The sequence below is a fragment of the Sarcophilus harrisii genome, chromosome 3 (assembly GCF_902635505.1).
Source record: "Sarcophilus harrisii chromosome 3, mSarHar1.11, whole genome shotgun sequence".
NCBI lineage: Eukaryota > Metazoa > Chordata > Mammalia > Dasyuromorphia > Dasyuridae > Sarcophilus > Sarcophilus harrisii.
Genome location: NC_045428.1, coordinates 427298367 through 427370455, shown reverse-complemented (window position 1 = coordinate 427370455; position 72089 = coordinate 427298367). Strand labels below are relative to the sequence as shown.

Genomic DNA, 72089 nt, shown 5'->3' with positions numbered 1-72089 from the left:
AGAAAGATGGTGGGGAAAGGAAGAAAGATGATAAAGGGGTTTAGTCAAGCAAGGGCATATATGACAACCAAAGAACACTGAATGAAAAACTTATCTATAAGTCTATTTTAATTTTTGGCAATTATTCAAATGACTAGTTTTTGGTCTGGTAGTTGCCAGTTTTTTACTCTAACCAGCATCCATCTGGATGGTGGCAAATCTCTACTTCATATGAATATTTTTCAATTATAATAATAACTCATATTTATAGGGTAGTTTATGAAGTAACTTCTTCATAACCATCAAAGGTAAGAAGGTGAGTATGGAGGCAAGTATTCTTGTTCTCATTTGCAGATGACGAGACCAAAGGTCAGAGAGACTTGCTCCAATGTCACTTCCCTAGCTAGGAAACAGCAGTGCTGTCATTCAAAGTCAGGTCTTTTGACTCCACTTGATCTTTGCAGTAAATAATTTTTGATTATTTTAAATCATTTCATAACAAGGATGTTTTATGAAGTAGCAAACAAATAGATAAACAATAAAGTACTAAAGATCAGGCTACACAGCATAGATTTATCGACTACTCGTTATATACAATACACTTTACCAAGTGAAATGGGGATGAAGGGGAAAATATGATTGCATATGTTTAATCTGGAGAAAAAAAGACTGGAATACGATTACTCTCTGCAATAATAATAGCTAATATTTATATAGTGCATGGTATGTGTATTAAGAGCTGTATTAAGAGCTTTACAAATATTATCTCATTTGATCCTCGCAACAACTCTGGGAGATATATGCTATTATTATCCCCAACTTACAGATGAGGAAAGCAATACAGGTTAAATAACTTGACCAAAGTCATGCAGTTAGTAAGTGTCTGAGACTGGATTTGATCTCAGCTCTTTTAGAATTCAGGTGCCCAGGCTGCTTATGTAACTTCAAGGATTTTGAATGAGGTGTTAGACTTATTCTGCTTATCTCTAGATGACAGAACTGAAAGTAAAGGGTGGAAATGACCAAAAGTTAGATCTTGTCTTTTCTTAAGAAAAATTCCATATAATTAGAAATATAAAATGTGCGATGAATTAACTAAAGAAGTAATGAGTTCTATTTCACTAAAGCAAAGCCTGGATAGCTACTTATTGGGAATGTTATGGAAAGAATTCCTATTTAAATATCAATCCCTTAATAAACAACCGTTTGTGAATTAAACATTATAATCCAGGCAATGCACTAAGTGCTAGCATGATAGAGAGCTAAAAGTGACATAGTGTTTGTCCTCAAGGATCTTTCATTCTATTGGGAATGTTACAACTGAGGAAATCAAGAAAAGTCTCTTAAGAAGTGGCACTTGAACTGAATTTTCAGTGATTAGAGATTTCAAAAGCAAAAGAGAGGGAGGAAAGCAATTTAGGAATAATGTCAGCTTGTGCAAAGTCACAAAAGTGAGAGATTGGAATATTGTGTTCAAAGAATAGTACCTAGGTTTGCCCTATTGGTAAAATGTCTGAGGGAGAGTAAGGGATAATCTATACAGAAAAATAGACTGGAAACAGATTGTGAAGGACTTTAAAAACCAGACAGGAAATTGTATGGATTAGATAAAACAACTTTTGAGGGTCATTTAAGCATATAGATTTTTGTGCTTCTGTAAAAGTATAGAAATTGCTGAGAAAATAATGAAATAATTTGGGAGGAAAAAGTTTAGATTCATAACATTTTATAGCAGAGTAAGTTTCAAATGAATATTCAACCTAAATCTTTTTTTTAAATTTTAAAGCTTTTTATTTTCAAAACATATGCATAGATAGTTTTCAACATTCACCCTTGCAAAGCCTTGTTCCAATTTTTTCTCCCTCCTTTCCTGCCAGCCTTCTACTAGATGTCAAGCAATCCAATATATGATAAACATGCATAATTCTTTTATACATATTTTCACAATTATCATGTTGCATAAGAAAAATCAGATCAAAAATAAAAGAAAACAAAATGTAAGCAAACAACAATGAAAAAATGAAAAGCCCCAAGGCTCCGTATTTAGTCCCCATAGTCCTCTCTCTGAGTGCAAATGGATCTCTCCATCATAATATCATTGGAACTAGCTTGAATGTTTTCGCTGTTGAAAAGAGCCACGTCCATCAGATTTGATCATCATATAATCTTGTTGCCATGTACAATGTTTTCCTGGTTCTGCTCATTTCACTCAGCATCATGTAAGTCCCTCCAGGCCTCTCTGAAATCATCCTGCTGATCATTTCTTATAGAACAATAATATTCCATAACATTCATATACTATAACTTATTCAGCCATTCTCTATTGATGGGCATCCACTCAGTTTCTAGTTCCTTGCCACTACAAAGAGGGCTGTCACAAACATTTTGCACAAGTGGGTCCTTTTGCCTTTTTTATGATCTCTTTGGGATACAGGCCTAGTAGAGACACTGCTGAATCAAAAGGTATGCACAGTTTTATAGCCCTTTGGACTTGTTCCAGATTGTTCTCCAGAATGGTTGAATCAGTTCATAAGTCCACCAACAATGTATCAGTGTCCCAGTTTTCCCACATCCCCCCCAACATTCATCATTACCTTTTCCTGTCATTTTAGCTAATCTGAGAGATGTACCTCAGAGTTGTCTTAATTTGCATTTCTCTGGCCAATAGTGATTTAGAACACTTTTTTCATATGACTAGAAATGGTTTTTAATGTTTTCATCTGAAAATTGTCTGTTCCTATCCTTTAATTAAATGGAAAATGGATTATATTTTAATAAATTTAAGTCAATTCTCTCTATATTTTAGAAATAAGGCCTTTATCAGAACCCTTGGATGTAAAATTTTTCCCACTTTACTACTTCCCCTCTAATCTTGTCTGCATTGGTTTTGTTTGTACAAAAACTTTTTAAAATTAATATAATCAAAATTATTCATTTTGCATTCCATTATGTACTGTAGTTCTTCTTTGGCCACAGATTCCTCCCTGCTCCACAGATCTACACAGATATAGATAGACTCCACATATATAGATAGATTATACTTTGTTCTTCTAATTTGCTTATAGTATCACTTTTTATGTACAAATCATGAACTCATCTTGACCTTATCTTGGTATAGGGTGTTACGTGTGGGACAAAGCCTAGTTTCTGCTATACTAATTTCCAATTTCCTCAGCAATTTTTGCCAAATACTGGGATAAGAACCAGAAGCTGGGTTCTTTAGGTATATCAAACACTAGATTGCTGTGGTTATTGACTATTTTGTCCTGGGTTCCTAACCTGTTCCACTAATCAACTATCTATTTCTTAGTCAGTACCATATGGTTTTAGTGAACTCTGTTTTATAGTATACTTTTAGGTCTGGTACAGCCAGGCCACTTTCATTTGAATTTTTTTCATTAATTCCCTTGAAATTCTTGTTTTTTCCAGATGAACTTTGCTATCATTTTTTTTAGCACTATAAAATAATTTCTTGGGAGTTGCATTGTATGACTGAATAAGTAGATTAATTTAGATAGAATTGTCATTTTTATTATATTAGCTTGACCTATCCATGAGTACTTGATATTCTTCCAATTGTTTAAATCTAACAATAATTGTGTGGGAAATGTTTTGTAATTGTGTCCATTTAGTTTCTAACTTTGTCTTGTCAGGTAGACTCCCAAATATTTCACATTATCGAGTTATTTTAAATGGAATTTCTCTTTGTATCTCTTGCTTCTTTTTCTTCTATTGTTGCAAAAGCTAACATTTCTAATATAATATTGAATAGTAATGGTGATAGTAGACAACCTTGTTTCACTCCTGATGTTATTGGGAATGGTCAACTTAAATTTTTAAGGCCATGTCATAAAAATAATAGAAAAGGGAAAAAAGAAATGCCTTTCACATGAATGATACAAGCAAAAGATTTAGAACTGAAAGGAACATTTGATAGGCAGATGGATTTTTATTATACATTAACTATAGACTTAATAGTAGGCAAGGCACTGTGAAAAGTATTAAAAGTTCTTAATGTATATATCAGAGACCATCTAGTCTCTTATAATACATAAGAGGAAACTCATACCAAGAAAGTGGCTGGGTCAAGGTTCCAAAGTTCCAAAGTTCCAGAACCAACATTAGAAAGCAGGTTCGTTGACAATAAATAGTATATATATATATTACTGTACTACAATGCCTGGGACTGGAAGAAGAATTCTTAAACAAACATCATAAAAGAGAAAATGGAAAAAAAAATTAATAAAATATAAAATATCTTATTGAACTTTCCTAATGAGATAATATACCAAAACTTATGGGATGCAGCCAGAGCAGTTCTTAGAGGACATTTTCAGTCTCTAGATGATTGTATGAGAGAAAGAGGAGTTCAATGAATAAAGCCTGCAACTAAAAAAAAAAAAACTAGAAAATAACACATTTTCCCAATTAAATACCAAATTAGAAATTCTAAAAATCAAAGGAGAGATTAATAAAATTGAAAGTAAGAAAATTATTTAACTGATACATAAAAACAAGAGTTGGTTTTATGAAAAAAAAGCAATATAGATAAACCTTTGGCTAATTTGATTCAAAAAAGTAAAGAAGAAAATCAAATTACCAGTATCAAAAATGAAAATGGTGTGAATTTACCACAAATGAAGAGGAAATAAAAGCAATAAGTAAGAGCTATTTTGCTCAACTATATGTCAATAAATCTGACAATCTAACTGAAATTGATGAATATTTTCATAAATATAAATTACCCAGATTAACAGAAAATAAATATACTTAACCCCATTTTAGAAAAGGAAATTTAACAAGCCATCATTGAACCCCTTAAGAAAAAATTAACTTTCTCTTATTCTAGCAGCACTGCTTATCTTTTTGCAAAATCTTCTAATTCTATGTAGTTAAAATTATATCTGATTTTGTTTAACCAACTTGATGTTTCATTGAGTCATTCACTTTCATTTGTCCAATTCTAATTTTTAATGAATTATTTTATTTGGCAAGCTTTTTTACCTCCTTTTCCATTTGGCCAATGCTACTTTTAAAGGAGTTATTTTGTTCAGTGCATTTTTTTTTCCATTTTGCCATTTTAGGTTTTTATATTTAATATTTTTAAAATTTCCTTAGTTATATCGAAAACAATTTTTTACATTTATTTTTAAAACTTTGAGTTCCAGATTCTCTCCCTTTCTTTTCATTAAGAAGGCACATGTGAAGTTATGCAAAACTTTTCCATAAAAGACATGTTGTTAAAGAAAACATGGATTCCCCCTTCCCCCGGGAGAGGGGAAGGTGGGGAGGGGTTCAAGAAAAAAAGTATACTTTAATTTGTATTCAAAACACATTCTTTCTCTGGTTGTGGATAGCATTTAGTAATGGATCAATGTAAGAAAATCATTCATGGGAGGTCATTCCACAATTTTCCTGTTGCTATGTACACAGTGCATTTCACTTTGCTTGAGTTCATGGAGTAATTTCCAGTTTTTTATGAGGATCCTGCTCATCCTTTCCCACAGAAATATAATATTCCTCACAATCGCATATCACAATTTAGATGAGCATTCCTTCAGTTTTCAACTATTTGCCCTGAGAAGAGGGCTGCTATAAATATTTTTGTACATATAGGTCCTTTTCCTTTAAAAAAAAAATCTCTCTTTGGGATTCATTTCTTTTTTTTTTCTTTAATTATTATTATAGTAACTTTTTATTGACAAAATCCATGCCAGGGTAATTTTTTACAACATTATCCCTTGCACTCACTTCTGTTCCAAGTTTTTCCCTCCCACCCTCCACCCCCTCCCCTAGATGGCAAGCAGTCCTATACATGTTAAATAAATTACAGTATATCCTAGATACAATATATGTGTGCAGATCCAAACAGTTTTCTTGTTGCACAGGGAGAATTAGATTCAGAAGGTAGAAATAACCCGGGAAGAAAAACAAAAATGCAAACAGTTTACATTCATTTCCCAGTGTTTTTTCTTTGGGTGTAGCTGCTTCTGTCCATCATTGATCAATTGAAACTGAATTAGGTCTCTTTTTCAAAGAAATCCACTTCCATCAGATTACATCTTCATACAGTATCGTTGTTGACATATATAATGATCTCTTGGTTCTGCTCATTTCACTTAGCATCAGTTCATGTAAGTCTCTCCAAGCCTCTCTGTATACATCCTGCTGGTCATTTCTTACAGAACAATAATATTCCATAACATTCATATACTACAATTTACCCAACCATTCTCCAATTGATGGGCATCCACTCAGTTTCCAGCTTCTAGCCACTACAAACAGGGCTGCCACAAACATTTTGGCACATATTAGTCCCTTTCCCTTCTTTAGTATCTCCTTGGGAAGCCCAGTAGAAACACTGCTGGATGAAAGGGTATGCACAGTTTGATAACTTTTTGGGCATAATTCCAGATTGCTCTCCAGAATGGTTGGATTCGTTCACAACTCCACCAACAATGGATCAGTGTCCCAGTTTTCCCACGTCCCCTCCAACAATCATCATTATTTTTTCCTGTCATCTTAGCCAATCTGACAGGTGTGTAGTGGTATCTCAGAGTTGTCTTAATTTGCATTTCTCTGATTAATAATGATTTGGAACACTCTTTCATATGAGTGGTAATGATTTTAATTTCATCATCTGAAAATTGTCTGTTCATATCCTTTGACCATTTATCAATTGGAGAATGGCTTGGTTTCTTATAAATTAGAATCAGTTCTCTATATATTTTGGAAATGAGGCCTTGATCAGAACCTTTAACTGTGAAGATGTTTTGGGATTAATTTCTAATAGTGTTTGTCATTGTTTTGTCAAAGAATATGCATGATTTTATGACTCTTTGGGCATTGTTTCATACATTTGATCATTTATTAATTGAGGAATGCCTCTTATTTTTTATATAAATGTGACTTAGTTCCCTATACATTGAAAAATGAATTTTTCATCAGAGAAATTTGCTTCAAAATTCTTTAAATAATTACTATTACTAACTGTATTCCCCCCTGTTTAGTCTATTCTCTCTCCTTTTACATTGATTCTCTTCAAAAGAGTTTTACTACTGACCATCTCCTCTCTTCTATCACCCTCCCCATTTCTTTTATTCCATTCCTGTAGGGTAAAATACATTGTTATACCCATATTGAGTGTATATGTTATTTCTTTTTTAAGTCAATTCTGATGAGAGTAAAGTTCACTCTCTTCCTCCCTTTCCTCCCCTTTCTTCCTCTCCATTATAAAAGCTTTTTCTTGTGTCTTTTATGGCAGATAACACCATTCCACTGCTCCCTTTCCTATTCTCCCAGAATATTCCTCTCTCTCTCTCTCTCTCTTTAAAGACACACACACACACACACACACACACACACACACACACACACACACACAGACACACACACACATCCTCCTTCTAACTGCCATAATAATGAGAAAGGTCTTATGAGTTACAAATATCATTCTCCCAGGTAGGAATGCAAAAAGATAAACCTTATTAAGTCTCTTTATGTTATTTTTTTCCTCTTTACCTCCTTATGCTTCAGCTGAATCCTGTATTTGAAAATCAGATTTTCTATTCAACTCTGATCTTTTCATCATGAATGCTTGAAAGTTCTCTATCTCATTGAATATCCACCTTTCCTCTTGAAGAATTATGCTCATTTTTGCTGGCTAGGTATTCTTGGTTTTAATTTTACTTCTATTGCTCTCTAGAACATCATATTCTAAGCTCTTTGATCCTTTAATGTTGAAAGTACTAAATCTTGTATTATCCTGACTATGGTTCCCCTATATTTGAATTGTTTCTTTCTGGATGCTTGCAGTATTTTCTCCTTAACCTGGGTGTTTCAGAATTTGTCTATGATACTCTTGGGAGTTTTCATTTTGGAATTTCTTTCAGGAGGTAATCAGTGCATTCTTTCAATTTCAAAATAATTGTTTCCTTTGATATATTTTAGTGCTTCCTTTTCCAAGTTTTCTCCCAAGTTGTTAACTCCCCCCACCATAATTCTCCTGCATAGCTCTCATATTTCTTCTACCTCTCTTATTTGATTTGTAACATTCTTTTTGAGCTCTTCTAAGAAAACCTTTTGGACTTAGGACCAGTTCATATTCCCCTTGGAGGATTCACATATATAGGCATTTTGCCACTACTATCTTCTTGTGATTTTGTGTTCTGTTCTTTTCTGTCACCATAGTAGTTTTCTATACTCAGGGTTCTTTTTGTTGTTTGCTCATTTTAAAAAGTTGAGCTGTGCTCCTAGGTCAGAAGGGACAATGTCTCAATATTCTTTTGCAGAGGGACAGGTTTCTTACTGGCTTTGTACTGCATTGGTCTGGCTTTGGGGCTCACTATTTGTCTTCTACACTGGGGATAGAGGTCTCATAATTGGCCTTCTGAACCACTGGACTACTGAGTCAGAGACATGGGGCCTCCACTGTTGATAATTGCTCTCGCTAAAAGACTCCTCCTAGATTCCCGGGACCAGAATCATGTTGGATCATGTTCCCTTTCCACTCAAGTGAGACAAAGCCTTCCTGACGTCCTTCTATATTATCTTAAGCAGGAAAATTGCTTCACTCAGAATTTTTGTGGGTTTTGTCACTCCAGAATACATTTAGACTCTTGATTTACTGTCATTTCTGAGGGAAACTGGGGAGAGCTCAGGGGACTTCTCTCTGCTATCGTGGCTCTACCTCACCTGTATCACTTCATAAAATGAAAGCTCATTTCTGTGGTATGATATTTTATCCTTTTATTTAGTGAGAAAAATAAAAAGAAGAGGATGAATGAAAAGTATATCCAAAGCAGTTTCTTTTCATTGATAATAATAACAACCATCACAAAGAGATATAAATATCTCATTGTACCAATAAGTTCTGGCTTCATTCTTGTCAAAGTGAGACAGCTCTTGAAATGAAGAACTTTATGTCATAAAAGAGTTAATCATATCAGGCACTATTCCAGACTGCATAAATTTTCTGAATTGTCCAGATAGTGTCAATTCCAATACTTAGTTCTTTTTCTTCTCCTAGGAGTATATTCTCCTTTATTCAAGAAAATTACTAATGATCTGTGTCTTAAATTGACCTTAGCCTTAGGTACTTGGGACTTATTATGCCAATTCTAAAATATATATTTTTTGAATTTGAATAATTTGTCAGAAAAAAAGAGGAGCTGAAAAAAGACATGTATAGAGAAGGGAAGATGTTTATACAAAGATAGTAAAATGGGAAAATATTAAATTTTAAATGGGAATGATATTTATTTAAAATAAAGTTTGATGCATGTCTTTTAAATAACTAAAGAAGTTTTAATATTACTACTTAGTACATATCCTGATTTCCTCTAAAACTTGCTATGATGCTTCATTGTGGCAAAATGATGACCCTGTATTCTTGAAAGGTATGTCACAAGAATGAAAACTCTGGCGAGTCCTTCCTACATGCTAATAATACTTTGAAGATAGAATCAGCATTGAAATGATAGATTTTGTTTAATTAAATATAGATATGCTCATCTACAGAAGCACCACAGCATGAATTATTTTTACTCCAATAACTAAAAAAGACTTTCTATTAAATGTATAGTTTTAATTCTCATTAAAGTAGACAATACTCACATCATAGAAATTAAAGCCTTTATAATAGAAAAAAAAATACTCATTAAACATTATTGAAATACTATGTGAGCTTTAAAAAATGTTGGAATTCAATTCCAATAATTGTGGCCCCCCAAAACTCATAGATTTGATCCCTGCTGGAAAAAAGTACTAAAATATTTAATATTTCTTCTACACTATACACTGCATAAGTTTCATAGGAATTATATTTAAACTGAATAATATCATGTTATTCATAGCTTGAAGTACAACTTATTTCAGAAAAAATTAAATTTTTTTGGAAAAATAAGCTATCTAAAATTATATTTTATCATTAAGTTTGCGAATGATGAATTGTACAATTTGTACCAGTATTAAACCAAATTATTGTAACAAATATTCACTTTTTAATTTGATTAAAAACAGATCCTTATTAATAGCTTTTTATATCACCTACATTTTCCCTTATATACTCTCTAGTTCCCCTCTCAGAGAGTTTTCTCTTACAATAAAGTCTTTCTTTTTTAAAAGGAAGTGAAAAACATTCAGCAAACCAGTTAACATATTGGAAAAAATGTGATATTATTTGCAAATTCCAGATCCAAAGGACACTTGAAAAGGGACTGGGAAAATTGTCTTCTCATACTTTTTTTTGAGGCCAGCTTGATCTTTATATTTTTTAACATTCAGTTTTAATTGTTTTATGGTTTATTTTCATTATAAGATTGTGTATGTTTCTTTCCTGCCTCTGCTTACTTCACATTGCATTATTTAATTTTTAAAAAATTCTTCTCTGTATTCCTCATTATTCATAATGTCTCACAAAACAATCATATTCCATCACAATCATGTACTATGTAGTTTTAGCCATTCCTCAATTGATAGGCAACAATAGCTAGCAGAGTTGATAAAACTTAGTAAGTTTTTTTTTTTAAGACAAGAAGAAGGAGGAGAAAGAGGAAGAAGAAGAAGAAGAGAAGAAAAAGAAGGAGAAGAAGGAGGAGGAGGAACAGAAGGAGAAGATAGACAGGCAGAGATAGAAACAGAGACAGAAAGACAAGGACATAGTGAGACATACAGATTATTGAAGTTTTGGGGTTGCTTTTTGCTGAAGAAGATGAGAAAGAATAGAATAAGGGGCACATATGTTAGGGTTGACTTTTAAAAAAGAAGGACCAATTCTTCATCAATCTGGAATAAAGGAAGAAATAGTGCAATGATAATATCAGAGGGATATAAGATGAAAGGAAGAGAAGAAAAGAAGAGCTCAATTTTTTTGTGGTGAGGTATGAAACAAAGGTCTTCATCTACTAGATTTGAAGGAAAGAAGCTGAAGCATAGAAATGAAAGACTGGAGCAGCTGTTCTGGTGAGTGGGATAGAAAATATATTAAGGAAAATGAAAAGGGATGCCTTTCTCTAATAAGAGAATCCAGTTGACATTATATAACATATATATATATATATATATATATATATATATATATATATATATATTTTAATGGACAGAATCAGCATGCTTTTGTAATGTCTTGTTGTGTTCAGTAGTATGGAACTAAAAGTAATCCAGGGTTGAGGTCTCAAAAAATGTGATCACTAAAAGGAGAAAGGAAGAAGAATTTTGAGAGCAGCACTTACTGTAGCATTGAAATGATTCACCAAAAGGAGGAAACTTGGAAAAAAGAAAATGTAGCCAGGGCAAAGTAAATGGCCTGGGAAACTACTAAGAGTTGGAGGTATCAAAGGCAGGTTGAAGAATGTGCTTAGGCTTAGTAAGTGTGTCTTTCAGGAGAGATAGACTCATTAAAATATGGTTTGGATAAAGAAATTTCTTAAGCATGAAAGTTGGTGATGTAAGATCAAGCAAATAATTAATTATGTGCAGCTTAGGTAGACTAGTAGTAATCTTAGTTGTTCATCTTATTGGGGGGATAAAAATTTAGGGCATTTTAAGGAACACCAACATGATTGTTTAAGTTTTCTAGTATTAAAGTAGCATTTGGTGGAGAGGGGGATACTGTGAAATGGATTCTCAATAAGGAGGAAGGGGGGAGAATATCCTGGGCATAGTTCCCCCCTCCTCCACCAACAAGGCAATTATTTGGAGAGTATCTATTGGTGTTATTGAAACTAGAAAAGTTCACAAAATGACAGGTTATATTTAGGAAACCTTGCCAAGGGATCTTTTGCTGAAGCTCCTTACATATTTCTAATCACAAGAATTCAGAGTGCTAGTCGAGCCACTGATGATTGGGGCTGGGTTGTGCTATGTAGATTCAAACTAACCACAAAAATATCATGCAAAATGAGGATTACAAATGAACTTCAAGTTTTTTAGTTGAAATCATGGTTATCTAAATTATTGCTTGGAGTAGTACATAGTGACATATAGTAGTTGTAGGGTTAGGACAACAACAAAAAAGAACAGCTCCTCAAAGTACAAAAATAAAGACAGTCTAATTGTCAAGTTAGAAAATATTACATTGTCAATATGACTTTTATACGGAAATACTCAATTTTAACCAGGTATATTTTTATTTACCAAGATTCGCTGTAGAAAATGATTGAGAACTCTTTTAACTATTAATGAAACTATGTCTCTGATTTCTCTCTAATTCAGTTAAAATGATGAATACTCATTCATTTGGAGATTTATTTTTGTTGACATTTGGTTAATGTATAGCCTAGGCTGTTGGGGAAAGTATGAGGAAGCCCATGAAACCTAAGTTATAAAGGCTAATTAGTCCATTAGGACCCACTGATATTTTAAAATTGGTTTGGCTAAACTCCCAGCTAACAGACTGGTAACTGCTGCTATCAATATTTATACTACTACATTGAACATTCCTGGGATTATGTTTCATGTAAATTTACTGTGGCTTTTTCCTCCTGTTTTAAAGTCTTAATATTGATTTCGTCCTGGAGAACTCACCCAACATCACATCTAAACATCATTCTGTACATTAGAGTTGGCAAGCTGCAGACACCCAAATCACTTGAGCACAATTGATGGTCTATTCTGGTCCTGATCAAATCCTCCCTGACTTTTTCGTGATTATGCAGCTTCGCTGACTTGAAGCAATCAGGCAGAGAATTATCAGGACATTGATAAATCAGCCTCATCAGTTGCCTGCTGTGATAGCCAGCTTTCTGTATGTTAATCAGGGGGAAAAATGGCTTGCTGATTGCCTATTAAATTACACGAGGATATATTTGTCTTGTGGAATTCCATGACATTTAAATATGATGTAAGATCATAACTCCTTCAAGAAGTATGTGTGATGTTATAGAACGCATTTCCTGAGAGCCTGGAGAGTAGACTCATAATCTGGAGAGGTTAAAAAATATAAGTTAGATACTTAATCGTTTTCAATGCAAGATTTATCCACTGATTTTTAAAGTGTGCTGAAAAAATTGATATAAAGAATTGAGAAGCTCTGTGAGTTAGATAATGATGTTTTGACTCTGATCTCCAAGAGTCTTTCCTGTCCTAGCTTTGATGCTGTTCTGATTCTATGAACATCATGTCAGTGCAGAAAGAAAGGGTGCTTGATTTGGTGCCAGAGGTAGAAGAGTTTGAATCCTGCTTCTGCCATTTACAACTTGTATGTCCTGGGGCCCATCATAGCCTTTCTGGACCTCCATTTTCTCTGTTCAGCTCTGAATGTGTGATCTTAGTTTCCACTTAGGATTTTTATTCACCAAGGATAACTAATTGCATATCTACCCTGAACCATTTTTGAGTACCTAAAGAGAGTGAATAAGTCTTCTTGTAATTTCTAATCCAAACTCTACCTATCAAAGGCAAGTCTATTGACAGTTCTAGCTGTATTTGGCCAGCTCAGCGAGGTCTTTGACTAAGATACTGGAATATGTGTGTGTGTGTGTGTGTGTGTGTGTGTGTGTGTGTGTGTATGTGCTGTACAAAGTTGTTAACCTTTGGTTGCATGGTCTAGGTTTTGATTGCATAGTTCAAACAAACAAATATATATATATATGTTTTGGGCAATTACTATGTACATAGCACTGTCTGAAGAGCTCTAGGATGGGAACCAGATGGTACCATAGTTCACAGAGCGCCAAGCCTGGAGTCAGAAAGACTCATCCTCTTGAGTTCAAATTTGAACTCAGACACTAATTAGCTATGTGGTCCTGTTTAAATCATTTATCCCAATTTGCCTTAGTTTCCTCACAGGTAAAATAACCAGAAAGAGGAAAAAAGAAACCATTCCAGTATTTTTGCCAAGAACATAGATTTTCAACATGATTGAAACAACTGCATAAAAGTAACTTGAGGTTAAGACAAAGAATGTAGAAAATTTGATGTCCGTCTTTGAGTAACTTACATTCTTTTTTGGGAGGCAAGGAGACAAAATTCAAGCATGAAACAATTAGCAAACCAGATAAATTAAGTGGTAATTATGTCACCCAATGGTACATATTGCTAGAAACTCCATTTCCATAGACTGATTGAATTCAGTTACTGAAGACCAGATATGCTACTTTGGGCTGAATCTAGGACTAATGTCATTATTACTCAGAGCTTTTTGAAGTACTCTATCTCTGGGCTCTGAAAAAAGCCAGGATTATACTGTGGAGACATTGGCATTTATATTAAGAAATTTGGCATACTACATTATCTGCTGACTGCTTCTTCTGGACATCCACCAGCTCTATATATGGCTATGGTCCCTCTGGCTAAAAAGAATGGACACAGAGAAAAGTATAAAAATTAACTAACCAAGCACAATACTTCTTGGAACCAATGGGGGTCTTTTCCCATTCATTTTTCCTTTGGGCTTGCATGTTGAATATAATACAAGATTAACTAGTTTGACATTTATATACCAATAGTCTTTTGCTATGACTGTATTAAGTTCCTCTTGTATATAAATTCCACATCAAGAGCTGAAGATTCAAAGAAAGAAAAATGGGAACTTATATTCTACTCAAGGATACAATGTAAATAGATAACCAAATACAAGACAATTTGAGGAAAGAGGGAGAACTACTAATTGAGAGGATTTAGGAGGTGGCATCTGGGTGAACAATGGGAACAAGGGCAATAGAGGTGATTATATATGGCTACTTTAGAAAGAGGTTGTGTTGATATCAGTTTTTAATTAGTATTGAATCTATACATTAGATATTGGTAGTTTTGATTCTAGAAGTGGGTTCTTTGATATATTTTATCAAATTAAATTTTATATTCCAGGAATTGAGGCCTTATAAAATTTTTTTCAACACAGTAACAGAGGCCTTTACAGTTTCCTGTACTTGAAATACATGTTTGAAGCATATTTAGAGGGAAGATAGTAAAATACATGGGGGAACATACAATATTGTAATGAGAGTCAGATTTTCCAACTATACCCATAACAGAAATATAGTTCTCACAGTTCTTTTCTTTTTATCTTTTTATGATTCTCTTGAATTCTACATTTAGAAATAATTTTTTTTTGTTCAGCTCCAGTCTTTTCATCAGAAATAAATGAAATTCACCTGTATTATTAAATGTCCATCTTCTTCCCTGAAAGATAATGCTCAATTTAGCTGGATAGTTAATTCTTGGCTGCAATCCAGATTCCTTTGCCTTTTGGAATATCAGATTCCAGGCCTTTTGATCCTTTAAGATGGAAGCTGCTAAGTCCTGAGTAATCCTGATTGTGGCTCCTTAATATTTGAATTGTTTCTTTCTGGCTGCTGGCAATATTTTTTCCTTGATCTGATAATTCTGAAATTTAGCTATGATATTCCTTGGAGATTTTAATTTTGTGGCCTCTTTCAGGAGGTGATTATTGAATTCTTTCAATGGCTACTTTACCTTCCGGTTCTAGGATATCAGGGCAGTTTTCCTTGATGATTTCCTAAAAGATAATGTCTAGACTTTTTTTTTTTCATCATGGTTTTCAGGAAGTCCAATAATCCTTAGTTTATCTCTCCTAGATCTATTTTACAGGTCAGTTGTTTTTCCAGTGAGGTATTTCACATTTTCTTCTATTTTTTCTTTTGATTTTGTTTGACTGAGTTTCATTGAGTCATTCACTTCCATTTGTTCAATTCTAATTTTGAGTGTATTATTTTTTTCAGTTACCTTTTTTAGCTCCCTTTGCATTTGACCAATTGAATTTTTAACTGAGTTGTTTTGTTCATTGAAATTTTTTTCCATTTCATAAATTCTGTTTTTCAATGAATTGGTTTCTTTTTCATATCTATTTTGTAAAGAATTATATGCTTTTTCCATTTCACTAACTCTATTTTGTAAGGAGTTTTCTTCAGATAATTTCTGTTTTTCCTTTTTCATACTCTCTTGCAAAGATCTCATTTCCTTTCCTCATTTTTCTTCTAACTCTCTTTTAAGATTCTTTTTGAATTCTTCCAAGTGAACATTGTGAAATGGGAAACAGCTCATATCACTCTTTGGGGCTTCATCTGTAACTTATTTGCCTTTAGGAACCTCAAGGTTTGAAGTCTGTTCTGTCTCCATAAAAAGCTGTTTATTATCAGAGTCCTTTTTTTAAAGGGTTGAGGGCTGCTCTTAAGGCATATGGGTGACAGCTGCTTTTGTTTGCCCTGGAGCAGTTCTGCTGACTGATTTCTGCTGAGTAATCATGGCCAGGTCCTGCATTTCTTCCAGGTCTCAGTAGATTACAATTTGCTTTTTGTATTTGCTTTTGGGTGTCTCATAGCAAATCTGCTAAATCACCAGCTTGCAGCCAGGACAGAGTAGCCAAAGAGCCTCACAGTAGATTTCTAGGTGCACTGATGTAGCCATGGTGTGACTCTTAGAACACAATTATGTGTTACCTTTGGGGAAAGACTATGGTGTTATGTTAGGCACACTATTTACAATCTAACATGTTATGTTATGTTGTCTCTATCTTCAATAGAAATACTATTTATATATAAACATAGATATAGATAGATATATGTTCTGTTGTATGCTACTAATATATAATATAATCTGCATATCTACATATGTACTTTGTGTATAACTATGCAATGTTTACTTTGACATCACATGTACCATATAAACATATATATGGATACACACATACATGTGACAGGTTGCCTATATATACACATATGTATGTATGTATGTATGTGCAGGTATACACACACACACACACACACACACACACACGTACCAGATGAAATTTCCAGGAGATAAAAGTTTTTTTGTTTGTTTTTTTTAATTGAGAGGGCTTGTGTATTCAGATATGAGATAACAGGAAGTTGAGTCCTCTAAGCAGGGATTTAAGATGGATGAAAGGATTTTCTCTCAGAATGACTAGGGTCCAAGGTAATATAGAATAGGGGAATGGGCAGATCTAAGGGGAAATGAGGGAGTGACCAGATTATGGACCAATAATGATATTGTGTCTTTCTTGGTCTTATATTTTTTGTTTCTGTGGGGTTAGAAAGTGATCTGGTAATAAGGAAGAAAACTATTATTTTGTTAACTTGGTCCTTAGGAGCAAATCACATTTCCATTTTTAAATGCTTAATAATCCATAAGATGTATTGTCAAATGTTTATCAGAAATCTTGAATACTTTCAGGTGAATTAAAGACCCTGAAAATCAATTATATTCAGTTATTCCCAAATAAAGGCTTTTAGATGATAGCAACCTATACTATATTAATATTAGAGAGAAGCTCTTTGTGATTGACTCCATCCCACAGCCAAGAGTAAAAATGTCTCACTTGATATTCAAGTTGCATACTATTTTTGCTTTTCTTAGGTCTTCTGATCCTATCCTCATAGAATATATTTCTATAGAGTATTAGAACCTTTTTTGAACTCAGGCATTTGTTGAGGATGGCTACCTGAGAAAAGGAAAAACTGACAGACAGAAAAAAATTCTGGTACCTTTTACTTTGTTGAGAAAAAAAAAAGCTTTTGCCACTAAGATGACCGTTGAATCAACTCCCTCTCTGTAGTCAGCAGCATTACATCATTTTAGAAGAGAAGTTTCCTTGCCTTTTGTTACATCCCTGCCTTATCTACTTAAAAAGAAAAAAACCTCTTGAGCAAGAAGTGGTCTATGGAATCTTTGGTTCAGACCATTTTCTTTGTGACTATCATAGACTTATGAAAAATTGCTAGTGAGAACCTAGTGGTAGCTCTAATAGCAGGGAAAGTATCCCACCATTTGTATCACTAGACCTGCTTCCATCTTGCCCTCAGCTATAGCCCTAATGACTTTTCATTTCCTGCTGGGGACTCTATATTCATGTGATATGGTGCTGGTGCAGAGGCTTTGTGTCTGAGGGTAGCCAAAAGAGTCTTTCAGCTCCAATAAGCAAGTTCATCTTACAAATCCTAGTTATAGAAGCAGGCTCCAGATGGCTTGTCTGTCATTTTCTGTAGAGTTTGGTCCCTGTTTTAGTCGGTAAGACATTTTCCCCAATTTTAGAGTTTGAAACTATATATATATATATATATATATATATATATATATAGTTTCTACCTTCATACAACCTATGTATTTGGTTTACTGTAAACAGCTCTACTATTTGCACTCACTTGTGAAATAAGTATCCAGTATGCTTTGAGTCTCATGTAAATTGATGAATGTTGTGTAGCTTGAAACAAAATGTTTCTCCATATTGCCTTCTATACCCATATGGAATATTTTTCAATTCAATTCAAATTCAATGCATATGTAATTAAAGTCAATAGTTAACTATTATAATGAAATCATAGATCATAGATCTCAAAACTCATTATATCCAATCCTATCTTTTGGGAAATCATAGACCCAGAGAACTGGAGTGACTTGCCTAAAATCACCTGAATACTGTGTGTCAGGATAAAGGCTTGAAAAGAGATACTTGATTCCAAATCCAGAACTTTTGCCACTGTTCCAGGCCATGTAGACCTTTAAAGGTACACACCTTTGTACTGTCTGTATATGATAGTATCTTTTAAATATTCATATCTGCTTTACTTTACAAGAATGACAGTAAATGTTTGTTATATGAATGATTGCCAAGAACTTATAATAAAATAGAACTGAAACGGGAAAAAGGAAATTCAAGGGTGCTCTGTGATGGAAAATTCCCTTTGCATCTCCCATTGTATGAAGGCAGATATAAAAGAAGTATCTGTCCATCTGTCTACACTCTTATGGGAGTGGTTTAGACTGTCAGAAAATAGTATCAGAGTGTTGAGGTGTGAGAGATGAGGGGTGAGAGATACCCTAACAGCAGTGGAGTCCCCAGGCCAGTGTCTCAGGCTTTTGTGAAAGAATTCACAGTCCCAATCTGCAGGCAAGGTTTTCAGGGGAAAAAAAAAAAAGGTTTATTACACTGAGAAACAACTTCCCTGAGGGCCAGTTCCAGAAAGGAATTAGCAAGGATAGCTTTTTGGCAAAGATGGGTTTACACTAAGAAACAATTTCCCAGTGGACCAAATCCTGATAGGAAATTAGCAAAGGTTGGGGTACAGAGTCATTTTTAAATTACTCTTCTATGGTTTGGGGCTAGGGAGCGAATAAGGGCTAATTTTCAAATCAATACCAAAGTGATTCACAGATTAATTGGAGGTGGGTCATTCCCATGGGAAACCAGTTAGCTTTCCTAAGGGAGATTCAGATAGGTGGGGATCATTTTTAGAAATTTCCCCACGCCAGGTAGCCCACTCTCCACAAAGATCAGGGAGGTACATAGTCCCATTACATCAATAGCTGGTATATCAGTTGCTAGTTTGGGAGACTGGCCTTGGAGCTGAGTACAAAAAATGCTTCCACAGCAGGACATTTGTGATAACTATGAGAATAGCCAGAGAAATGAAGATAGAGCACATGCAAGAGGATAGAGAAGTAATCTTTTTGCTAGTTTTCCCTAGCCCCCAGGTTCCATATGTCTAACCTCTGCTTTTTCTTGCTTATCTCCTTAAATGCTTTTACCTTGATCTTGCAAATGGATTTTCTTCAACTCCTATAAAAATTGCTCTTGGAATACACATTTTCCTGCATTGTACTGTGTTGCTATTAAACTATTTCACAAATATGTATTATCCATGTAATAAAATTATAAGTGCTTTCTTACTATGTAAAATATTTTGACAATTATTAAGAGTATCTCAGAAATATATGTATTTTGCACACTAATTTTTTGGGGGGAGAGGGAAAGGAGGGAGAGAGAGAGACAGACAGAAAGAGAGAGAGACAGACAGACAGACAGAGACAGAGAGACAAAGACAGAGAGACAGAGACAGAGAAACAGACAGAGAAATAGAGACAGAGAGAGAGAGAGAGAGAGAGAGAGAGAGAGAGAGAGAGAGAGAGAGAGAGAGAGAGAGAGAGAGGGAGAGAGACAGAGAGAGAAACAGAGAGACAGACAGAATCAGAGAGAGAGAGAGAAAAGAGAGAATACTGGCAGAGCAACTTCTGATGACTAAGCCTGCTACAAAAAGTTGATTTGCTCCCTTTTTAAACTGGGATTGTACTCACATGTAAAATGGTAGAATTTCTTGGCAAAGATACTGAAATGGTTTGCCATTTCCTTCCCCAGCTCATTTTATAGATGAGGAAACTGAGGCAAATAGGGTTAAGTGACTTCCCAGGGTCACACAGCTAACAGGTGTCTGAGGCCATAGTTGAACTCAGGAAGATGATTCTTGACTTCAGACCTAGTACTCTCTCCACTGTATCACCCAACTGTCTTAGTGCATAGGATAATGTGATATTATCCCCATGTTGCTGTTCTTCCCTTCTGTTTTTCAACTTCCTCTCTTCTTTCTTCTGTTTTAATGATATAAATAGCTGGAAAAAATAGACAAAAGAGTATGACTAGGGGACAAACTAATCGATATGGGAATATATTAAGAGTCATATCATGTCCCACATCACCCAGAATCATGATAATAGAGGAAACAGTCTTGAGGGGGTGTCCTAACCTGGAGCATAAATAGACACTAGAAACCACACGAGGAAGATCTAGAGTGGTTAAGATCATGAGCTGATATGGATTTTATTTGTTTAGGAAGCTATGAGAAACTACTTTCCCTTCTTGATTATGAATGATCGTGAAATGGAGAATGAAAGTTTCTCCATCTTTTCTCCTCCATGAACTGCAGGTGTGTAAAGTAAGTCTTCCCCTTACTAAGTTGATTACTTTCTGTTTTTTTTTTCTATTTTCTATTCTAGCTCACTGTTCTCTTTCCAAATTGTCCTATAGATTTAGAATGCATCTACTTTGCAATGGAATTAGAGTCAACTTCAAATTAATTTAAATGACACATCTACACTGATCTTGCAAATGGAGTTTCATCAACTCCTATAAAAATTGCTCTTGGAGTTCACATTTTCCTGCATTGTACTGTGTTGCTACTAAACTGTTTCACAAATATGTATTATCCATGCTATAAAATCACAAGTGCTTTCCTACTGTGTTAAATATTTTGCCATTGACAAGAGTGTCTCAGAAATATGTTTCTGTGCACATTATTCTGATTTTCCTAGGTATAAAAGAAAATTATTATCTATTGAGTGTCTTCTTTAAAAATAACTCTCTAAACAAGAAACAAAATTCCAGATAGACAAAATTAACTTACTGTGTAATTTGAAAACATCCAAAATGTTCTATGATTTGGGGAAATGTAGAGAATTTTATTTTTATTGATACATATCATATGGCAGGAAGTGATAAAACTAATAAAACTCCAGTTGTGTCAGAAAAGCAACAACACCAAGCAATGTGAGATTTTATAAAGTTTTTTTAAATAATATGTTACAGAAATTGTGTGGATGAATGAATAAAACATTGGACTTAAATCAGGAACACCCACATTCAAGTCTTGCTTCAACTACATACTCTGGACAACTATTTAACTTTTCTGTAACTCTTTTATCATGTATAAAATGAAGAAAACTCAAATGATTCTGAGACACCTTTCTTCTATAAATCTGTGACCTCATGATAAATTATCTATTGACAATGCATCCATCCATTCCTGAAGATGATTTTCCTATTTGATCATGAAAGAAAGAGGCCATGGAGGTCATAATACTCCAAGTGAAATTATATCCTTCTCAAACTTATATAAGAAATTTTATTAAATGGAAGTAAAAAAATGCTTTTCATTATACTTAATAGTTTGATCTTGTATGACTTTGGTTTAGTGACACTTTCCCCAATCTTTCCATCAAAGTCCTAGACAATTACTTTATTTGAAATAAAGCTGATGTTTCTTGGTCAGAATAGAGGTTATTATGGTTTTTATAGTTTCTATTTGAAATTCTGACTTACTATGCAGTCTTGTTGCAATATCTATGGCTTAATACATTTTAAAATTGGATATAGCATTTTTGTAAGATAAATATTGTGAGGATCCACAGATGTTTCCAAAGGTATTTGAATCTATGGACAAAAGAAGCAATATAAATATAAACAGTTTTTATTTTGAAACAATTCACAATGTTAACAATGAGAAAAGGATGAACTAAAATTAAAATTGAGTTGCAAAAATTGAATTGTCCCCATCTTTTTAAAGAGTAACTCAGATATTGAGAAAAATAGATAAGAGATGCTTATAGAATATATCTAAGTTACTAGAATAATTTCTGAAGACAAATGGTCTGAAGGACTGTCAAGGGAAACAGAAATATCCTTCATAAAAGGAACAGATGTTTGCCAAAGAAATTCAATGATCATGGAAAAGTCAGTGTTGCATTTGATTTCAAGCATGTTTTTCATCATTCTTAACCCAATCTACACAATTTATCTTTACGGGAGATAGGCTGAGAAAATCCCCACTTCAAAACTCAAGCACATAAAGGTCTCCCAACTAGAAGTAGGGATGTAAAGAAAACTAGTCCGTTTTCGCAAAACTTTTAAACAAAAGACTTCAGGTTATATTCATTCTTACACCAATATTCTTTGGTGTGGATATTTCATATTCTATTATCACAACCTATCCATGCCTGTTTATATTCTCATTCATAGCTTCACAATAAATTGTGAACAAATTCTTTGATAAATTGCTGACTTTCCTTAATTTGGACATTATGAATGAAGCTCTTGGACTATCCCTTATTTAATTCTTGATTTTGCAAGTTAGGGCAAGACCATGCTATTTTTGTAATGCATTACTGTATGTTATCTAGCATTGCAGAACTAAATGGTATTCAAAATCATGTAAAAGAGTTTAGCCTAGCATTCTAATAAATTATTACTCCGTCAAAAATATTTATTAAATATCTAATACATATCAGGAACTATGCTAGATGCTCAGGATAAAAAGGCAAAAAGGAAAGTCTCTGCCTTCAAGTTGTTTAAGAACACACAAGTCAAGAGTGTCTTCTATGAAGACTGAAATTTAATTGACTAGATAATTTATAAAGTTTGTTCATAACTTTATATGTGTTGGATGGATACCATAAAAAAATTATTACTTGGGATTGGAGATAAGAAGAAATAAAGCAGGCTGGATTATCTTTGGAAATTTGCAAACTTCTCATTGAAATAAAGGCTCATTAAAAAAAATACAAATATTCTTCCATTGATGTTCTATGGCTATGAGTCATGGGATTCTACACTCTCCAAAGAATTCAAACTGAAGGTATGTTTATCTGAAAATGAAAATAAACTGAGATGAGAACATAGAGTAATAATCTTTTAACTTTACACAGGCATCTTTGTAGTCAATATCTAACACAAGTATTGACTATGACGATCTCTCTATAGGCTTCACCATTCTATCTTGTGAAATTTTCATATTTTTTTTGATTCTCTTTTTTGTCATGTTTTTCTCTTCTTTTTGTGCTAATAGCATGCCATGGTTATTTTCATACTAGTAATCAGTGAACAATAGGCACATATTTTCAAGGAACAAAATTCAGCTACTAATGTATGTATGTTTACTTTTTAATTTTATAAGTTACTTTTGTTTTTAAAATTTCATGTTTATTTCAGAATATCCCCACTACCTAGTAAACCTGTAGTAACAAAAAGACAGAAAAAATAAAAAAAAAAACTCAGTTCAACAAAACTAAGTTTCACAGCACTTAGAACATACACTTCTATATGCCTTCACATGTATAATTAGTATGGAAATTGTTTGCCTTTTCAAATGGCGAGGGAATGAATGGGAAAGAAGGAAAATTTGGAATTTAAAATTTTTTAATTTGTTGAAAAAATTTTGACATGTAATTGAGAAATATTTCATGAAATACATGAAGATATATTTTAAAAGAACTAGCTCTCACAAAAAAGTAATTACATCACACTTTTAGGTTTAATCTGTATTATTAACATTTTATCCTTCACTTTCATCAGTCTAGACAATCAAAAAAAAAACAATAAATCAAGCACTTATTTGTAGCATTTACCAATTTCAGAAGTATAAATATTCACTCTGAAAATTTAACAGTTGCCTCTTGTGAGCCAGTAAGAACTGGCTCCAGCCCACCCCTGAACAGGACCTTTTGACATATTTTCATTAATTCTTTCATACCTAGGATAAAAGACCCATTGTTAATGTGTTTTTGCAAAGAAACTATTTTGAAAAAAATTACCTCAGGTATTGTGTTTAGATATTTAAAACATGAATTATAATAACTATATATAACTATGTATATAATGATAAGTATATAAAATAACAATGAAATATATTATAGGAATGTTAGCACGAGAGGGTAAGAACCATATGGAAACAGATACAGAATTTTAGTCTTTTTACTTCCCTAAGAGAAAATGGTTTTGACATTTGCAGCAAATACTTCCCTTTTTGCTTAGCTTCAGAGTCAAATTTTTCTTTTAAAGTTCCCATCAGAATAGTTAAGATATATCTAAATCTAATAAAATATTTCTTGTGTTTGCTTAAATCATTGTTTGTTTTTATTCGAAGAAAAAAAGTGTTCTTTCTGTCTGCCTCTATAAGAGGGAAAGCAAAACCATGTATGAAACAATAATCCAACCTTTGCAATTTAAGATTCAGGGAAAGAAAATTGGATTAAATAGTGGTGGTACAGGGTGATCACTTCCTCCTCCAGTAATCGATATAAATGAGGACTAAGAAGTTGATTTTGTGGAAATAACTTCTGCCCCAGTCAGGATATCAGGGTCAAAGTGATTTAGGAGGTGGCAACCATATGACCCTCATGAAGCTTTTGATGCTAGGCTACTGTGATTTGATGACATAAAAGTATTGACTTTTCCCACTGTGGAATGGAGAAGATAAAGGACTGATAAGTAACTTTTGGAGGGTGTTATTTTTTTGTTTGTTTGTTTGTTTCACACAAGTTTTTATAATAACATATTTTGAGTTAAAGGAGAGTCTATTCTTCAGGTATTTGTTGGTACTTGATCTTCAGTACAAAGGGGAAATTTGTGAAAGGTAAACTTAGCATTAGTTCAATTACTAAGGAATCCAGTGTTTGTTCAAACAGGTATTCGTTTATAAAGTCTTATCATGGATTTACTTTTGTCTCCTCAAACAATGAAATAAGGGACCTAATTTCAGAGTGAGATCATGCATTTCACCTAGCCTCCAACTCCTTCTATGGTTGGTTGTCTCTTCCCACATAATGATATTTGTTTAGGGAATTGAATCATTATAGGTATCTGAAGTTCTAAGCCCTAATAATAAGACTGCTAGAATGGGAGAAAAGAAAATGATCTCAAAGAGCTTCTCATCATGTTTTTAGAAAGACAACCATAGAATATCTTTTCAATAGGGGGAAAGAGAGTGGCACATGCTGAGCAATTGCTATTTTGTCTTTTTCAGCCATGTTGGATTCTTCATGATTCCTTTTGGAATTTTCTTGGCAAAGATAATGGAGTGATTTATCATTTCCTTCTCCAGAAGGCCACATAGCTACTAAGTATCTGAGACCATATTGAACTCAGTTTTTTTCTGACTCCAGGGCCTTTGCTCTTTGCTAGGGCTTCTTATACTTTATCCACTCATGACCTCTTTTAATTTGAGAAATTTTTACCTGACTCCATCTTGAATCTGAGCTAGGATGTTTCTAGCAGATTAGTGACAGTGCAGTGCAAAGTGTGTATGTTCTATGTTCAGAAACAAGGCATTAGTGAAGTCATGAGATGCAAAATGGGCAAGTGTTGCCAAAGATTCATTATGTATTTGATTTTGAATTAATTTTTGGTTATTGCATTCAGAAACCTTTTCTGACTCCTCACATTCACTTATGTGACCCCATATGGGGTTATAACCCAGAGTTTAAGAAGAGTTGCTCTCTTTCTTCCCAATCATTATGAACCCATTTCTTCAACTCTAAAATGGGGATAACTCAGCATATGTAACTATAGTTGACACTTTGTAAAACTGTAAAAAAATAACTTTTGAGATTATTTTCAGTATTAAAATTTTCTTTCTTCTCCTCATTTATTAAGATACAAATAGGTTAAAAAAAAAGAATCACAGCCATATGGGAATATCAAAATAATTTCTTGCACTTGTCCCTCCCCTTGCTTTTAGTGTTTTATGATAGGTTTAATACCTTTTCTACTTTCCCTTTCTCACTTCACTGCCATCCAACCTTATCTTGTATTCATATTTTAGCTATTTGTTGCTGTTTCTGTCCCTATTATATATTTTTATTTGCTTTCTGAGATGGTTGGTCATTCCTAATGCAACCTGGGGCTATAAGTTTGTGCTCAATTCATATATTCTCAAGACGCCAGATTTAATTTGCTTTTCTAGAATGATTTCCTTTTCCCCTGTTCTGTGGTCCACTTGATTCTCTTATTATGATGGCCAACTCTCTGGCCTTTTGATTATAGAGGGGAACAATGGCAGTTATAGTTATAGCAATTTCAGGAACTGCATTAAATCACACTCAACTAAGAAGGAGTTTCACCCTAGGGTTATAGATGAGTCTAGATAAAAGTCCTTGTAAGGAATGGATTCATTCTATCTTGAAGCCCTGGGAGAAATAAACTCATAGTGTCATATGTCCAATTTAGGGTGAAAGCCACACCATTTCTTTCATTTGCCCCGCCCCTTGCTTTTATTGTTTTATGATAGGTTTAATCCATCTCCTAATTTTCTTTTCTCACTCCATTGCCATCCAGCCTTATCCTGTTTTCATATTCTGTTACCCAAATCTCCATCTGTCCTTGCTCTTGGAAATGATCCAGGTATGAATAACAGGAACCATGAGAATAAAATACAATTAGATCCAATAGCAATCATATCTTTACCTCTCTTTTCTGTGAGAATTTCAGGAGACTCAAAGGACAAGGATGTCTCAAACAAGGTATATAATTACTGAGCTCAAGTACTTATTGTCAGGAGATTAAATTAATGCCAGAGAAAATATCTCACTAAAGTAGCTTTTAAAAAGAATGACTCAGAACAAAATTGAAATATGGACTATATTTGATGGATTGATGTCACCTTTTGAGGAAAGAAGGCTATTCCATTTGAGCTACATTTTATGGGATTCTATAAGTGGTCCCAACAAATGAATAAGACTTTTAAAACATTAATATTAACATTAAAAACAAAACCAAAAAAAGTGCATACATCTCCCTTCTTTTAACTACCACATGGGGGAGAAAGCGGGCTGTTTTCATTTTCCTCTGTTTTTATCATGGGAGGAAGAAAAGAGGAGAGGAATTTAAAGACCAATGTTTAACCTCAATCCCTAATTTTCAGTTATGGTAACCAAGAATGACCCAAGTCATTCACTATCAGAGAAGGCAATATCATATAATGGAAAGAATGTTGGTACTGGAGACAGGATCAAGTTCATCACCTGGATCCAAATTTTGCCTCTGGTAATGTTTTATTTGACTTTGTTCCTCCTATGCCTCAGTTTGCTTATTATCTGTTTAATGAGGAAGTTGAACTGCAAGGTCCCTGTGGATCTTCTTAGCTTTAAATCTATTATGATGAAGGCTAGTATATCTGGGTTGTGACTGGAGGCATATAGGATAAGGATAGCTGTCCCTTTTAGATCATTTTCCGGGCTCTCCATAGTGAATTCTTCCTGTACTCACAGGGAAATTATCCTCATGCTAAGGCTATATTTACATAATGTGAACCCCTCCAGGTACTTCCCCCTGAAATAGGAAGGAGAGAAGTTGCTATGTTAAACTGAATATTCAAATAGTTTCTTTGACTATATCATTTCCAACAAATGGTTTGACTTTTTTTTCTGCTTAATTGATATTTCTGCCCTCCCCTCCAAGAAAAATCTTCCAGTTGTATAGCCATAGACAAAACCTCCTTTTAGTTACCATTTATGATGGCTGTTACTACATAATATGACATTCTTCAGCTGATAGTTGGAAAATAAGGAGAGTGGTGGTTAGAAATGATGCTCTTCCCCCCTTCCTTCTCAGGAATCTAGCTACTTCCTGGATATAAAGAAAGAATACAAAAGACATCACCTCCCTTTTATGTATATGGGACATTTTATTAGAAATCATTACCAGCTGCCTTCAAACTACTTGGATTAAAAAGAAAGTGATAGCTCTAAGAAATATTAGATTTACAGAATTCTTTAAGTTTGTCTTTTCATGTGGCAAATGGTCCTGTCTTTTTATAATTTTTGTTCTTTTGCATGTTGTGTGTATCCTATAGAAATACCACCATTTATACTTATTCCTCTAAAAAAAGCACACATAGACACAAAACAGCAAAGTGATAACAAAGCTATTATGTTTGTAGTTTTCTGGAGCTTTATTTTTTAAGGATTGGAGGAACATCTTTTTTATGACTTATTTTGTTATTTAAAAAATATTGCAAGAAAGAAGGGATGTTAGATAAAAATATACAGTTTAATCCAGACAAATACCAATTTACCAGGACATGACACAGCAACTTCCTGATGCTTCAAATATACAATTCTAAAATCCCATAAGTACCTCTCACACACACCAAAAGTATGAAAATCATAACTAAATAGGCCTTTTACACATGGCCTTACTCTAACTATAGTACTTGAAACCTGATAAGAGCATAGATATAATTTGAATATTACATTTCTTCCCTTAGTTTCAAATACATGTATAGAGCTTATCACCATCATACTTTCATGCTATTTATTGTGTGGATAATCAAATAAATAGAAGATTTTCAAACTTTTTTAGGTCATGGAGCCCTTAGTATCTCAGTATAATTATTTTTTCCACAGCACCACCAGGCTAAAAAACAAAATAAAACCTCTAACACTTTTGTTTATTAAGTAGCTAGGTCCAAGCAACTTAAAAATTATTTCTGTCCTAAGATTATAGTAGCCATTTGAAAAAAATGCAAATTAATTGAAAGAACAATTACATTTTTAATTTCATTCTTAAATAACCACAATTATTACAGCTTGTCAAACTCTGAAATCAGATTGGACAACCCCACCCTCATTTATTGTTTCACATTCAGTTTTGAGAAGTACTTGCTTTTTATCACAGCAACTACCTACTGTTATGACATCACAAACAAGAAAATTCAAGAAGTTACAGGAGTATCCAAATGTATAAGTAAACAAGAAACATCTCAAACATTCATGGAAAAGAATATAGCTTGATTTAATGCTGACACTGAGCTACCTTGAACTAGTGGTTTTAGTGTGGTGTCAGATAGCTATGACAGATGTTGGTGTCTCAGACAGATGTTGGAGCATTATAAATTTCCCTTCTCACCACAATGCATGGTTTAGGAACCATGGAGATAATTTATTGGAATGGGAGACAGATAACTCAGGGAGTGTACAAGGTGAAGTAATTTCACTACCTTTTTAGACAGAAATTCTAGATTGGCATATTAGGAGATTGACAGATTAAAACATCTTTAGATTTTAGTAACAGACATCTTCAGGAGCAATTTTCAGGGGCATTTGTATTCACCAGCCAAGGTTTGAAATTCTTACCCCTTTGTATTTTGCAATTCACCCAAGGTTGTGATCTTTCATTAAACATGCAAATTGATTTATCACAAAAATACCTGGCTGGAATTTTCTGGCATAAATATATTCATTTATATAAAAACATGAATAAGCATTCCCTATTGTTCTTCTCTTGTGATCTAAAAAACTTCCTGATTTGATTTGAACATGATAAACTAAAGCATTTCCATTAAGTGGTCATAAGCCAATACGAAAGGAGAGAAAAGAAAAAGAATTGCAGGGGACCTACGGGTCTGCACAGCAGGAAAGAACTACAAGGGATATTTAGTAGTCAGTGAAGTAACAAAGTGAGAAATTAAATAGATACTAAAATGGTAGTTAATACCCATTGTCTAAATTACAAGTAATTAAGATGAGGTTCCATAAGCAAAGACCCAAGACAGTCCTTAGATGGAAGAATAATAAACAAATACTTAAAGATGTTTTAAGAGATTAAAATAATTAACACTGTGGCAAAGTAGGCATTGGATTTAGATTTCTCTTATTTTAATTGCTAAATTTAATTATGACTATCACATCATTTCTCCCAACCATTCTTATGGCTAGTAGCTGGAGAAAATCTGATGTCTCAAAGATGGAGGGAAACAGTTGATAAGCATTTATTAAGGATCTAATATCTGCCAGGAGGTATGCTGACATGAACATAATTATTTGGGCTATTTAAGAAAGGATTATAATGGCAGTAAGTCATTGTCATTAGGGATACAGAAGTTGTGCTGGTGGGGCTGGAGTCTCAAATCTCTCTAGCCCAGGTGATGAGACGGTTGTTTAAACTAGGAGTAGGAGTAGCAGAAGAGACATAAAAAGGGAAGGCACTTTTTAGTACAAGAGGGAGAAGAAAGCCAAGAACTGCTCTGTTTTTCAGCTGCAGAAACAGTAGGTGATAGGAAAGGCAAAGAGGAAATATCCTTGGAGGTGGCAGCTATTGTCTCTCTATAGAACATGTAGCATTATTGAAACTGAGCTTGAAGGCAAAAGGAAGAGGGAATGGTGGCAGAAGATGAGATGGACAGATACTGTCATGGAAATATAAACTTGGATAGCCCTAGAGAGAGTGTCTGATAGAAGTGCCTGGCTTGTCATAGCCCATGGGTCACAAGGAGTTGGATATAGCTGAAGGGCTGAACAATCACAGGAGGCATGGCCTAGGGAAGGATACAAATGCAGGATATTTTTATTAATTTCCTGAAAATTGGTTCTACCTAAATACTTGTTTTTCAGTCTGCAGGACCACCACCTATGTGGGATAGCAAGGTTGAAGATAAGAAATCAAAATGTCTTTTTCAGGTGGGGGTCAGGAAAGAAGTCAGGATATGATTTTTATAAAGAACCACTGAGACCAGGTGGGAGTAGGCGTAGTGTGCTTTCTAGAACCCCTTGCTGGGGTGCCAAAATATACCTCACAGACTAGCTCTCTGGAGGACCTCAGGACCAGCCCAAGTCCTTGGTCTTAGTGGAGGAGGATGAAGGCAGGAGACCCCCGAAGATGGTCAAAGATGGAGTCCATTTATTTCCAGTCCTTTCAGCCACTAAATACCTTAGTATGATTACATCACCACATCACACTGAGCAAGTGCTAACTATAGTAGCATTACATCACCACAGGCTAGTGCTAACTAACTATAAGGCCCTGCTATTGATATGTAAATGTCTCTTTACTGTAAGTATCCCTTGCTTCAAGTAGAACACAGGTTGTCTCAACCCCCTGACTTCTCAGGAAGGCCAAGAGCCCTAAGGGGAGATGGGGAGCCGAACCAGACATTGTCAGCAGGTTCCCTCTGGGTGGAAGGGTCTTATACCTTACCCAGAGTTCCCCCATTGTCTGTGGCCCTCTACAGGCAGGAGTGTGGCTTTAAAAAAAAAAATTAAGGATCCAAGATGTCAGTCAGGTAAAGAGACAAGATAGTGGTTTTAGCAAGGTCCTGAATTTTAGCAAGGTCCTTTCAACAGAATAAGAGTTTATTGTCCCACATTCCTTAACCCGATATGCAGTTTTGCTTTTGAGGAGAAGAAACTCTGGGGATGAGAGCTGAGGACCCATCAGTTGAGCAAAGCATGGGGCATCTTCGCTGATTAAGTGATCATAAGATAGTTACCTCCTTATGTTTGGACAAGAAAGAGGGGTTCAGAGATTCAAAAATAAATTGGAGGACTTTGCATATAATTGAGTCACATCTGCTATACTGAAGTTGTATACTATAACAACCCTCTCCCCACAAAAAACAAAAAAAGGGTGGAGGTCTTCTACTTAGCCTCTTATGATTAAGCCAGTGAATTTACAATCTACATTTCACAGCTCTGAGGTCTAATAATATACAGAATTTATAGTCACTATCCCTTTGGAATCATATCAAACAGATTAATACTGATTGGAATAGAGTAGAAGTCCAAATGATTCATTTCTCACAGAAGTCTCTAGTAAGTTAAGTGCATCCCTTGTGGTAACATTATAGGAGTCCTGTTTAAGAATTGTTTAGACTAAAGAGGCATATGTAGATTGTGCACTATATTGTTAGAGGGAGTTCCCACATGGAGGGAATCTATCGGAGTATTGAGTATTAAGCGCCTTTTCTAGTTTCAAATTCTGAAACTATAGTCTTTAAAGTGTCTGTAGTTTCTAGTACAATTCCAGGCAACTGATGTGTACTTATACAGCAATACTAATTAATGATAATGATACCTAGTCCTTCCCATACCTCCATTTTCCTCCTTTGTGAAATAAGAGTAATAAGATGAGATAACATCATGAATTTGCCAGGGTGACTAACTATAAGCTAATAATTAGGAAGCATACTCTCAATCCTCTGTCTGAAAGAACTGTTCTTTGTGGAGTGAATCAACTCTCTCCCAGTGCCACTTACACAGTCACCTTTGCTATTGGAAAACAGGGATATGGTGCCAGGATAGGGTTAATTCTTCTCCCAAAGCAAACAGCATGTTGCTGTAGAGTGTTTACTTCTATCACAAGAACAGTCTCATTAATCATCATTCTGGATCAAGGTTATGCAAAGCCAAGCCGTTTCAACTTGTAAACTGATGAAGTCTGGCCAATTTGGACTAATTTTCCAGGCCTGCCTCTGAGTTAGGTGTACTTAGTGCACCCTCACCCGACCTCATGCTTTGCCAGCTTCACACACCCTGTCTCATAAGGCTTAATGCCAGCAGTGGAATTCCTTTGAACCTAAAAGAGGTGTGTCCTAGTGAAACTCTCTTCATCTTATTTAGGGAAAACAGATGGGGTATTTTCCTAGTGAATTAAGAAATAGGGAAAGTTTTTTTATTCCATCCTACTTTCCCTTGATAATTCTGAGTAAATGAGAACAGTAACATTTATCAAGTGCCTTCTATGTATTAGACACTGCACTGAATGCTAGGGATACAAAAATAGACAAAAAACATTCCTTGACCTTGAGGAACTCACAGTATAGTGGGCAAATAACTGTACACAAACAAAGTATACACAGGACAAACAAGAAATAATTCACACTAGGATTTAAGAGAAACTGGAAAAAGCTAACTGTAGAAAATGGGATTTTAACTGGGAATTGAAGAAAGTCATGGATGTCAGGAGGTAGAGACAAGGAAAGATTAGCTTCCAGAACCCCAGTGGTTCCCATGATGCTTACTCCCTGGCTGCCGAAATTTCCTCCAAAGGTTGAAGCTGTGACTCCTGCTTCTAATTTCCCCTAAACAAAACTTACTTTCTATCTTGAATATTCTTCATCAGAATTTCTATCATAGGTTCACAGTATTTTAGGATTTAACACTAGAAGGAACTTTAGAGATCACAGGATTTAGAGAATGTTACAGAATCACAGAATCTCAAAGATAAAAAGGATCTTAAAAGTGATCTAGTTTAACCTATAAGTGAACAGTAGTTACTTTTTAACAACATAGATGATTATGATTAAATGATTAGTTAAGTTCCTTCTAACATGTTGGCTCAGATATGCATTATCCTTCTCAGATGACAAATTGTCTTGACTGGGGCAAAATATACACAATCACAATAAGGTCTAGTGTTAGTCTGTGGGAGGTAATTTAATATACCTTAGAAAGTATATAAAGCAGTTTTTTTGTCTTTTTTTTTTTTTTCTCAAGGGTGGGAGAGATGCCCTTTACATGAACTCTAAATTGCCCTCCAAATCTTGACATTATTAGAACATCTTTGCACATTTAAAGTTAAAGCTATAGCCCAACACCCTAAGATCTGCATTTGCATGAATGAAATCCAAACTTTGGGTCAATCTTCTTCCCCTCTCAATAATTCTAGGCACATTTTGTTCTTATCTAGAGTTCTGAAGATCTTAGAATATAGCTAATATCTAGGCTTCCACAGCAAAAATGCATATTAGACATAGTCTAGACAAGGATGTGTTGATAAATATACCTGATATACTTTAAAATCTAATCTGAATTATTAACATTTTCTTGCTCTCTTAAGTCTTGATTAACAAAACAGTAAGTGAAATCTTAGTATGTTGCATTTTCTGATTTCTATGGTGTAAATGAGGAAACTTAAGTCAAACAAGGTTCAGTGACTTGCTCAGGGTTACACAACTATTAAGTGTCTAAGGCTGGACTTGAATTCAGGTCCTCTGACTCCAGGCCCAGCTGGCTCATACACTGGATAGAGCACTGGGAGTAGAGTCAGGAAGAGTCATCTTCCTGGGTTCAAATCTGGCCTTAGACACATACTAGCTACATGACCCTGGGAAAATTACTTAACCCTGTTTGCCTCAATTTCCATATCTACAAAATAATCTAGAGAAGGAAAATGGCAAATGGCTATACTATCTTTGCCAATAAAATCCCAAATGGGGCATGAAGAGTCAAACACAACTGAATAACAAATATCTTGATATAATACAATGAAAATCACAGTATATAGCTATTGTTCTTTTAATAGGCTGCTCATAAATATGATATAGTACAGAGAAATAGCATTTAACTTTATATTATGGCAGCTAGCTGGTTCATTGCCTAGAGTACTAGGCCTGGAGGCAGAAAGACCTGAGTTTAAATGTGGCCTCTGAACTTTAGTAACTATGTGAGTCTGGATCAGTCATTTAACCTTGTTTACCTCAGTTTCCTCATCCATAAAATTAGCCAGAAAAGAAAATGGCAAACTATTCCAGTGTTTTTTGACAAGAAAATCCCAAATGGGGTCACAAAGAGTCAAAGATGACTGAAATGAAAGAACAACAAAATAGCCTTAATGTTTATGCTGAAAATTTAACAATGTGTTCCCATGAGTCAGTTTGAGCTGACTCTTGCACACTTCTAAATATACAGTCTTTATTTCATCCCACAGAAAATACACATAAAGAATTCATAGAAACCAATAAACAATTATTACAATTCATACCCATTCATTTCCAGTTAGTCTCACTTTAGGGATATATAGTGACATATGGGATATGTATAGAATGTCTCCACTCTTAAAGATTTACCCTAAATACTTGATTTCCTGAGAGAGGGATTGCTATGAAGGTAATCTCTGACATTTTGGTGAGTCATTTTTATGACTTTTAGAACCCATACAATCATATAGCCTTTTAGAATTTCTTTAAGGTTTTGGATTGCCTTTCAAAGGAAAGCTAACTTGTGGTTGCTTGTTAGACTTCCCACAAAAGTAAATGATGACATGAAGGTTCTAAATAGACATAGACAGGACTTGACCAAAATAGTTCACTGCATTTTGTTCATTGTCAGACAGACCATTGTCTCCTAATTTTTTGAGTCAGTCAACTGCATCCATGCAGCAGATTTCCAGGAATTTGTGGTACAAAGACAGGAGGCAATATTGATCGAATCTTTAAAACTGAATCCTTGTGTGAGAATCACTGACCCAGATACACAAAACAATAATCCTTTAACCGTGCAGTTTCCTTAAAGTAAAACCACTTCACCAGAATGATTCCATATATTTTCATAAATGAATTCTCTTTCCTTAATGCCCAAGTGCTATTTTTACCCAATGTAAAAAGCCAAGTGCTATTTTCAGCCACTTGAATCCCACCTGCCTTCTTGCATCAATTTTTGTTTGGGGTGATGATGTTAGTGATGATGCATAGTATGCAGCAGAGAGAGAAGGAGGGGAAGCACACACATTTCACAGGCTTGAGTTGCTTCATCTGTATCTCATTATTCAGTATTGTGAATTCAGTTCTTTTGAAAGAGATAAACATAAATGGGATAGAGTGGTACAGAGGAAAATGTAACCCTGGAAACAGACAAGTTGAATTCTATTCCTAATTTGGTCACTCACTAGTCATTATTTCTCTAGATTTCATTTTCCTCATTTGGACTCAATTCCTTCCTTTTCTGAAGTTCCATGCTACTGAATATAACACAAATCAGGTTTAAGGTGACCCAGGGGTAAAGAGAAACAGTGAGATGGCACTATCAATAGAGTGCTGGGCCTAAAATCAGGAATACTAATCTTCCTGACTTTAAATTTGACCTCAGATATTTGATAGTGGGGGTGACTCTGAACAAGTCACTTTATCCTATGTGTGTCACTTTCTTTATCTGTAAAATTATTTGGAGGAGGAAATGGGAAACAATTCTAGAATCTTTACCAAGAAAATCCCAAATGGAATCACAAAGAGTCAGACATGACTGAAACAACTGAACAATGGGGCAAAAGATATGTGTGTATCCATAAGGAGCCTTTCTAAATCTTGTTCTCAGCAGCTTCTCTGGAGCAGCTGGGTGGGTCCCTGTGACTCTGATTTTCTCTATAACTTTGTTTGGAATATGTGTTGACTTTACTGTCTCTCAGCATTTCCCTACTAGGTATGGAAATGATTTCAATGGGTTAGAATCCAGGGGCTTAGCAAAATTTTGCACAACTATTTCGTACTGAGCATGAAAGCACATTCCCCAGGCCTTCTCCAGGTAATAAGACTGGAGCTTGCACAAAATGTGTTTGATCCATGAGCCAAGAAGAGATTGCTGAGACAGAAACTGACTATAAAAGAAGTCCAAGTGATGGTATTTGTAAGCCCAGACAGATTTTATGAGTTAAATTATTTATGCTTATCTTGAATCAAGATGGCAACTGATGATCACTTCTTGAGGAATGTTTTATAGATCTATTTCTCTATGGGTCTTGGGGCAGTGATTGGATAGCAATTTACATGAAAATGCATAGAATCATAGGAAAGAATTATACTTTTAATTTAGGAAGATAGCCCTGTTGGTTAGAGCAAAGAATATAAGCTCCCAGAGGATGGGGGCCATTTTTATACATCTTTATATCCCTGACCTTGCTTTGTACATAGTAGTGATGAATAAAAATGCATTTCAGTGTTTACTATGTGGCACTATGCTAAGCCCAGGGAATATAATGAATTCATAAGAAACAGTTCTGGCTCTTAAGGTGCTTACATTTCAATAGGAGAAGATAGCACATGTAGGAGAGGGTTATCTAGGGAAATGATAGAGGAATGTAGAGAGTCTCAGGTCTATTGTGGAAGGTCCTGGTATAAGTGTGGAAGAGCAGGTCAGCAGTGACAGGTAGATGATAAGAATGATAAGATGGCTCGAGTAGGCAGCTGGATAACTGCTTATGATGTAAAGCCGGAAGAAGCATGAAGGTTAGAGACAGCCCAGAATTCTACAGAGGGCTGAAGGGTAGAAGCTCCAAAGATAAGTAGGTTACCTTCCTCAGATTCTGAAGAATATAAAATGATGGGGTTGGATTAAACCACCTGTAAGGTCTCTTCTAGCTCTTAATCTATTATTCTTCGATTCTATGGGTGTGCTGGTAGAGAGTTTTCTGAAAGCCAGGGAAAACAGAAGTCCTATGCATTCTTGGGTATACAGTGTTGAATACTTCTCTCACAACACTCCTTTGACATAGGTTGCTTAGGAAATAGAAAGGTCCTTCCAATTGGTCCTCAATGAATATGTTAAATCATAATATTATAGATCAAAAAAAATCATCTACATCTTTGAGAAACAGAGACCCAGAGTGATTAAATGGCTGACCAAAACATTGAGTCAAAAATATTAGCTGATGTTTATATAACTATTAAAATAATTTTCTCATAATTATGTCATATGGTAGTTGTTGTAACTATTATAACCATTTTGCAAAAGAGATAACTGAAAATTAGAGAGATTATGTATCTTGCCTCAAGATTATATAATTTGAATAATCAGAGCTGAAATTAGAACCCAAGATTTTTGACTTTCTACCTCACTTGCTGCAGCTAATGAATAAAGGAGCACATTGATAATAACATCAAAATACTGGCATAACTAAGAGGAGGGGGCAGATAATTAAGCTTTGTTCAGTTACTTAACTGTATATATGTTGTATCTTTATTAAAAGTACCTAGTTCATCACTTTTCAATTCAAATAAATAATTATTTTAGAAAGCTTTGCCAGCTATCTTTTGTATCTTTTGAGTATAGGTTTATAAGGGAGCAGGAATGGAAAGTCAAGAATACTGGTCATCACAAAGAAATTAAAACCATTTCTAGTCATATGAAAAAATGCTATAAATCACTAATTGATTAGGGAAATGCAAATTAAGACAACTCTGAGCTACTATTCCACATGTCTCAGATTGGCTAAAATAACAGAAAAAGATAATGATAATTGTTGTAGGAGATGTGGGAAAACTGGAACACTAATGCATTGTTTATGGAATTGCAAAATAATCCACCATTCTGGAGAACAGTTTTGGAGTTAAGCCCAAAAGGTTATAAACCTATACACACCCTTTGATCCTGCAGTGTCTCTATTGAGTCTGTATCCCAAAGATATCATAAAAGAGGGAAAAGCACACCCATATGTGCAAAAAATGTAGCAGTCTTTTTTTTTTTTTTTAGCGGCAAGGAGTTGGTAATTGAGTGAATACATCAATTAGGTAATGACTGAATATAAGTTATGGTATATGAATGTAATGAGATGTTATTGTTCTATAAGAAATGATGATCAGATTGATTTCAGAAAAGCCTGAAAAGACTTAGGTTAACTGATACTGAGTAAAGTGAGCAGAACCAAGAGAACATTATACACCATAAAAATAAGATTATCTGATGATGAACTATGATGGATTTGGCTCTTTCCAACAATGAAGTGATTGAAGGCACTTACAATAGACTTGGGATGGAAAGTGCTATCTTCATCCAGAGAAAGAACTATGAGGACTGAATGTGGATCAAAGCATAGTATTTTCACCTATGTTTTTTTGTTTGTTATTGTTTTTTTTTTCTTGTAGATTTTTCCCTTTTGATATGATTTTCATTGTGCAGCATGATGAACACTGAAATATATTTATAAGAATTGAACATATTTAAGCTATATCAGATTGCTTTCTTTCTTGGGAAGTGAGGAGAAAATGAGGGAGAAATATTTGGAATACAGGATTTTGCAGAGGTGAATATTGAAAATTATCTTTGCATGTATTTGGAAAAATTAAGAAAAAACTATTGTAAATAAAAAGAAAAAGAAGTCAGAAGATTCAGGTTGTAGTCCCAGCTTTATACCTCAACTTCTGGGCAATGTTAACTTCTCCATTCCCAAATGGCATTCCAAATAAAACCCATAAGGCAAAATTACTTGGTAGTAGAAGGTGAACAAAAGAATGTTAGACTAGTTCTCCTTTTTCTACTTTCCTTGGGATGAATGAGGAAATTTTAAGCTTCAGAAGGCCTAGAGAATATAGCACTTTCCACTTTCTCATCAATTGCCTACTAATATCTTTGAATGAGGCAGCAATAGAATTCTGTATATTGGAAACAAAGGACAGACTGAAACACATTCATGGCATAGGAAGGAACTCGGTGAAACAAAATAAAACAAAAAAAATTACACTATGTCTAAGGAGGACTTCTTGAAAATTCCACACAAATGAGAGAAAAGGATTTGCAGCAAGTAGGAAGTGTTACCCTTTTGTCACATGTCCTCTCTATGTAGGAGGATTTACTTTTCCCTGGACTTCATATTTACCTGTGAAACTTTGGGGAGTATATATTGTAAAAACTGTACTTATTGTACCCACTTAGTAAACATACCTTTCTTAAAAGTTTTTTTTTAAATATTGGTCATTAATCATTTCATAAAGAGACATTATTTTTCAGTATCTTGAAGTCTTGAGATTATGGGGTATTCAAGAATAACCAGGGGACTAAGAGAGAGGATTCCTCACTATAAAGTCCTCAAGTAAGGGGAAGGGAGACTAAAGCAATGAAAAGTTCTGAGTAGTTCCATTGCTACTCCTAACTGGATTCATCTTCCTATTTAGAATACAAACAAATTTAAGGGATGGGGCATGGAGCTAACAACTCTTAATCTTAGAGATGGACAAAATAAGTTATTTTAGATAGAACCCAAACTATCACTTGACGTCCTCTGCTCTAGAGGATATTGTTTGTCCTTGCCAGTTATTCAAGTAGTAAGTTGTCACAAGGATAAATAGATCAATTTAACACAATAGGTAGGAGAGATGGTCCTCTGAAGATAAGTGGAGGGTCACAGGGGATGATGAGATCTAGAATTCAGAAATGGAAAGTATTTCCACATTTTACAGTAGAGAAACAGAATCATGGATTTAGAATTGTAACAAATCTCTAAAATTGGAAGAATTTAGAATTGCAAGAAACTTTTGTTTTTGTTTTAGATAAAGATACTGAAGCTTAGAGAGATTACATGATTTATCCATTTTTATTCTGGGAGTAAGTGGCAAAGCCAGATTTCAAAGCTCTGATTCCAAATTTGACAGTTTTCACTCTATGATTATCTCTAGTCAAGCCTAGGTTCCCTTTATACTATGATGCATTCTGATTTTCTTGTGCCCACCTTTTGCTCCCTCTTTGTACAGAATTTATATATTTTCTTCAGACATACATTAAAAATTGAGATTTCCTTCAAGATCTTGTCTAAGGAGTGTGTATGTGTCAGGGGAAGGAGAAGGGAGGGACATTGGGGATTGGGGTGAGATCACACATTTGTTAGTTGCGGGGGGGGGGGGGGGGGGGAAGCTTAGCTGAGGAAAGAGGAAACTCACCTGCCTACTGTTAAAGTCTGCTTTTGTTTTATAGTTATTGGAGAAACTGTTCATGTTTGGCCCATTTAATGTGACTCCTACAATGCCTCAGAGGTCACTGAAGTTTGTGGTGAGTTGTTAATTTATGCTGTTTGCACAATTTTAAAGTACCTAAGAGAATTATCTTCCATCCACTACTCACTTTCCAAACCATTATGCACTTTTAACTAAGTATTAGCATAAGGATAGCTATTTCTTGGTGAATACATTTATCATTAAGTGTAGGGGAAACAGAATAACTCTCTGTTTGTATATACCAAGGGACTTGGAGAAATTTGTGGTAGAAAAACCAGGAATTTTCAAAGTGTTCTAGTTTGCTTGTCCAGGTAGTTTGGCAAGAAATGTGAAATTTGAAGATATCCAGCTGTGAGATTTATGTTTTTAAATTTAGGTTTGTCTACAGCAGCTACAAATCTGAACATAAGTAGTCAATGCGTGTTCCAGAGATTCATTTGCAAGTCAGTAGTTTGAAACTCAGATAGTGCTCTCTATAGAAATATTGTAATATTGGTATTTAGGGTACCTAGACAATGCTGCCTCTTCAAACCCATTGTCATTTCAATGTCACTGAACTATAATCCTGATAATATTAGCTTTGATGGTAGAAGCATGGGAAACTGAAGTAGATTTACATTTTTGCATCCTCTCACCTCATTTAGGTCTCCCTCCCTTGTTTCTGTGATCCTCTCCCAAGTCACCTTTATTTTGCCTTAAGCCTGTTCCTCATTATAGTACCTCAGAATCTGTCCTATCTTCACATAAGATCTTCCATGCTATAAAAGTATCTTTTGATGTGTGTAGAGGAGAGCTGAGGTGATGGGGTAGAAGAAGCACTCAGCCAAATTCCAAATAACTTTAAAATAACTCCTAAAATTGAATTCTGGAATGGCAAAGAAAACAAAAAGTCAGGGTGAGACATTCTTTTAGTCAGAGACAATTTAAGAGATCCAAAGGGGAGATTTCTGACACAGGGGTAGAGATTGGCCCAGAGGCCACATGGATTCAACATCAGCCCTTTATGGTGCTGGCAGCAGCAACAATTTTAGAGGCCCTAAAGCCAGAAACTGTAAGGAGAGCTGAAAACTGATCAGAAAGAGATTGCAAAAGACCCAGGATCAGATGCTATTTGGCAACTCCATTGGCTATACTATTTCCAGGTCAAAGTTCAGGAGTAGAGAAAGGCATTTTCAATTAGGAGGGAAAAAGAATGAGGAATAGTATTGTTTGCTATTCTAAGATAGAAGTATCTATTGCCATCCCCAAAGATCCCTAAAAACTAAGGCATAAACCAGGATAGCACTGACTATTTGTTTTCCTTGATCACATCACCTTGAAAGTACCAAAAACTTCTAACCCTCTAAAACTAGCTCTTAAAGCTACAATGCCAAAAAAAAAACCTAGCAATCCATATTTCAAGAAATTATAAAGGAAGACTGCACCAATATTCTAGAACCAGCAGGCAAAATAGAAGTTGAAAGAATTCACTCATCATCACCCAAAAGAGATCCCCAAGTGAAAACTGCCAGGAATATTACAGCCAAATCCCAGAGTTCCAAAGTCAAGGAGAAAATACTTCTTACAGTCAGAAAGAAACCATTCAAATATCATGGAGGACAGTTAAGATCACATAAGATTTAGTAGCTATCATGTTAAAGAAGTAGATGGTTTGGGATATGACATTCCAGAAGGCAAAGGAGTTAGAATAATAGCCAAGAATAGCCTACCTAGCAAACCTGAGTATAATATTTCAGGGGGAAAATAATATTTAATAAAATAGAAGACTTTCAAGTATATCTGATGAGAAGACCATAGCCAGAAAATTTGATACAAGACTCAAGAGAAGCATAAAAAGGTAAACATGAAAAAGAAACCATAAGGGATTATAAGGTTCAACTATTTCCATTTCTATATGGGAACATGCTGCATGAAATTTAAGAACATTGTCATTATTGGGGACACTCCACTTTCATCTAAAGTGCCTCAAAATGGAATATAGGTATAGATATATACATACAGAGACATACAGTTGGGTATAGAAATGTATTTTACCTAATAGTGAAATAATAAGAGAAAGAAATGAAAGAACTCAGAGGTGGAGAGTAGGAAGGGGTGATTAAAGAGAAGGTAGATTCAAGGAAAGAAGTGGAAAACAAAACAAACTAGAAGAGTAAGATAAAAAAAGAGAGAAGATAAATAAAATAGGTTGAAAGGAAATGCATAGTTAGTAATCATAAATGGAAATAGGAATGGTATGAATTTACCCATAAAATGGAATCACTTAGCAGAGTAGATTAAAAACCAGAATCCAATAATATGTTGTGTACAAGAAATGTATTTGAAGCAGAGACACACAGAGAATTAAAAAAAAAAAAAGAAATAAAATAAAATAAAAGGCTAAAGTAGAATCTATTATACATTAATTGTAGTGAAAAAGGTAGCAATTATGATCTCAGACAAAGCAAAAAAAGATAGTTAAAAGAGATGATCAGAGAAATTACCTCTTGTTAAAAAAACTACATAGACAATGAAGTAATAATATTAAACACATATACACCAAATGGTATAGCATTCAAATTCTTTTTTTAAATAGTATTTTATTTTTCCAGATACATGCAAAGATAGTTTTCAACATTCACCATTGCAAAACCTTGTGTTCAAAATTTTTTCCCTCTCCTTCTCCTTGTTTCTCCCCCAAATAATAAACATGTACAATTCTTCTAAACATATTTCCATATGCATCATGCTGAACAAAAAAAAAATCAGATCAAAGGGAAAAATATGAGAAATAAAACAAGCAAACAACAACAAAAAATGAAAATATTGTTCTTTGATTCACATTCACTCTTCATAGTTCTTTTTCAGGATGTGGATGGCACTTTTTGTCATTAAGTCTATTGAAATTAACATCCAAATTCTTCCAGGAAGCAATAAGTGAATTATAGAAGGAAATAGTATAACTATACTAGTAAGGGACTTCAATTTTTCTTTCTCAGAAATAGATACATTTAACTGTTAAATAAATAAAAAAGAAATAAAGGAAATGAATAAAATCTTAGAAAAATTACAGATAGCTAGAGAAATTGAATGCTGATAGAAAAAAATCTCAGCTTTATACGACATCTTCATAAAAATTGACCATGGATTGGGGCATAAAAACTTCACAAACATCTTTTTATTTTTATCTCCATCACATAACATAGTCCCCTAGAATATAGGAAGTGCTTAATAAATATTTTTCATGTTCTCATTCCACGTTTTGGTGTCAAATTTTAAAATGTTGACTGAACTTTGATTCTTTAGAATGAAATATAAGAATTTTACAAATCAAAAATGATGGAAATACAAAGTTTGAACCTAAGTATACTATTTCTGATTCCAGTTCTTTGCTATTGTAGCCCAGAGCCTAATATTACAAGTTATTTTTCTCCTGACGTTAATGTTAGTTATTTTGTATTTCCCTTCCCTCCTCCCCAAAAAAGCCCAAAGATCATTAAGGAGTGAGAGTTCATTTTGAAATGGGCTAGTCTGCTGACATCTTTTCTCCTTTTAGGTAGTGAACATACTTAACAATATCCTGATCTGAGTGTGACTTCAGTGAGTGTGTAGGGATTGCAGAGCAAGAGTAATATTTGCAGGACTAATAGAATCTATTTTATCTCTCACACCATATCATACAGTGACTAACTTTTCTACATGCGGGGCAAGCTCTGAACCTGAGATTCTATTTTGATGCAGAAGAAGGTCATTTCTTTTCAAAGGGAATGAAATTTGTTTGTTGATATAATTCCCATTATTTTATCAGAATGAGATTACTTATCATGAATACAGATTGGAACTCTTTATAACTTATAGTCTTTATAATTTATAGCTTTATATACTCTTTATAACTCTTTATAACAGTCTTTATAACACAGTTTTAGAGAGTTACCTATAGCTTAGAAAGATAGTGACTCTTGTGGTCCATCATATAGCTAGAAAATGTCATATAGATGATTAGAATTCAGGTCTTTGAGGCTAAATTTGGTATATCTTACATATAGATTCACAGGGCCATAGACATAATAAGTGTCAGCTGATGATTTGCATATGATGATGCATATGATGTTGGCTCTGAAGTTCCCTCTACTTTTTGGCTCTGTTTTCCTTAGACCAAAAGGGAATATTAGAAAGTTAGTGACCCATGCATAAACTGAGAAGATGTGATGTAACTGGGTGTATGTAAACTGCCTCTTAATAAACTTCTTGAATGAGATAAGTCATCTGGCCACTGTTACTTAGTCTTGAAGACAGATGTAAAACTTACTGAGTTAGATTTCTAATGAAAAGAAGGCATATCTGGGTGTGTCTCTTGTTCATAAATATCTCTGCTGCTTTCTTTTTCATTAAAGATGCCACCCACAGAGAGTTTTGCTTAATAAAAGGTCAATGCCTAATTTTCTTATTTAAAAAAAATTAAGATTAAAAAGTTCTGCTGACACCTAAGGAAGCCTTCTTGAAATGAAAGAAAATATTCCAAAATATAATAATAATTAAAGCAAATAATAAGTTATGCATAAATCCCCATTTCCCTGTCTCTGCTCAACTGGAATTGATTATTAACATGTTTATTTCTCCAACAATAATGTCAAGATTTATCATATATTTTTTCTTGGAGATAGAAGAGAATGAATCTACTATTTTCTTTTTTAAATGAGACTTTCCTTTGAAGTAATATTGGACTAGGAGTCAGGACATTACCAGTTTTGTCTTGGTGCTGCTACTAATTAGTCAGCTGAACTTAGAGATTTACTTCACTCTCAATGCCTGAATTTCTTCATCTGTAAAATGAGAAAGTTACCTCGGTTAAGTGGTTCTCAACCTGTGGACTGAAGATTCCTGAGGGAGACATGGAAGTTTTTTCAAGGAGCCTATGAAGACTTCTGTGAATCCATAAATAATCTTTTTTTTATTAAATAATATTTCACTATAAAGATATTAGATGCATTACTATTTTTACATATATGTAGATATTATAATGAATAAACTAAAAAATCATTTAAATGCATTCCTAATAAAGTGAAGTTTTTACATTATATATTTTCTCATTCAAAGAATAATAATACCATTATTATGAGATAGAAATTTATGAAATTTTCTGTTGTTAAAAACAGGTACTCACATTTGAAAAGATTGGGGACCAATGACCCAAATGATCTCTAAGGTGAATTTTAAATTAAATTCTATTATTTTATTTCTAGTAGTGCTTTCTAAGGCATTCTATATATACTATAATTAGGAAATGCTGACTTGCTGAATAAGATGCCTTATATTTTATTTTACCATATATGTTTATGTATATACATATATATATATATACACACATATCTTTATATGTATATGTATATCTATATATTGTATATGTATATCTATATATCTATATCTATCTTTCTATATATATATATATATATATTAAATAACCAAAGCAGAAAAGAACAATTGGAAAATGGGTTAATTACGCTGCTCTCTATACTTAATTAAATATAATCACTTCTATATTCAAGTGAATATAGTAATTGTATGTTTGTATTTCCACAATTATTTTATATTTATAAATATTTTATATTTCATTCCAAGGAATCAAAGTTCAGCCAACATTTAAAAATTTGAGGCCAAAACTGAAGGAAAATAAATGAAATATTTATTGAACTTACTATATTATAAGCTTTTTGCTATGTGCTAGGGATAAAAATTAAAATGTGAAACCATTCCTTGAGAAGCTGATGTTCTAATAGTAAGAAACAATATAAATATGTAAAGAGTGGTAAGAGAAAAGTGTTCTGGTCTTGGAAGTCACACATATGGTGAGTAGAATAATAGCATAGAGAATTAACATGCTTTCCCCATAAGCAAGAATAATGTTGTTTTGATAGCAAGTCCTAGAGTAAGGAGAGGAATGCTTGGAAATTAGCATGCATGATACACATGTGATGGTATGGCAGAAGATGGTGAAAGTGAAGAAGAATGGTCTAATGGTATGAATTGAGGTGAAAGGGCTCATTAATATAGTCTGTGGAGTTCCAGTTTGTATATAGAGAAGTCAGGTGAGGCAGAAGATGGCAAATTAAAAATATCCTTTGGGAATAAAAATACAAATAATAACAGAAGCCTGTCAAGAGTTTATGACAATGGATCAAAATCCTTTGAGTTTCCCGAATCTTTCAAGATTTAGATTGGATCTTGTCTCCTTCAAAGACCCACATTAATCTCTTCCTTCTTTGAGTTCTATTACATATATATATATATATATATATATATATATATATGTATATATAATTTTACAGTTAATTACATATTGAAATGATCTAAATGAAATATTAAACTGCTACTTGTATGATACTTTCCCATCACTCAAAAGATCTACTGATATTGGTAATTAATTAATGGATTGATTTATTGTGCATATTATTTCTGAATTAGCAAGACAAAATCTTCAAAGATATACTAGATGCTTAAAAATCTATATATATGTGTGTATGAGTATTATTAGGAAAACATATATAGCCACGTGTGTGTATGTGTGTGTGTGTGTGTGTGTGCGTGTGTATGCCTTTCAGAAAGTAACTTTTTATATTTGATTTATGAAAACCAAGTCTTGAATTTCCTTTTTTGTTGTTATTGTTGGTCCTAGATAGATTTAGAGTGTAAAGTAAATTTATTTTCACTCCCACCTTCTATTCAGCCAGGTAATGATTAATATGAGTTTAAATAATACAAAATTTAGTTTGATGAGAATGATGATATCAAATCCCTTTAATGCATACAAAAATTCAATTTAAAGCCACTAATGTTGAGTAGTCTGGCTTTTACATTTCATGATAATTATCATCTAACCCTGCCTCATTCTGTATGGATATGTTGTTGTATACAATATCACAAACAATGATATTATTTTTTAAAATTCTTAATAAAATGAAAGAGGAAGAATATTTCAAATGTAAACAAAGCCAGCACACACACACAAGAGGCTTGTTATTACATTAGAACAAATATTGAACATGAAATGAACATGGTCATAATGTCTGGAAAAAAGGATGAGATGAATATCTAAATCTACTGCAAATAATATTATAAAACATGCAGGTGAAATAAAAGAAGGCAAATTTGCATGAGCTTTTGGTGATTTGCAAATAACTCCAAGGAAAAGAAGTATTATAATGATAGAAACAGTATCATTTAGCTATTGTGAATTGATTAATTGCCACACCAAAAAGAAATGCAATACTCTTAGTAAAACAGTAACTAAGATAAAAGCTGGGTGGGGCCAAGATAACAAAGTACAAGGCCAGGATCCAGATGAACTCTCCCAACTTTCCTAATAACTTTAAAATAATATCTCAAATCAAATTTTGGAATAGCACAATCAACAAAAGGTCTGAGGGAGACACTTTTCAAGCCCTAGAAAATGTAGGAGATTCACAGAAGTCTGTAAGAGAAGGATGGGCACAGGCCTATAGCTCAACAGAAACAAAAGCGGAGGGTCTTGGTTTCCACTGTAGCAGCAATAAAAGCTTCAAGAGCTATCCTAATATCTTAGATCCAGAGGGTCAAATAGCAGTAGAAAGAATCCACTGATTACTTCCTGAAAAAATTCCCAAAATGAAAACTTTGAGGAATATTATAGCTAAATTCCAAAACTCCCAGGTCAAGGAGAAAATACTGCAAGCATCCAGAAAGAAACAATTCAAATATCAAGGAGTCACAGTCAGAATCACACAAGATTTAGCAACTTCACATTAACATAATAGAGGGGATGAAATATGATATTCCAGGGGGATAAAGGAAATAGCATTACAATCAAGATAACCTGGTCAGCAAAAATGAGTATAATGCTTGGGGGATGGGTGGAAGGGAGAGAAATGAATATTTAATGAATAAGATGACTTTCAAACATTCCTGATTAAAAGGCCAAAACTGAATCAACAATTTGACATCAAAAAGAAGACTCAAGAGAAGTATAAAATGGTAAACATGAAAAAATAATCATAAAGGACTTAATGGAGTTAAACCATTTATGGAAATGATATATAGAAAATGATACATTTAATTTCTAAGGACTTTGTCATTATTTGCTAAGTTAGAAGGAAGCCATGAGCATGAGTCAATTATGCTGAGATGATTCCAGAGAATCAGAAAAGAATAGAAAAGAATGTAAGATGAAAAAGAGGGATATATTAGGAGAAAGGGTAAGGGAAAGATAGAATGAGATTTTCTCACATAAAGGAGGCATGAATATGAAGAATTTTGCTAGAAGAGGGGAAGATGAGAGTGTGGTAGGCAATGATTGAACCTTACTCTTATCAGAATTGGTTCAAAGCAGGAAGACTATATCACTCCGTTGGGTATAGATTTCTATATTGAAAAAGAAATCTATCTTGCTCAAACAGGAAAATATAAGGGAAAGGAATAAGAAAGATGGGGAGATATTAATAAGGTTGGATTAATTGAGAGAGGAAGACAGACTCTGGAGAAGGGACAGGATTAAAAGAGAAAAATGTTATGGAGGGAAATGCATAGTTAGTAAATGTGAATGAGATGAACTAACCCATAAAATGGAAGTAGATAGCAGAATGAATTTAAAAACAGAATTCAACAATATGTTGTGAACAAGATACACACTTGGGACAAAAATACATATAGAGGTGAGATGAAGAGCTGAAGCAAAGTTTATTATGCTTCAGCTAAAGTAAAGAATGTAGGGGTGACAATCATGATCTCAGACAAAGCAAAAGCAAAATTAAACTTAATGGAAAGAAATAATTAGAAAACTGTATTTTGCTAAAAGTTACCATAGACAATAAAGTAATATAAAAATTATAGCAAATTTATCTTATAATTATTTCTCTCATTTCAAAAATATAGAATAAATGGAGTCAAAATTCTAAAAATAAAAATCACTCCCCAATTAATAAATGTTCAAAGAATATGATTAGTCAGTTTTCAAAAGAAGAAATCAAAGCCATCTAGACATATAAAAATTATCTAAATAATATTAATTAGATAAAGACAATTTAAATTGATTCTCAGATACCCCTTTACACTTATCAGAAATAACAAAAGGGGGGGATGAGGGAAAATAGATACATTAATGTAAATTGTTGATGGAGTATAGATCCATTCTATAGAACAATCTGGAACTCTGCCCAATGGGCTATAAAACTGATTCAATAAAGTCATTATTAAGTCAGTATCTCAAAGAAAGCAAAAGAAAAGGAAAAAGATCTATTCATAAAATAAATATTTATACCAGCTCTTTTTTGTGGTGGAAAAGAATTGGAAACTGAGATGATGCTTATCAATTGGGGAATGACTGAACAAATTATTGCATATGATTATGATGGAGTATTATTATGCTATAGGAAATGATAAGGTGAGTTGTTTCAGAAAAGCCATGATAAGACCTCCACAAACTGATACAAAGTGAAGTAAGAGCAATCCAGAGATCATTGTACACAGTAACAACAATGCTATGATAATGATCAACCATGAAAGACTTGGCTACTCTGATCAGTGATCTAATACAATTCCAAAGAACTCAATGAAAAAAAATGCTATCCATCTCCAGAGAGAGAACTATTGACTTCTGAGTGCAAATTGAAGTATGATTTTCTTACTATATTGATATCTTAATGGTTGTCCTCAGTGTATGAGCAGCCCAAACAGCAAGTGGTAGGAGGGAGGGAAAGAAACTGAACATCAAAATTTTAAAAAGAAAAGAATACAAAAAATAAATAGTAAATGTTTAAATAAAAAAGGACAAAATTTGCAGTCTTATTTAAAGATGTGGAAAATAATTGAAATGAAGTGGATGGTAAAGATTCACTACAAGCATTGGTTAGTTCAGTTGTTTTAAAAACTGAGTCAAAATGCACAATGCTAAAATTATTGGAGAAGCAGTTATTACAGATGAGGATGTGGCAGCTAAACAATAACTGAAGAAGAATGATATACTGATCAGTACATTTTTCAATATAGTTGGAACATGCTTATTCTAGAAAGCAAACCCCGCTCCAGACCTTTCATTTTTAAAAGCTAGGTTTTAAGTGTCAAAGGATTGCCTAACATTTTTTTACTTGGGTTATAGAGAAGGTGATTTTAAATTAAAATGAATTCTTGTTTATTGATCTAAAATCCTCATCCTCTGAGGAGCTACAACCATCTATTGTTTCCAGGTCTCTTTGGCAGTTTAATAAGAAAGCATGGATGACTAAATCTGTTTCAAAGACTGATTTTTTCATATTATTTTAGTACAGGTATTGAAAAATATTGCAAAGATTGGTCATAAGAACATTTAGTTGATTGTGTGAGAATGTAAGTATGCAAAAGGACCTAGGTATAGATGAAGCTTTCTGCATTTATGAAAAACAGTTTACTCTGTGGTACTAAAATATTATACTAAAATATTTTAGATAGGGGCAACTAGGTGGTGTGTGGATAGAGTACCAGCCCTGAAGTCAGGGGGACTTGAGTTCAAATCTGGCCTCAGACACTGAACACTTCCCAGCTGTGTGACCCTGGGTAAGCCTCTTAATCCCAAATGTCTCAGCAAAATAAAATAAAAATAAATAAAATATTTTATATAATAATGGCATTTTTGGCCTAATACTAATGCTTTCATTGGTCAATATGTCACAAAATATTTTTATTCTTTAATTTAAAAAATAGTTTCCTATTTTCAATTATCTCATTGTTGGAAAGAGCCATGTCCATCAGAATTGATCTTTGTATAATCTTGTTACAGTGTATAATGAGCTCCTGGTTCTGCTCATTTCATCTCCTAATACAAATAAAATAGAAGAAAAAGAAGATATTACACTTTCATGGGACAGTAAAAATATATTTCAGGTAAAGATTTCTTATTTTTTCTTTCGTATAATTAAATCTTATAATTCTACTTTATCTGTCGACCATGGGCAATTTGATTGATTCCCTTGGTTGTGAAGTAGAAAAAGATTATGAAAGTGTGGCTGTAAGTTAACTCTTCTCAAGGTCAAGAAGATAATATTGATGGCTACTCTTATCCAGAAAAGGAAGAAAATTGGAATATTCTCTGCTATTAGTGACAATGAAACAGATGTAAATAAACAAACAAAAGCCTTCAGGAAAGGACCCTTGAAGAACAACTTGATCATTCTATGATCATCAATCTCCTCCTGAGTCAACATGAAGAAGATATTCATCATGTATATTAAGGCCAATAAACATTGGCTTTCAGACTAGAAACTACATTACAAAAATGTGACCTAGGTCAGCAAATAAGTCTGACTTGATGAAGAAAAGAATGTCTATGTGTTTATTTAGCCTTTTTCAGTATGTCTAGCTTTTAGTAATCCCTGTGGTTTTCTTGGGAAAGATATTGGAGACATTTGCCATTTCCTTCTCTAGATCATTTTACAGATTAGAAAACTAAGGCAAATAAGGTTAAATGACTTGCTCAGGGTCTTACAACTGTTCAGGGTCTAAGGCTGATCTCAAAAAGATGAATCTTCCTGACTTTATTTGGTACTACAGGTCTGTGTAGAGTTTTGTCCAACCCAGCAGTGGTTTGGATATTGTCAACAAAACTGGAATCAGCTGAGTTATGACAAATTAATCTGATGCCACATAATAGTTTTCTGTTATAATAAAATAAATAGCTACCTTAAGGTAATTGCCATGTGGAATATTACTTTTTGCACATACCTTGTTTTCTTCTTGACCAGCCTTTTTTACCTACCAGAAAATTTGTTTCTGTTTCTTATTGCAGTAGAATGTCTTTTTATATCTTGCCACCATGCTAACAATAATTAAAGTTCATGATGCTTAGTAATTAACTCTGAGGTCAAGAATACATTAGTATATGGATGGATTACAACATTTTGATTTAAGATGGCCATAAAAATGAATACAATTAAGTACTACTAACATTGAAATATATCCTGCTTCTTCAAAGAAGGGAAGCAAGCCTAAATGGTTTATTTGAGCCCCAAACTTAAAATAAGATTGCTTTTACTATATTTCTTTATAAATCTTATTGTCACAAGCAAGTATTTTATTAATGTTTGAGGATAGTGTGAGGAGGGATCACTGAGAACATATGATAGAGTATGCAATATAAGAAACTATTTATCAGAATTTAACTCTTAACTCAGGACCACCTTTTTATATAAAAGAATGGATAATCAATAAAAGTCTTCAAGCAGTTCTTGAATCCTTCACTGGATCCAAGATTTAATACATATTTTCTTTAGCAATTCAGGTTGCAATACATCTATTTCTTGAGTACTTCTTGTCCACATCTTTCCATAAGTCATATAGAATAGGTTTTTTTCCAACATATTGGGGCTGTCCTCTAGATCTCTTGACTGTAATTGGGTACTAAGGCACTGAGTTGACTGCATCTCTTTCCTTTCATTTTTGCTATGTAATCACATCCTTTTTTTTTTTGTTCTTGTTCATAACTTTTCTTTTATGTCACTTCTAGCAATAAAATGAAGATTATGTGACTTTCTATACTCTTTAGGTGATGAACAGTTTTGATTATTCTGAGTTTGTTGGGTTTCATAATTGATAACTTATCAAAATTAATTTTGATATGAATTATCAAGTTGATATTGATATATGATAATATGAATTATCAAAAGACTACTCATGTTATAAAGGTTTTTTTTTTTTTTGTTTTTTTTTTCAGGGAGAATGCTAGGGACAGTTAAAGTTCTGGGTAATTTCAAGTTTGAGTCCAGTTCATCATTCCTTTGTAATTTAATGTCTACTGAAAATATACATGCCAATAAATAATTTTTAGGGTTCCTTTATCCAAATGCATATGGACATTTAAGACTATAATACTTTTTTATCCACTTAATTTTTCCAGTTGGCACAGTTAAAACCCTTTTGAGTTATTGTGAAACTCATTTAGGAGACTCAGCAACATTCCAGAGCTTAATATACAATTTTCTTTTGAGCAGGAATGTTTTGAAGATCTTCCCACCTATAGAGAGCTCTTTCCCTCCCCCCTTCTCCCTTCCTCCCTCTCTCTCTCTCTTTCCCTCTCTTCCTTCCTTCCTTCCTTCCTTCCTTCCTTCCTTCCTTCCCTCCCTCCCTTCGCCCCCCCCCCCCTTTCATTCTCAAGGCAATTAGGGTTAAGTCACTTGCCCAGGATCACACAGCTAGTTAGATTAAATGTCTAAAATCAGATTTTAACTCAGGCCCTCCTGATTCTAGGGCCAGTAGTCTATCCACTACATCATCTAGCTATACTCCCTTTATTGATTTATTTAAAACTAAGTATAAAATAAGGAGGAAAAAAAGAAAAAGAAAGACTGAAAAAAGAAAAAAAAATTTTTTCAAAAAAATTGTCATGTGCCTAGCAGAACATCAGGAAGGATTCCTGTAATAATAATACATTTATATTTCAAGAAAACATATAATAATAGAAGACATTATATTCATGATAGTCTAGCTTTGCTTTCTTGTAGTTTATTCTTTTGTTCTCTGCTGTGCACTTTTTACTTTATTATTTTCCCCTCTTTTCACCCCACCTCCTCATCTTCCCCAAGCAGACTATTGTTAAGCACTGATTAGATATAGATAGAATATAGGTATATATATGTGTGTGTGTGTGTGTGTGTGTGTGTGCATATATACACATATAGATTCACACATGCATACAAATATTGATATACATAGATACACCTACATGCATGTATATACACACATATATATATATACATATATTCATTGTATTTATACATATGTAGACATGCATCTAAAACAATTTTATTATAGCTGATATAATGTAGATTTCTCTCTTGATTAAATCTTTAAATTTGATTGTCTGAGATCAATGATTATTAACTCTCCTTTTTTTCCCTAATAAATTCTACTTCTTGTCCTTATTATTGTATTTGTATATATCTATTATTTCCTATTCCTGCTTACTCTTTTATTTTAATTCTACTCCTTGGCTTGACTTGCTATTTATTAATCTCCCCCCACCCATGGCTTCTTCCCTTATCTTCTCCCATCACTTTTTCCCTCCCCATTTATCCCATTCCCATTAATCTACATAAGTTTTTCCCACTCCCATTAATTTAAACACTTTCTGTAAAGTACCTGATCCTATCTGGTCCTACTTCTGTTAATCTACATATCCTTCTATATGCTACCTTATCGTATTTCCTTATTCCTTATTTGGGAGAGTTCTATACACTTCATGATTTCCCTATTTAATCCAATGCTTGATGTGAGTAGATTTTCAGAATTATTAGCCCTCCTTCCCATCTAATGCCTCTATCATTTTTTTCCCTCAGCACCTCATTTGTATACTATCATTGCTATTTTTACCTTTTCCTAAATAGTTTTGTTTTTTAGAGTCAAGTCATATTCAGCTGTGCTCCAGTCTTTCTTTTGAATTACTCAATTACAGATGTCAATCTTAGACTTAGCATTTACTTTTCCACATATAAAATATAAGCAGTTTATTTTTAGAGTCCCTTGAAATTAGTCTTAAATATTGGCTCTTATATGTTAAATTTTCGGCTAAATTTTGGTTTGGTTTGTAATGACAGAGAAACTAAGGCAAGATAGAGATTAGAGAACAATTTAATAATTTATTTGAAAGGGAGAGATTTACTGGGACGAAATGGATCCTTGGTTTGGTCCCAGGGCTGAATGAGACTATCATCTCCAAGAATCCAGCAGTGAATGTCGGATACAAGATTCTTTTATAGGGTTACAAGAATGGTGACATAATGGGAGAGGTACCTAAGATGAGGATGATGTAATGGAGGGAGATACAGGAGAGGCCCCTGATATTCTAATGTCTAAAATGGATAAAGACCTTTATCCCATCAAACATTAAAAGTAAATGATTATAGCCTGAGGTCTAAGAAATAAGATCTTCATCCTATCAAACACAAAGAGGGAATGGTTATAGCCTGAGGCAAAGTAACTGAATAGGACAATTAGGGAAACTGGGTCAGGACAATAAAAGAGAACTGTGGCACAACAGGTTGAGACAAAATCATGAAAGTCTGTGAGTTTAGTTAGTCTAGACTTTTTGACCTCAGACATATTTCTTTTGATTGACAGTTTATATTATTTCAGGATAGGTAGTCTTTTATTGTAGCTGCTGAAAAATTGTGTACAATTCTAATTGTAGCTCCAGCATATTTGAATTGATCTGGTTGTGTGTGTGTGTGTGTGTGTGTGTGTGTGTGTGTGTATGTGTGTGTTTTGTTTGTTTTTTGTAGAATTTTCCATTTGATCTAGAGGTTTCAAAATTTAGCAGTAATATTCCTATGTGTTTCCTTGCAGGATCAATTTGAGGAGATGATTAGTGAATCTTTTTTTTTAATTTTTACATTCCCCTCATATCTTACCACTTCAGGATATTTTTAAAAATTATTTTTCTTTATTATTGTGTCAATTTTTTTGTTTGTTTTTTGTTGTTGATTTGTTCTTTTTTGGTCACAGATTTTGAGTAGTACAATTATTGTTTTTCTCTTCTTGATCTTTTTTCCAAATCTGTTGTTTTTCTTGTAATATGTTTAACATTCTCTTTTATTTTTTCATTTTTTATATTTTGTTTTGTTATTTCTTAGTCTCCTATAACTTCACTAGATTCCTCTTGCCTAATTCTAATTTTCAAAAAAAAATTTCTTCTTTTAGACTCTGGATTTATGTTTTCTAGTCTTTTCATAATCTTTTTGTTTTTCTTGAATGGTTCTTATTTTATTTAAAAAATTTTTTTAGTTTTTCCTCTGACTCATTTAATTTTTAAAATTTTATTTTTGAGTTCTTCTAAAAATTACTTTTTAGCTGGTAATTATTTAATGTTCCCTATTTTTAAGTAAGTTCCTATGGTTGGGTTCTTTCTCCTTTGCCTGCTCCCTTTTTAAAAATGAGAACTTATTAGAGTAATCACCTCTAATTCTGGAGTTTGGAGGATGGTTCCTCTGGCTTCACTTCAGCTCTCCCACTGGAACCCCAAATTAAAAGCTCAACCCTCCTACAAGTGCCTGCAACCAGCATTATCCCTGCCAACTGCTTCTGCATTCACCCATGTGCTGGTTCCTTTTCACCTAGGGGTCACATCTCTACAGCACAGCTGGACCTAGTGTTCTTAATTAGCAGAGATTCCTTCAGTCTTTCTGGACTCAGATCTCTGACTCCTCATGCTGAACAAGAGGTGAAAGTTTCTGTGGTTTGGGCTGAGGTTCCTGCCAAATCCTAGAGCTCCCCAATAGTTGCTAACCTGGAGGTTTTTATACTTCACAAAAGTTAAGATTCAGTTCTGGAATCTTTCTTTTTCAGTTTGTCCCAGGAGGACTCCTATTCTGCCAGTCTACATTTGACCTGAGGAACAATTGTTTATTTATTGTGAGGAAATCTTGAGATCTTGGAATTTTCTGACCACTATCTTCCCAGAATCCTCCTGGGAACTCCTTTTTAATTTGAATTCCAGAGCAGATGTCCATGGTCTTGAGGCACATCTTTGGTAAGAGCATATGAGTTGTTTTACATATGCATCCCTTGATATTAATAGAGGATGGTAAAGCAAAACTAGGTCTGTTGTAGGATGTATTAAAGAATCATTCTTGGTTTAAAAATTTACTTTGAAGACAATTTTCCAGAGGAAAATTTCTAAGGCTACGTATCTTAACTGATTTGAGTAGTTTTAGTTCTAATTAAAAAAAAAATAGTGTAAATTTGTATTTCCTATACTTTTCAACAGTGATGCATCTATAAAAAGATGGTCTGCTATGGAGCATCATTTATAAATATCTCCTTTTCTTTTTCTCAAATTTAGTATAGGTGTAAATTATTCTCATATTTTGGAGAAATGGGAAAGTAAGCATGTGGGTTGATAGAAATAATTTCCATTTTAAAAATCTTTTGTATTTTCACCTCTTTCAGACATAAAGAGAAATGATCCTTCAAAACCCTCACACAAATTGAAGAATCATTGCTATTAAGGTCAATGACAAGCTTTTATTTTCAATGAGCAAGAAGAAATGGAATTAGATCACAAGTGATTTTAAGTTAGCTAGAAAGAGAACTTCCCTAGATTGAATTTGTAACAGGTTGGAACTAGTTACTAGGTGAAACTCAGGAATTTCGTTTTCTAATTATCATTCCAAGCAGAGTAACTATTTACTTACTATTTTAAGTGAAACTCTGCCTAAGGCAAGGGAGTTGGATTAATAGACTTTTGAAGTTGGGATTCTACAAATCAGAAGTAGATATAATCTCACTTAGTAAACAGCAAATTAATCTTCTTGTTTTAATATTATATATATTCAGTTCTCTGGAAGAATCCATGGATATCTTGTTCATAGTTACCCACTCTTGAGATCATGGGGATATAAATGTTTATGTCACTTGCAAGGCCATGCCCCTCATGAACATTACTCATTTAGATGCAGATCAACTCTGATCTCATCATTTCATTTTGGAAGCTGTGCCATTTCTTAATGGCTGAACTACTCTGTTCCTATTCTACTCTCTGTTAACACATCAAAGATCCAATGAATTCTGAAATGCTCCTGATACCAGGAAGACATAATAATTTGAAATCATTTTATGTCATGAAATGAATTTTTGGAGCACATTCCAACCTTGATTTATTTTAAAAAATGACAAGGATATAATTTTTAGTGTTTTATTTGGTTTTATCTGCCAGTCCCCAGTCACTCATTCATGTAAATTCAGTCAACATGGTAAATAGGCATGGCATTGGTAAAAGCAATTATAAGATATGAGATTTAGATCAAGGGTTAAAAAGAAATAAAGATGGAGGTCGGGTGAAGGAATGTGGAAAAAATTTGTAGTAAAAGATCTAAAGAGCACTTGGAAAGAGGATTTTTTATTGAAATTTTTTCTTGCTCTTGTTTAATTATCTAATAAAACCTGCCACAAGGGATAATAAAATAAAGAAAAGAGCATTAAAATCTCACTGTAGTACTAATTATGGAACCAGAGTTCACTAGATTCATTAACCTAAGGAAACTTGAGCAATCATTTTTAAAAAACAATTCAACACACAGTAACACCCCTTTGCTCCCTATAACCTTTCTTGGTGGTTGGGAATTGGTGAAGGAATTGTGAGATATGATTTATTATATAATACAAATATGTATTATATATATATATAATGTGTATATTATATACACTTACATATCCACATACATATATATTTATGAATAAATTCTTCTTGTGAATCCTAGCAAATAGAAGACATCTTATGAGAATGAATGTATAACAGAATGAAGAAGAGACATTCCATTTGAGAATGAATTTTGGAAGACACTTTGGGAAATATTTGGAGCAAGCAGCTGGGTCAGGTAAATGTTGTTTATTAACTTGTCTCCAGTCCTGCCAATGAGTTGGTAAGAGAGTTCTGAGATTCAAGTTAGAAAAAGAAGAAAAATGATTTTCAGATGAACTATGGTAAGATGAGTTTGGAGACATGATGTTTAGGAAGAAGGGTATGTAGGGCCTTCTAGTCCCAAGCTCTAAGGCCTCTTTATAGAAGTGGATGTACAAGTTCTAACTGTTTTTTTTTTTTTTTTGGGGGGGGGGGAAGAGGGCAGAAAAACAGAGAGAGACAGAAACACACACACTCAGAGTGACAGAGAGACAGAGAGAGAGGGAGAGAAGGAGGGGGAGAGAAAGAAAGAGAGACAGAGATAGAGACAAAGAGAGAGAGAGGAGGAGGAGGAGGAGAGAGTGAGAGAAAAGGAAGGAGGGAGGGAGAGAGGGAGAGGAGATGGAGACAGAAGACACATTCACACACTCACAGATAAATGGAGGGAGAAGGAAAGAGAGACAAAAGATGATAAACACAAGAATGTGAATGAATTCTCTTTGGATGATGGTCCTCAGGAGGGTTGAGGAAGTGACTATAAGGCTGTTTCAGACTTCCAAGGCTGAGAGAAACAAATCTTTGGGGGCTGCATAGAAAGGGTTTTCTTATCTAAAGAGCCAGGGGACAAGTTCACAACATTGATAGTTCAGGATCAGTAGGCCTAAACTGAAGAAAATTCTAAATTCCATTTGATCACCTAAGGGAATTTGTTGGGAATACATATGACAGGGAGTGAGGGGGAGGGAGGAATGGGAAGAACCCAAAGAGAGAAGGAAGATTGCCAACATCCTCAAGAACAAGAATTCATAATTATTGCTGTAGAAAACCGATTATAGAAGAGCTAAGGTTTCTACAAGCCTTTTTAAACAGAATCTCTATCAGCAAGAAAGCTACAGTGGACACAACATTAAGATCTGACTAGATTATTTGATCTCATGGACAAGATTGGGAAGAAGAGATCCAGTCAGACAAAAGAAGGGGACAAGTAAAAAAAATAAGTTCTTATTACAATTAAGCAGTCATTGTTATTTATTATTGTGGTCACAGGGGTAGGAGTATTGCTTCACTGTTTCCTTGAAGGTTGAAATTAAGCTGGGAAGTAAAATACATCATTAAAAACTCTCTCTGGAATTCTGGAATATGTAGTCAAGTAATCAAAATTATGCCATCATCAGATTTAGTAGAGACCTTAGAGGCCATCTGCCCAATTACTTAATTTTACAGATAAGTATACTGAGGCCCCATGAAGATTTGCTCAGTCATACAGATAGAAATTTTATTGGCACTGGCAGGGAAAGGAAACCTTCTATATGGATCTTTGCCCTCAAGGAACTTCCAAATCAGTTAATGGAGAAGTAGATATCTTTTGCACATCAACATTTCAATATATTGTGGATCAGCACAAGAGATTAAATGGGAATTTTCTTTGGAGTTTTGTAGAAGCTATAGATAACACAGAAAGTTTAAGGACAGAAATGAGTGAAAAACTCTGTGTGTGTGTGTGTGTGTGTGTGTGTGTGTGTGTGTGGAGAGAGTATTGTATAATATTAGCATTTCATATTTTAAAACCAGGCTTTTTCTCTGGCACAAAGGGAGATCCAAAAATTTTTACAAATTTTCTGGTTGTAGGGGGTGGTGCTACATTCCTAACTCCTGCAATGTAGAAGAGAAAACTGTAGCTAATATAAATAAAATAATGAGAGACAAACTAAATGCAAAAATAAGTGATAAAACATTGCTAATTTTGCCTTTACAACTCTACATGCTTCCATGGAATGTGAGTTCAATAGCAGTTGAGAAAGGAGAATCAGCAAGAGAGAGAAACTCTGAAGGTGAGTTTTGTTCTGTTTTGTTTTTCATAGAGGAAGTAAGACTTCAGCTAGGCCTTGAAAGATAATTAGGGTTAGATAAGAACAAAGGAAGAAAAAAGTAATTCCAGATGGGGAAATGTTTTGTGATTTGGATTCAGGTCCTGCCTCAGAAATATGCTCCTGTTCCCTAGAAAATAACTTAATCCCTCAGTGCTTCAGGCAACTTTCTAAAATTAGAGATAATTTGCTATTGAAAGACCTTTTCACTCTGGGAATTCTCTATATTCCTGAAATTAAAGGTCCAGATTCCTAGAAAAGAAAATGAGTGTGTGTTTGTGTGTGTATGTGTGTATGTGTGTGTGTACACATATGGTGATGTTTTGGTGGGAGGGAAATAGTCAGGGAAAAATAAAAAATAGACATAGGAAAGAACTATCATAAGAGAAAATAAACAAATATATAATTAATATATAACCACAGCCTCAAGAAAAATTTAAAACTCATGTAAAACCTCAATATTAAAAGGGATGGAAATTTGACTTGCAGCTTTGCAAGTTTTCTTGTCTGAATTTTTGAAACCTCATTTGGGGTTTTCTTGGCAAAGATTGTAGAATAGTATACCATTTCCTTCTCCAGCTCATTTTATAAATGAGGAAACTGAGGCAAACAGGATTAAGTGACTTGTCCAAGATCATAAAGCTAGTAAGTGGCTGAGAACAGTTTTTAATTCAGAAAGAGAAATCTTTCAGCCTCCAGGATGGGCACTTTATCCACCTAAGTATAGGGTACTCCTAGGTAAAGGCTCTTTCAGCACCAAGGAAGGTTAGAACAACTTGGTTTAGAGCATTGAGTAATTTGTTAACTTGCCCAGGATGACACAATTGTCATGTTAGAGTCAGGAGTTGAATCAAGGTCTTCCTATCTTTGAGATAGCCTAATCATTGTAATCCCATGCACTCTTCAATTCTGAATAGGGTTTGAGCTCTTTCTCATTGTTTTCTTACTTCCTTCTTTTCTCCTTTCCTCTCTCTCTGTCTCTTTCTCCCTTTCTTTCATCCCCTCCTCCTCCAACACACATATTTATTTGGTAATTTAGTAATTTCCTATAGATATGTATGAAGAAATGTGGTAAGAGGAAGGAGTAACATTTGCCAATACTCTTGGAAACATTTCCTATTACTCGGGCATTCTCTGACTTATCCAGGACATCTTTGGAGAAGTTGTCCAGCTCATCTTCTGATTGTGCTCTTTCAGCAAGTTTCTCTGGGCACTCTACTCCATGTCATTATAATTCATGATAACATCTAACACATTATGAAGACTTCACATAAACATGTATGTCACATCATTAGTGTTAATAAATGATAATAACACTATTATATGGCTAACATGTAAATGAAGAAGAAATGAATGATTACTATCATTACTATTTTAATGCATTAACAAATCTATTGGTCCTGACTTTGGGAAGGTAAATGAAACCTCAGCTTTTTTCTCTCATAATTAATTGCGATATAAAACTTCCATATGTAACCTTAGTCCACAAATGGGTCAAATCCTATCTAAAGGTATTTATAAAGAGACAATAAAATTAGCACATAGGGAAGTGCTCTGGGAAACAGTAAGAACTGACCCCAACCTCATCTCAGTAATTTAAACAAATCCCTTTCATGTACCCAAAGATTCCAGCTAAGCTGACTTTGATGGATAGAATCTTGCATTCCTTTTACTTCAAGAAGATTGTATTTGATCCTCCGTGTTTAAAAAAAATAATAATCAAGGGCCACTTCATAACTGTCTTGAGGACTTCAATTTTATTACTTCTCACCTCCTTCATGATCAGAGATCCTGGGTGGGCTTGGCAGAACACAATGAAAAAAAATGGAACCAGATGTCAGCTTGTCTTCCTCATGTAGTTGACCCCCTTTTCCTCCATGCTAATGACTTAATTGTTTGGTATAACTTATTAGACTAAGGGTCTCTTTGAATTTTTCTTTTTTGATCCTAGCTTCCAGAACCTCAGATTCTTAGTTAATGCCAGTAAAATCCAATAGCCATTTTCCCAAGAGATAACCACATGCAATAGCTAAATCTTTGAAGTTCTCTCTAACTAATGTCAATGTTTCAAGGGAGAAAGACTATGTGAGAATATTTTTCCTGTTGCAATACTTTTTGTCCCTGTTTATGTCTCTTATTTTCTCTTTCCTTTCTTTATTCTTCCTCCCTCTTTCCTTCCTTTTTTCCTCTTTATCTCCTTCAATTTTTAATCTGTTTTTCCTTCTTATGCTCCACATTTTCCCCTTTCTTTCATCTCTCTTCTTTCCTATCTTCTTTCTTCATTTCTGTCCCCTTCCAGTCTTCTCTTCCCTCTCCCCTGTGAAGGGGAGAGCTAAAATTGTGGATTTTGAGACTTAAGCAAGTTACTTGTGGGAAGATAAAGTGCACATTCTTGGTATTGTCTGGGGGCATTTCTATGGGCTTCCTTTATTCTTGTGGGTTGTGAAATAATTTTATAATCTCTCCTTTCTCTGCCTGTCCCACATTTTTTATTTATTGTCCTTCACCCACATCTCCTGCCAGCAGCTTCTGATTGTATTTTATTTCTCTGGCAGTTGTGGGATACTGGAAACAAAGCATATTTGGAACCGAAGCTGATTTTCCTTCCTCTGAAGTAGTCACCGTTCATTTATAACATGGTTGTTTTGTCATTATTGAGAAAAACAAACAGCTAGTTTGATGGAAAAGGCCGCCCCAGTCCCCTGGGAAGGGAGAGTTCAGATGTGATACAAGCTGACAGAGGGTGAAAAAATAATTTTCAAAGTGATAAATTTGGGCAGCTGTGATGGACAGCAAAGATGGCATCTGCCCAGAGAAGTAAAATTCAAGGTATCCTTTGATCCAGTGTGTTTAAGAAGGGTGATATCAGGAGACAATTAAAATTACTGCAACATGGTTTACAGTAGCTGACTAATAATCAAAATTCTGTAGAAACAGACTTTTGGAAACAGATCTTGCAGGCATTTAAAGAATGCTTGCTTACTCAAGGACCTTTCAAGATTTTAATATTCCATTGTGATATTTTCATAATCACCAGTAGAGGCCTCCAGACACCTCATTAAGTAAACAAATACGCATGACATGAATAGATGCATGCATAGGGGAGAAGATGGCATTTATATTTCATTGACTTGGGATAAATGTAAATAGTTGCTATTGACAAGATTGCTTTCAGTGTTGTCAAGCATATTTGCCCTCAAGCTATGTCCAGAAGTGGCGAGATAATTCTTTTGAGCTGTCAGAATTTCCATTGTGTCAATACTTAGTTTGAAATAAAAAGATCACAATATCATAGAATTGTAGATATAGAGCTCAAAGGAACTTAGAGGCTGTTTAGTTAAACACCCTCTTACATATGAGACCAAGATAGATTGACAAAATATAATTCTTATTTTTAAATAAATCATTTTATTGATTAATACAAGAAGTCCATTATAAACTTTGAATATTTATATTCCAGGTTAAACCCAGTTTTCTAAAGTCTGCTTCCAGGGGCAGAAGTGTGGAACAGAGGTGTGTATATATGTGTGTGTGTGTGTTTTAATTAGGTTACAAAAGCAGAGCTGTGGATTTTGACCTAAGGCACCAAATACAAAAGGACTTTTCTATCAAAATTTTGACATTTTTTTGGAATTAAGAACTGTCTAAGATGTTTCATTTGGCATCTACACAGGAGGAAAGCTTAAAAAAGAAGTGGCAGCAGCCAAAGAATGAGATTTCCATATATATCTTATAATTTTAATTTTATTTGGTAGTATAATACATATATATATATATATATATATATATATATATATATATATAATACACACACACACACACACACACACACACACACACACACACATAACTTTCCTCCAAACAAACCAAAAATATAAATGTACATATATGCATACAATTTAAAAAACATCTATATTTTGGTACAAAATCACTTGGTAATTATTTTCTTTCATTTCACTAATAATTTAAATTTCTTTCTCTCTCTTCTGTTTCCCTCCTTCCCCCCCCCCCCCTCTTTCTTTTCTTTCTTTTCCCATTCTGGGGTTGTGAGCTATACTACTCTAATCACTATTTCTGTTAAATAGTTTTCCTACTGCTTTGATTCTTTAAGAATTTAGTTAGTTCCTCATTAATAACTCTACCAAGCTTAAGTAATCTCTTACATTATTAACCACTGCAACAACTATACCTTTTGGTGACAGCTACATAAATTCCATTTTAATGTTGCATTAATTGATTTTTAGTTCATTAGGAGTGCTTTTGCACTAATTTGAAAAGGAAGTGTGAAAGTATTTTTCTTCCAACAGCAGATTTGTTATTTGCTGGAGTATTAGAAAAGTGTTGATTAGACATTATTCATCTGTCATGTTGATTTTTAAGAGTATTCATAAACTAGATGAACTGGACAGAGGTGGGGCTCTGCTGTGGAAGCCAGTGTTGGTCAAATTAAGTTAATTACCTTTGGATTGAGAGTGCGATATCAAAGAATATTGGTCCAAATACTGGGCAAAATCCCTTTCTTTTCCCCCATAAATGAACTTTCCAGTTAGAGTTCCAGTTCCAGTTCCTCCAGTCCAGTTCCAGTTCCTCCCCCTTTTAATTTCCCATCCCTTGGCTTTATTTGGTTCCTTCCTTTCATTCTAAAACAAAGGAAGTAGCAGGTTTTGAAAAGTCCCTGTCCCTCAAGTGTTTTCAGAGTATGCTGATGAGCTATTGAAGGACTAGGGTCTTGGGAGTTCTTTGTTCAGACTCTTGTGCTCAAGGCAAAGCACGGCCTGTTTTCTGCCTGCTACCTGTTAGAAATGAGGCTGAAAAGAATGGGGGAGAAACAAAACAAAACAAATCAGGAAATTTGAAAATATTTCTAGAAAGGCATCTATTGATGTGGTTTATACTGCAATTTGGGGTATTGCTAGTGATGTGCATGAAATGGAAAGAACTGTTTATAGAAATCATCTGCATTATAACAAGAAAATATTTGAGAAGAAGAAAAAAGGATTTTTGATTGGGAATGCAGTTATAGGTTTAGAGTTGGATGAATAGTGATCAGAGATTCCAAATTGACTTTACAGATTTGAGAGCCCAACAGGGTTAAATAAACTGTTCAGGAGCACACAAATAATAGGTGACTGGGATGTGATTTTGCCATGGATTTTTATCATATTTTTCTAAATTGTCATTTATGTCACATATAGCTGTTGAGGTGTGAGAAATGAGGAGTGAGAGATCCCCAGGCCAATGTTGCAGGTTTTTTTGAGAAAGAATTCGCAGTCCCTGTCTGCCCATGAGGTTTTTGGCAAAACATATAAATAAATAAATGAAAACTAAAATGGGTTTATTACACTGAGAAACAACTTCTCAGTGGGCTTTTCTGATTAGGAATTAGCAAAGGTAGGTTTTTAGCACAGATGGGTTTACACTGAGAAACAACTTCTTCAATGGGCCAAATCCTGATAGGGAATTAGCAAAGGTCTAAGATAGTTTTTCATTATATTAGAAAATTATATTATAACATTATTGTATTAGATTAGATACTTTTCAGTTCAATAAAGGGTGGTGATTGTTTTCCGGACCAAAGTGATCATCAGATCAATTGGGAGTGGGAGATTCCCATAGGAACCAGATAGCTTTCCCAAGAAAGATTCAGGTGGATGGGGATCATTTTTAGGAATTTCCCCAGGTCAGGTGACCCACCCCTCACTAAGATCAGGGAGACACAGAGTCCTTATTATATCATAGCTAGGTCTTTTTTCAGGGAAGAATGAAGTCTGAATTATTTTTGCAGCAATGGAGTAGATTTGCATGAACAACCCTTTCTTTCATTTGATCTTCTGAGTAATAACACAAAAGGAATAGCTGCTCATAGATAGAACTACAGAAGAAACTAAGTCTTCCTGATCTTCATGTTTTGAAAAAAACCCTTGGTCTCACTAAGAGTATTCTGAGGACTTTGCTTGCATTTGTTCTCCCAGCACAATAAGAGCATTTGAAATTACTGGCTTATTATATGCATTATATGCTTTAGATGCTTTATCCATCTGTTAATCTAAAGAAAACATAAATTCTTTTTAAAAAAATTTATTTTATTATAGCTTTTTATTTACAAAACATATGCATGTGTAATTTTTCAACACTGACCTTTTGCAAAACCTTCTGTTCCAAATTTTCACCTCCTCCCCACTCCTTCCCCTAGATGGCAGGTAGTCCAATCAATACATGGGAAACATAAATTTTTGACCCCTTTTATTGGCATACCTTTTTAATGGAAACAAGTCATGATATATGCCATGTAGATGTCTTTTAGAAATCAAGGAATTTCAGAAGATGAAGGAATAAACTACTTCTCAGAACACATGTTACTCTGAAAGTAGAAATAATTTGTAAGTTATCAGTACTTGAAGTTCACTAGAAAATACATTACTTAAATTACCCAAAGATAAAAGCAGACATTTCTAGGGAAGTATGTCTGGAATCAGATTATTTTTATTTTTTAATAATAATAGTTTTTTACTTTTCAAAATACATGCAAATGTGACAAATGGATGGGGAATTTGGTTTCCAAAGTTATGAAAATTAAATTGGTGAAATGAGACATATTAGAAAACCGAAACCCATAAGGATATCAAATAATAATCAAGGGTGGATTTTTATCTTCCCTCAAAAGAAGGTAAACTTGGAAGCAGGGACTGACTTTTGTAATCAAGGGTTGTGACCTGAGATTTGAAAAGAATCTTTTGTTCTTTACCCTTCTCCCTTCTAGAATGTAAGCTCCTTGGGAGCAGGGGCTGGTTATGTAATGAGGGGTGGAGATTCATGCCCTGTAACTTCTGTAACATCCAATTAATGGGGAATCGGGGGAGGGATTTGTACTTCAGGATAGGAAATTAAATGCTGCCTTGGAGATTCGAAGGTGTATCTACTCACCTAGGCACCCATTCTTGCAAGAATGTAAAATAAACTTTTCTTGCATTCATCAGTGAGTCAGTGGAGTTCTTGGTAAGATATTTTGTTTCTTACAAAAAGATAGTTTCCAATATTCACTTTTGCAAAACCTTGTGTTCCAAATATTTTTCTCTCCTTCCTCTTCCTCTTCCCCTAGACAGCAAGTAATCCAATATAGTTTATGTGCAATTCATTTAGGCATATTTCCACATTTATCATGCTACATAAGAAAAATCAGATCAAAAGGGGAAAAAATATGAGAAAGAACAAAAACAAACAAATAAACAATAATAAAAAAGGTGAAAATACCAAGTTATGATCCACATTCGGTCTCCATAGTTCTCTATGGATACAGATGGTTCTGTCCATCATAAATTTATTGAAATTAACCTGATTCATATCATTATTGAAAAAAGTCAAGTCCATTACAGTTGATCATCACATAATCTTGTTGCCATGTGCAATGTTCTCTTGATTCTACTCACTTCACTTAGCATCAATCTGTGTCTCTCCAGTCTTTTCATCAGCTAATTTTTTGAAAGATTTGGTTACTGATTTTGATTCTTAAAAATAATGGCAACAATTTTATTCTCTAGTCCAAAGAAGGCAATGTAAATACAGTAAAAAGGTCATTACTCTTTACCTTGGTTATTGTTGTTCAGTCTTCAGTTGTGTACAACTCCCCATGACCCATTTGGAGTTTTCTTAGCAAAGATACTTGAATCGTTTGCCAATTTTTTCTTCAGGTTATTTTATAGATGAGAAACTGAGGAAAACAGAATTAAGTGATTTGTTCAGAGTCACAAAGTAATTGTCTAAGGTCACATTTGAATTTAGGTGGGTCCTCTTCTATCCATTGGACCATTCTCAGATCTATTTATTTTGAACAAGTCACTTATTTCTCTAAGCTTTAGTTTCTGTAGCTATAAAATAACTAATATCCTTTCCAGCTCTATAACCTACTTCTCTATAAGTGAAATTTGATATTGTGGAACAACATTCTCAATTGGGAGTCTGGAGATTTGAGGTCTTCTGCTATTAAGGACATTACTAGTGATGTAAATGAAATGGAAAGAGTGGTTTATAGAAATCATTAGCATTGTAACAAGGAAATATTTGGAAAGGAGAAAAAGATTTTTGATTGAGAATGGAGTTGCCAATTTAGAACTTTATTTACATATCCATAGGAATTTAGCATTATAGATTTAGAGCTGGAATGATAGTGGCCAGAGATTCCCAGGTGAATTTTACAGATCTGTATGCCCACCAAGATTAAATGACTTGTCCAGGGTCACACAAATCATAGAGAACCTGCTTTTACTAGGATTTCAGGCAAATTACTTAACTCTATGTACTTTATTTCCCTCCTGTTGGGAATTCATAGAATCACAAAGTTCATTCTAATCCAGCTCTTTGATTTTCATGAGAAAAGTGAGTCAATACAGATGAAATGACTTGCCTGCAATCACATAGGGAATAAATATCAGAGATGGACTATGAATCCAGGTCCTCTAGCTTCAAAGACCTTACTCTTTCCACTATATAAGTCTGAGTATATGAGATTATCTCAAAGGTTTTTTTCAATTCTATGGCAGAATTGCATTCTTCTGAATAATTTAATAAAATGCTCAGTTTTTTTTAAAAAAAATCTTTCTTAAGGAAGACAATATTCTAAGAAGCAATATGTCATTTTCTTTTCTCAAACTAAATAGTTCTCTAAGTTCTTGAGATGATTTTGGGATGTAAAGACAAGGGTTTCCTTTTTTCATTCTGTAACAGACTTTTTGCCTCTTGTTGTAGTGCATAAATCTAGAAAATACAGACCGTTAGTGCCCTGTTGGGTTGACCCAATTTGGACCCCAAGCCAGCTGGCATCATTTATCCATCTTATAAAGTCTTCAGAATATTCTTATATTTGAGGTATGTTAACTGGCGAATACTCATCTGCATGCTCAACTGATGAGTTTATAAGACTCAAGTTCAGCAGTTTTATACTTAGAAAGTCATTGTAACCGGAAGTTCTCCCAGAATTCCATTTTATGTGCAATGTGTGTGTGTGTGTGTCCTTTTTTCTTAATCTTTTTCTCTAAGATATCAATTAAGATGATACTTTTATTTCTCTTGAAACTAATAGCAAATGCTACCTCTTTTTCCAGTATATCTCTTCTCTCCTCTCCTTTTCTCCTCTCTCTTCCCCATATCTCTCCTCCTCTCCTTTCCCTTCCCTTCTCCTCATCTCCACTCCCCTCTCCTCTCCTTTCCTCTTCTCTTTTCTGTCTCTATCTCTTTCTCATCCATAAAAATTGTATTTCACAATTTTCCATTTTGGATGTTGAAAAGAAAACCAAAGAGAATATTAAATGGGTATCTTGAAGGAACATAAAAGAGAAGAAAAGAGGAGAAAGTTCTATTTCTTATATGACTTTTCCTGAGAAAAAAACAATTCTTGTCTATAAAGGGGAAAATGGAGTCTTTCTATGTCTAAATATTTAGGGTCTCCTTTGTTATCCTAAGGCCCTTTCCCAAATCTTCATTGTGAATTGATGACACAAATGACATTGATTATAGAATCTTTCATTCACAAAGGACTTTGTTTAATGTTAATAAAATATTTTATTTAACCCACTAACTTTTTGGGAAAATGCTGTATTTCTTGAAGTGATTTTTAGAAGTATCAGGCCATTTCCTAAGTTACATTATCATTTCAATGGTATCTCTTAGAGAAGAAGAAAGAAGGAACAGGAAAAGTTTTAGGGACAGGGTGAATTCTGAAGTCTGTACCCACTAGAAAAGCAATGTCTGAATGCTTTCCTTTTCATCTTGAACTGAGTTCTTGAAAATTGTTATGTTTCTTATGAATGTCTATCTCTATACCATAAATCATAAATTTGGAATATGGTATTTGTAAGGTGAAAGGTTTTATTTATTACTGTTATTATTATTAATATTATCATTAATTAGATGAAACATAGAAAGCACGTTTTAGGAAATTAGAAAATTTAAGGCTAAATTGTCAACCTTCCAATAAACCTTTATTTTTTTCATCATGGATATGCTTATTCATCTTTTGTATTAGTAGCATTTTCTTAGTTATGGGGATACTTTATTCTATCAGCTTTTCCTCATTCTCTTTTTACTCCAAGAAAAAGTAAATAATAGACATGTTTTATAGACTCATTTAGGAAGCAGACTGTATTTGTAAGTAGGCTTTTATTTATCATTACAGTGCTATTATTATTAATAGTAATAACCATGTAGCACCTTCAGATTTACAAAGTATTTTGCATATGTTATCTCATTTAAATTTTACCACAGTTCTGAGTGGGTACCTTTTTATTTTCTTGTTCAGATCTGTCATTTCATTGAAGTCAAAAAACGTCTTTAATAATATAGATCAACAATTGTTTTGAAATAAATATTCTTACAGAGTTAATAGTAAGATAGTATTTGAAGTTGATCTTAGAATAAAAAAGATCTAGGTTCAAATTCTTCCACATATGGTCAAATTTAGTGACTTTAGGAAAGTCATTTAACACTTCTGTAATAAGTAATAACAACCTCTAAATAAATTCTGTTATCCCCTAATAACATTACTAGAAGAAAGGTCTCCTGTACCACGTAGCCTTTGAGATGAGTCTTGAAGGAAGTCAGGGAAAGTAAAAAGTAGAGGTGAGAGGGTAGTTGTGGATGGTTAGTGCAAAAGCCAAAAAAAAAGAAGAGAGAGAGAGAGAGAGATGGTTTATCATATTTGAGTGGTCAAGTTCCCAAGTTCCAAGTGAGGAGTGAGAGTCTGCTAAGCTTGGGGGCCATCCAGAGAAAATGCCAGAAGTACAGAAATATGAGCTAGTAAATTATTGCATATCATTTATCAGGAGGTGGATGACATGGTTAGACCTATAGTTAAGAAAAATCACTGTGTCATCTGAGTAAAGAATTGACTGGAGTAGAGTGAAGTTGGAAGCAGAGAGACAGATTTTATAAGTAGGAATTCTGATGCTTAAATCTAAAGAATTGTTAAGAATCAGAGAAGATCTCTGTCTTAAAGTAGTGCTATACCATTTTCTTCTTAATCTTAGAAGAGCTAGAGAAAGAAGACAAAGGGAAAGATTGTAAGCTTCTATTTCTGTAACATTACTCTAAGTAAAGGGTTTGAGTTCCAATTCTTTTTATGTTTTCAAAGAACAGAACAAAGAATTTCAGTTCAACAGAAATACCATCCAGTTGTACCCACATAATTATGTGACTGCTTATTAAGAAACTCTGACTGGTAATCTTATTTCTATGTCAATAGAAAAATTGGCAATAGAGAAATATAAGGATTCTAGTTGAAGAAACAGAAGAAAGAGATATGAAGATATGAAAGCCTTTGGACTTATA

The 72089-nt window shown here is 34.0% G+C and overlaps 1 long non-coding RNA gene across 3 annotated transcripts; it reads left to right on the top strand.

Moving 5' to 3' along the window:
- The first annotated feature begins 18330 nt into the window (after positions 1–18330).
- Positions 18331–64455, top strand: LOC116422469. Of its 3 annotated transcripts, XR_004233128.1 has the most exons (8): positions 18331–18464; positions 20564–20666; positions 40513–40587; positions 56850–57033; positions 58763–58879; positions 60532–60734; positions 63326–63599; positions 64231–64455. It is a non-coding gene; the product is annotated as an uncharacterized LOC116422469 (long non-coding RNA). The 3 variants fall into 3 exon arrangements; XR_004233129.1 differs by lacking the exons at positions 18331–18464; positions 20564–20666 and adding an exon at positions 38817–38848; XR_004233130.1 differs by lacking the exons at positions 18331–18464; positions 20564–20666; positions 40513–40587 and adding an exon at positions 51354–51398.
- The last annotated feature ends 7634 nt before the right edge of the window (positions 64456–72089 follow it).